Source organism: Thunnus albacares, chromosome 11 (genome assembly GCF_914725855.1).
Source record: "Thunnus albacares chromosome 11, fThuAlb1.1, whole genome shotgun sequence".
NCBI lineage: Eukaryota > Metazoa > Chordata > Actinopteri > Scombriformes > Scombridae > Thunnus > Thunnus albacares.
This window is the reverse complement of record NC_058116.1, coordinates 7,792,588-7,843,537: the sequence shown is the minus strand read 5'-3', so window position 1 is coordinate 7,843,537 and position 50,950 is coordinate 7,792,588. Positions and strand designations below refer to the sequence as shown.

General features: G+C 41.2%; 1 protein-coding gene and 1 long non-coding RNA gene across 2 annotated transcripts; one reads left to right on the top strand and one right to left on the bottom strand.

The window, feature by feature from the left end:
- Nucleotides 1–2,449: 2,449 nt before the first annotated feature.
- On the top strand, nucleotides 2,450–48,718 carry satb2 (SATB homeobox 2). The gene is made up of 14 exons (XM_044366637.1): nucleotides 2,450–2,593; nucleotides 11,844–12,059; nucleotides 16,742–16,927; nucleotides 26,234–26,360; nucleotides 27,583–27,706; nucleotides 28,458–28,560; nucleotides 30,052–30,102; nucleotides 30,184–30,776; nucleotides 31,909–32,121; nucleotides 32,361–32,447; nucleotides 33,244–33,396; nucleotides 35,177–35,371; nucleotides 45,727–45,912; nucleotides 46,033–48,718. Exons 2-14 carry the CDS (start codon nucleotides 11,888–11,890, stop codon nucleotides 46,510–46,512), a joined length of 2,670 nt encoding a protein of 889 aa, XP_044222572.1. The 5' UTR covers nucleotides 2,450–2,593; nucleotides 11,844–11,887; the 3' UTR covers nucleotides 46,513–48,718.
- LOC122992740 lies at nucleotides 16,627–19,475 on the bottom strand. Its single transcript, XR_006406122.1, has 3 exons — nucleotides 19,384–19,475; nucleotides 19,156–19,223; nucleotides 16,627–16,944 (listed from the first exon to the last, which is right to left on the bottom strand). It is a non-coding gene; the product is annotated as an uncharacterized LOC122992740 (long non-coding RNA).
- Nucleotides 48,719–50,950: the final 2,232 nt, after the last annotated feature.

Here is a 50,950-nt window from a genome sequence, read left to right as displayed (position 1 = left end):
GACTTAAATCTGACTATAAATGTGAAGTGGTAAAGAGACAGCCTTCATAAATCTTGACAAGCTCAGGCTCAGTGTGTCTCCCTCCGAAGCAGGTTTTGATCAAGACTAAACAGCTTCCTGACGTGATGAGTTCAGTCGGCTCATATAGATTCTGTAAAAGCTGCTTTATGATTATTTATTTGCATTCATTTTCAGGAAATATGCAAAATTCTACCTGTTATTGACCAGGAGCACAAAACTAAAAATAAACAGGCTCGTGCATCCTGGAATTGCAGCTCTTCTGTGCTCGACCCTCTTTCCAGGAAAGCCACGCGCTCGGCTGTGGACGCACAGATGCACACACGCTCTCGCGCGCTTAGTGGACCCTGCTAGTTCCCAATCCACGTTTTGAGCACCCAGAGGCCAGAAGTGAGCAGTAATCCACCAGCCCCCCCTTCTCATGGGTACCCGCTGCGGTTCCGCTCACACCAACACAATGTTCCATGAAGCCAACTTGCTTGGGCGCATTTTACGCGCAGCCACGGTGATGCAGATGTTGCAAACCTGTGGCTTCATTTATTTTGCCCGCTTCAGTTGCGCATGCTCTTGTTAAAATGTGCATGAAAGACACCCTTGTTGCACTTTACCGTAAGGCTGTAGACACAGTGGTGCATGCAAATCTGAGCCAGGTTAATGCAGCTGAGACAAGAGGGGAACTAGAAACATGAATTAAGTTGCATCAAAGTATTTAAATATATTGATCAACGTGGAATAATTAATCATGTATTAATACACTGCAACATTTTTATTAAGCCAATAATAACATTTTTGATCACTCTATTATAATAAGTTAATATTTATGTCCACTGACCTTCAGTGCAATTAATCTTTTTTTCCAGTGGTTTAAACAAGCAACCACTTATCAAAAATGACAATGAAATGATCTCATTCCCACCTTCATGTTTTCCACAGTTCAGAAAACACCACACACGCTATAACACTTCTTGCATGTCTTTATAAAACTATTATTTTCAATACAAAGGTTATTTTGCCTCCAGAAAACAGCTCATATATCGGTCTTTAGCGTCATTTGACCCTCAGCGGCTTCCTTATCTATTAGACACAGCGTAGGTCAAGTCAGGTTTATCATTAACAACAGTGAGCTGTGCTGTTGCATTGACCCTGCAGGGCATCTAATACGACAGTGAGAGAGAGACAGCTCATCCTTGACTTATTATTAGGCTACTGATTATAATGTGGACTTCAGCTCGGGCGGATTAGCTGCAGGATGATACTGACATATGTGGAACTATTAAGGGAAGCTGCGGCGCTGATAGCAGCGCGATAAGTTACTGCTGCGTGAAGCAGAAACACAGTAATCACAGAAACGTAACAAAGGAGCTCTTTATCTCTTTTTCTTTCCCATGTCAAGGTCTCTCTGATAGTTACTCATTATGGCCCCGAGAGGAATATTTTAATCAGACATCATTAAACAAAACTGTTTATGTTTAAACCTCAAAAAAACATTTTAATCATTTAATTTAATCCCGGATCCCACGGGCCCTGAAATACTGCGTGGGTGCAGCACTTCTGATCTGGATGTGTCAAGGATCGCCCAAAATGCCCAAACACGAAAAAAAAAAAAGTTTTGTTGGACACTTCTGTGTCATTTTATGTGTCCTATAAGCGAGATCCGGCCCACGAAATGCTTTCATGGGTCAGATTAGTATTTTGACGCCCCCTCTCCTCCCTCCCTTCCCTCTCTCTTTGTCTCTCCTCCCTTCTCTCCTCCCTCTATCAGTCAGTGCGCCCGTTGGCACAGGAAAGATTGAAAGTGACACACTCTGATTAGAAAGCGGTCCTTTGCGCCGATAAATGCCGCTATTACTGTAACTCAGACGCCGGTGTTTGCTTTTCGGTCAGGTTTCGGTCTTGTGTTTTTTTTTTCTCCCGGGTTGTCTGTTTTGTTTACGCACGAGCGTTTTTCCGGTGGTGTGGCGTTATTTTTGCGCTTTTCTCTCTCCCGATGATGAAGCCATGAGTTCAGAGGAGGGCAGACTTACGCCACACAGACGTGTTTTGAGCTGAAAAAAAAAAAAAAATGCAGACAAAAACGTAAAGGGAGGACGAAAAAAAAAAGTCCAGACCGCATCTGAAATATCAAGTTTGTGTTTGCACTCCGCTCCGAGAAAAGGATCCACAGCTCCAGGACAAGTGCTGCTGTTGACAAAGTCTCTCTCTCTCTCTCCCTCTCTCTCTCTCCCTCTTTCTCTCTCTCTCTCTCTCTCTCTCTCTCTCTCTCTCTCGCCTGCCAGCACTTCCCCACAGACGCGCATCCTCCGTCCACCTCTCCACTCAGTGCAGTCCGCTGCTTTACGCGCTATCGTCGCAGCACCCTCCCTCCCCCTCCCTCCCTCCCTACGTCCACCGCCACTAACAAACTTTTTTTTTTAATCCATTGTGGATCTCCGGTCCGGTTCCCGAGTCCAGATTCAGTACCAGCGTGATCCGTGTATCCGGGAGTCGAACCACAGCCCAGCCCTGGATTCAATACTCCTGATCAATGGACAGAGCCTCCTCAGCGGCCAGCAGCGCTACAGACACGCCGTAAACAGTGAGTAGTTTACAGACACACACACTGAAGGCTGCATGACCATCTGCCCGCATGAAATGATTTTAACCGGCTATAAATCAACATAAAGTGAATATAAATGATACGTGATCAAAGAAATATAGGCCTAAATAATACATTGATCCAGTATTAGTGATATTGACCCAGTATCCAACTAATAGCAAACTTTGAATTTGAGTCAAACTTATTTTATCTTCAGTCAATATATTTGATTAAATTAAGGATAAATTATTATTATTAATGTGGCTGCAGATCAGTAGTCTAATTATAATATGTAACACACGCACATATTACTACCACTCTAATTATTATTATTAGTAGTAGTATTACTATTATTATTATTAATAATAATAATATTAAATTAGCATGCATCTTATTTTTCAGTAATAATGCATGCAATTAATTTTGTGAAAGTTATTATTTCTCATATTTAGGTTCTTATTTTATTCCTGCATGATGAAATTCAGTTTCTTGGCACTGTACTGTGTCTTGGAGTAAAATATATTTCCACTAGGTTAATACTAGTATTTTTAATAATTGGAGTATTTTAAATATTGCACAATGTGTGGATCCGTCATTGAAATCGCACATAAGTTATTTAAAATCTCAACCAGTCTACAAATGGTTGTGAGTGAAATTATGTTTTGCTCCATTTTTTTTTTTTCGAGCAAGTTGGCAAATACGTTGCAGCTTAAAATAGTGCAGTGTTTTATGGCCTTATAGGATTTACCGCACACACGTTCAGAATAATTTACACCAAAACTTCATCACTGCAGTGTGTGTAGCCTGTGTGTGTGTGTGTGTTTGTGGTGTTGGTGGTAGTGGATGCGTGTGTGTGTGTGTGTGTGTGTGTGTGTGTGTGTGTGTGTGTGTGTGTGTGTGTGTGTGTGTGTGTGTAGAATAAAACACGAATAAGTTCAGAGTAAATATTATTTTCAGAAAACAAGAAAACGTCGTAAAACGCGTCACGATATCACTTCAACAATAATTCTGTCCGCTTTGTAACTTTTTTTTTTTTTTTTTTTAGAAATAATTAATGACCAATTACGTTCAGATGTGTTACTTATGTTACTAATTAACACCAGCAGAGTTTAAATAATAGCTTTTTAAACTGCATCTTCACCAGTAAACGGAACAGATGATGAATAAAACATATTTAGAGAACAGAGAAGTGTTGCAGCTTCGAGGGCCTTTTAACCTCTGCAACACATGGGACAGTAAACACAAAGTTAACAGCAGCACTGAAGCAAAGCCGTTCTCAGAATGGATGAAAATGTTCAGTTAATTCACAAATGTGAAGAGGACTGAGATGACAAATCTGGGGGACTGTGAGGAAGTTTGGGACAAAAAGGCCTCCAGTCTGCTCTGCGCACAAGAAACCGAAGCCAAATGCGTTTGGCTACAAATGAGAAACAGTCCTCCTGCAGACCGTCATGTCAAGAGCAATATTTTGTCCTGCACTAAACAGAAAAGCTTCTTTTTTTTGTTTGCCTGCAACCCTCAAGTTAATTTTGAATTAATACTCAGTTTTGAATAAAAGTTTTAAACACACACAGGTCAAATGCTGGTGCGCACAAGGCGTCAGAAAAAGTTAGATCACCTTAAATTTAATTCACTTCTCATTTTTAAATGTGACACTTACTCCTTTTTTTGATGCTTTCTGCATGAAAGCAGAGCCTCGTTGCACCGACAGCAGCCACTTTCAGCCCCAAACCGAAGTCTTTCGTCCTCTCTGACCTTTAAAAAAACAGCAGGCTGACTCAGTGCGCTCCTCTTTTCCAAACCACCAGGAATCCAAACAGCGTTCATGTTTACAGTGTTTTTCTCAAAAAATTTACACACATGTGAGATTCCAGCTTCCGTTCACAGAGATGACACTTTTTTTCTGTAATTTATGGATGGAGAATTTAGATAATCTGGCCTCAGATTCATATTTAAATCATAAAAGTAACGATTGAACGGACTTCGGTAATTGTAATGATACTGGTATAATTAAAATAATACGTCAAAAAGTAATGACAGCACCGTGACGCGTCAGTGTCAACCATTCTCGGTTTCCCACAAGGCGCCCATCATACACCCCCCCACTCCCAAACACACACACACACACACACACACACACACACACACATACACACACACACACACACACACACACACACACACACACACACACATATAAAAACATTTTTTTGGGCCAACCGCGAGGAAAAATGAATTCGTTTCAGTTGCTGTGATGGGAGACCATCTGCACCCGCTCCAGGTTTCTGGCCTGTCTGCTTAAAGTTTGCTCAGATGTTGAAAAAAAAAAAAAAGAAGTTGACGTGAATGAGGGGTTAATGTGTAAAGAGTTTGCGTATCAAAATAGTTGGAACTGCTTATTTTTCTTTTGGCTTTCACAGAGCTGCACAGCCTTAAAATGTGTGAGGCTTTTTTTTTTTTTTTTTCATTCTGCCGCCAAGTGTGTGAGGAGAAGATTACAGACACTGATGGTGATGCGTTAGTTGGTGGTCTGCAATTTCATGCACATTATGAAGACCCCCCTTTAACCATTTTTAGCTTGACTTTGTCATTTTTCAGTAGCTGAAATAACCTTTTATTTCACTACTAGTTAATTTCTCATTTATTCTAACTTTTTTTTAAAGGTCAGTGTCACTTTAAAGTCTGATTTCAGCCACAATTAATTAAGATTAAGATATTAAAAATCAAACCACAACTCCTCCGTTTCAGTATTCCAGTAACTCCCAGTTCTCGCTGTCTTTCTGTGTGAACTACAGCTATCAGTTCACACGTAATAAGGGTGTGTCTGCGCTATTAAACTGTAGATTAGATAGTGAAGCTCTTTGGGCAGATAGGAGCTTCACTAATGATGCTCCCCATTCCAGCTGTGCCTGGGTGTCATTGCTGCTGTCTGTGTACACTGTCCCGCACAGATCACTATAACGTCTCTGATTCTAGTCTTGTGCATATTTCATCTGACGCCCTGCGGCTCACGATGGTTGTTGATGATAAATTCATGTTCTTTAAAGCCCTAATGTAGTGGACGCTGAGACTTGCCCTCTCTGTTTTTCCGGCTTGTTCTTCTCCCCCCACAGTTATTCCCACTCTGGTGAGACTGGTGTGAGCTGTGGTGGATGGGTTTGGCAATCTGTGTGTGCATGAGTGGAAGTGTGTGTAAGTTGATGGGATGTTGTGGCCATTTTCTTTAAGCAGCACCAGCTTTCTAAATGTCTTAGAGGCTGCTCTGTGCAATGTTTGCATGGACAGTATAGGGTTCAACAAAATAACCAAATCACCTAATGATGTAAGGCAGTTTGAGTTGACACCGCCCTGTCACAAGTGTCAGAAAGGTTGCATCACTGTACTACTGTAACACTATTATTTTGAGCTGCGCATGCATGTGTGTTTGCTCCTCGTACTCTTACTCGTCCCCTCTGTGTGCGACTGCATTCAGAATCAGTGTGTGGTCCCTGGAAGTGTTAAAGCAGAGAGTCTGTGTAGCGTGCTGGTTGTGGTTTGTGTGGCTTAGTGTCTGTCTGTGTGTGACTCCGTGTGTATGTGTGTGTACGGATGAGTGTGTTCAAGCGCGCATGTGCATCTTCTAGCTGGAAGGGCGAGGCTATAAATGCTCACTGTTAACCCGTATTATCAAATGAGATGTTTACGAGAGAGCCAAACATGTTTGCCAGAAGGCCTTCGTCTCGCCCCCTCACCCCGGTTATTTTCCTCAGTGTGTGTTTGTGTGTGTGTGTGTGTGTGTGTGTGTGTCTCAGCCTGTGGACCCTCTCCAGAGCTACAAAAGAAAGTTGTGTCTGAGTGTGCGTTTGCCACAAAGGTCTCTCTTCCCCTCACACCAACTCTCCCCACATCACAACACTATCCCAGTAACACATCTGATGGCCATAAACGGCAAATTCCACAATAATGTAATCTTCCCTAACAGCGATCATTTCTCATAAACAGCCAAATAAAGTTTCATGATGTTCGACATTTTGTTTTCAGACTTTAAAAAACAGATTCTGACAATCATAAGTTTTTTGCACGTCCTCTTTAGTGTTTTTTTTTTTTTGCACATTTTGTTGCACGTTGATTGTGATGGAAGTGTGTGTGGTAGACTTGCAGGGAAGCGTTTTAAGCAAACCCCAGCTACACTTTATCAGCATGTCTGTCCCTCCCTGTGCATACATATACTCTATGTGTACATTCAGTGCATCTGACAGCAGGGTTTTTAATATCACTTCCCCTCCTTTCGCCTTCTTTTATCTGTGTTGCAGAGCCAAGCATTAACCAATAGCTTGATAACCCTGCTATAAAAGTGCAAGAACAGTCGTATCTCTGGATATTTTCCTATAGGTGAAGCCTCTCCCATGCTCCACTGCTATCAGTGCTAATAATGCCCTCACAGGTCTCTCTCTCTCTCTCTCTCTCTCTGTCTGGTTTGCATGCTAAAGGCATAACCTCTCATTAGCAGACACGTATCATAACGGTGAAAGAGATACCAGAGAGGCAGTTAGAGAAGGAAAGACTCAATGTAAGTTTGGCTTCTCCTCTTTAAGCGTCATCTCTCTTCAATTCTGCGGCGTTCAGAGGTTAGTTGTATTTCTTACTAACATTTTCAGATCCATTGGTTTCATACGTGTGCAGATTTAACATCTTATCCTGCTGTCTGGCTGATTGCGTTAACTTTTCACCCACAATTATCCGTGTTTTTCTTTTTTTTGTGTGTTTTAAATCTCGGAGCATAAGTGTGTGCGTGTGTGTGAGTTTCGGAGTGTTTACTGTGTTACTCTGTTTCCTGTACACCTACAACTTATCACACTAGGATTACAATGAAGTAGTGTGTGTGGGTGTGTGAAGCTGTCGGGGAGTGGATTTGGGAGGCAGGAGGTGACATAAAAATATTCTTCTTCAGTGCGTTTTGAAAATAGACTCTTACATCACCTTTATTCTACCTGTTGTTACCTCTAAAGTTGCACATTTTGTTTGCTTCTCGCTTCAACAGAGGCCTCGCATTAAAACAGCTGGATGCAACTTTAAGTGTTTTTTCAGACATTAATTATGTGGGATAAAGAATAATGGCACAGAGGGAGAGTGGTAGAGATGGAAAGAAACTCAAATTAAATAGTGACAGAAGGAATTAAAAAAGTGCAGAGCAGTTTTCACAGACTGTTGTAAGTTCCTCTGCTGTGGCTCCCACTTTACACTTCTTTTCTTCATTATACCATATGTCTTTCAAATGGATGGGACTACCAATCAGTGTTTGTCAGCCGTCTGATTTGTAGAGTTTAGACTGGCTTTGAATTACATGTTAGCCTCTGTTTGTGTGTGTTTACGTCTTTGAGCTGGACATATTGTTTATAGGTGTGTTTGTTGTTGTGTCCTACTCTTCTATTTCTTAGGGTGTGTCTGCATTTTTGCTCTGCAATCTTGTCTTTGGCCCTCAGTATGTATTTGTTATGTCTAGAACATGTAATAATGTGGAATTTGATAGTGGCTTATCATCAAAACATGAGGACGTCCCAGTATCAAACATAATGCGGGACAAACAGAGCAGAGTGGGGTTTTTTTCTTTATGTCTGATAGCAGAAATATTTAAAGTTGTTATTACATTTTTATTATTAGAATATAGAAGCTTTTTAACCTGTATTGATAATCAACTGCGCATTTAGAAGAAAATCCTTAATAATTTATTGCACTGTTTCTCTGAGGGGCATGACAGTTACTCAGAAAAGCAATAAACTGGGAAATGTGTCATGAACCTTTCCTTATCAAATAAGACATTACATTTGTTACCCGTCTCCATAGCAGACATGCAACAGCTCCTCTTATCACTTTATTAACTGCTTTAAGTATCACACGCCTTATTCAACAATGCAATGCAGATGGATTAAGTATATGGTCGATAACAGTCGTAGTGTTTGAAGCCTGATATCCATGTTGTTAAATCCAGGATTTTAGTGGCAGTCATTAACATGTGATGTACTGTATGTAGTCATACAGTTATCAAGTCGTGCCCACATTTGACTAAAGATGATCTTTAGAACAAAAGGTTGTTGCTCAACACATCCATAATAACTGCATAAAATACATTTGCATTTTGTCAGTCTGTGACCGCGGATGTGTTTATATTGATATAAGTCCAAACCCAGGTCATTATTTACATGTTGGCCAGTGTTGTTTTAAGGTGTTTAAAATGAAAGAAAGATTATTTAAAAAGCCGAATAAAAGAAAGAAAGGATGCAAGAAAGAAAGTGTGTCTCGGTATATGAATCAATTATTCCTCTCTATTTGTATATAGACAGTGATCATACAAATCTGAGGACTCTCTACAGGCTGCTTCTACACATTGTCACAGTCACATCTTAATATTTCATCAGTTGCATACTTACCCTCAATATATTATGCACACTTCTAAACTGCTGAAATCAGACGTCTGTTGTAAGAACTACTAAAAACTTTCATGTCAGTTGTAAGTTATATTTTATTTTTTGATCCTTAAACCAATAACGTGTCTTTTAGCACAAACTGAATAATACAGATTAAAGCACCGGCACAATAAGGGACTGTATGAAAATGATTGGGGTAGTGAGGGCGTCTGAACCTTGTTTCACTTTGTAAGAAAAAAAGCTTGGTCCTTCCAAAAACTGCAACACCCTCCCCACAACATGTCAAAATAATATAACACTGCCAAACTGGTACAACCAACTCGATATGTTTAGAACGCCTAATGTACACAGTAATAAAAACCTGATACAGAGACAGAACTGTTGTCTTCTACATATGGCAAATTATGAATTATGAACCATGGCGCACATGAAAGTTATCTTTTTGATTAAACTATTTATGTAACTATTAACTACAAAGAAAGGCTGAAATAAAAAAAAATGGATGAGAAGAAAAGAAATAAAAGACTCTCTCTGACCCCTGCTCTCCTAAAAAAAAAGGTCCACCCAACTATATTTAGCCAAAATAAGAATTACAACACCCCACTTCCTCTTCTCTGACTCCATTTTCCCCACTAATAATTTTTCTACAGTTCCTAAAACTTTTTAAAAGTTGAAACTGAAATACATTCCCACTTTGCACAATTAAAAAAAAAAGTTTCATCTGATTTTATGTTCCCTGGTAGTCATCTGACCTGGTAATATTTTCCATTGTTGAGGTGGGACATCTTATCTCTGGGATGGCACTGAGTGAGTGAGTGAGGGTTGACAAAAAATGCACAGCGTGATAATCTTTTTTTATCTCTTAGGTCAAATACCAAATGAAACGTAATTGAAGCAGGATGTGTTGGGAGATTAGATGATGCTGGGAAACTGTGTGTTTCTGTTATTGTGCGTGCATGTTTGTGTGTGTGTGTGTGTGTGTGTGTGTCCCAGGTTAGATGGTGAGATGTCGGCAGGGCCAGGTCTTGATAGGGATCGTCAGTAGCGGGGCAGCTACGACAGGTTAGGACCTGAAGGTGATAAAGACAGATTCTCCGGAGGATTATTTTTGAACAGGAGGTGAAAAATTCAAAATGAAATAGTCTCAGATTTGACCTCTTCTTGCAGTCACACTAACAGGGCAGGTAGAGTTACACTAAAGAGCAGCGCTGACTGTAAATTGCAGCTGACAGCAGCCAGTGAATTTCTCTCAATGTTGTATTATATTGAGGTGATCTTTATTGTAGCTACAACATTGCTAGTGGTTAGATTTATTTGCAAAGCCTCCCTTTTTTCTCAGCAAGCCTCACATTGTGAATTATAGCTACCACTGTACTCACATTTAAACTCATTGCTTTCCACTCAGTGTAACTCTTTGAACTTGTTTTCTCTTTTTTTTAAGCCACTTTTATTAAACTCTGCCACTTGCAGTTTTGCTCTTTGCCTCACACACTTTTTAATCACGCCAAAGCTAATGTTTTTAATTTATTATTCATTTTGATTTTTTGCCCGAGCTCTTAATACTTCTCAGATTGAAGTTTTGGGTTTTTTTTTTTTTTTTTCTTTTTGTGGTGAATGGTGTTTTTCAGCTGTGTTGTTGTGAAAGAATGAGAGTCAGTATAGAAGGTAGAGAGAAGGCGAGAATGAAAGGAAGAGGAGGAGGAGGAGGGGGAGGAGGAGGAGGAGAACAGAGAGACACCACAGTTTGAGAACATTGTCTTTTGTTCAGGGTTACAACAGCTGGAGCAGTAAACGCTGCAGAAATATTAAAAAGTGAGGGGCGGGGGTGCAGTTTCTAATCAAGCACTGTGGAATATGCCACACTCAAACAATAACCATGGATTCTCCCTCATTTGTTCTGGTGAATTGCTGGCCAATATCACTCAGCACAGAGACCCTCTGTGTTTTTCCACTTCCAAATCTGGTCACTAACTTGATTTCCATACTCTAATAGAAAAACCTCCCATGCTTGCTCTCCTCTCTCTCTCTCTCGCCATTTTTTCCACTGCAGTTTCTTATCTCTCTCTCTCTCTCCCTCTCTCTCTTCATTGAGGGTCACACATGCTGGCAGATATTGTCCAGGGGCTCGTATGTAAATAAAAGCAGTCCATTTGGCCTGAGCAAGCTGGCTGCTCTTTGATACTTTGGCGTATGTCCCCTGTCTGGCCTGGCAGTGTTTCTAATGGCATTACCCTGTATTAGACGTTTGGCTGACGCTCCCTTATCAAGGGACACCGACCCACGAGGCTGCACACTCTCATGTAAGTGTGTGTCAATGTTGGGGGTTGTGTCAACACATGTGTATGCACTTGTGATCCGATACTGACACTACATAATGTACAGCCTCAGCAAACGCTGATAAGGGACTGTCTCTCTATGCCTCTGGTTCACTTTTTGTCACTTAAAGAATAAGGCTGCTATTATTCTATATTGTTCTTACTGACATAGAAAGCTCATGAAAAGACTAAAAACAGAAATGTGCAGGTCTTGTTACTGAAGATATACTGTAAATCTTTAAAAGTGAGTCACAAATATATTACAAATACATTTTTTTAAATAGGCAAAGTAATGTCCTGAAATGGCTGGGCACTGTAGTTTTTAGCAAATATTTATAAAGCAAGATTAAATAGTGCGTTTGTGGGGGACACTTTTCAGACACAGATGAATACACATTTGGTGCACTAGCAGCAGTAGCCATCAATTCCCATTTTCTTCCTGCGAAACATACCATCCTCTTTCAATAATTTTTCACCCGTAATGACAACTTGTATTCCCGTCTCCTCTTTATTCCCCTTCATTCTTTCCAGACTCTTTTTCTCTGGCTGGAGCTCCTCTGGGGGCCTGGAGGAGGATGGAGCGAGGAGGGGAGAGTCCCATCACCCAGGATAGCCCCGAGCGGAGGGGAGGCAGCCCGGATCTGAGCGGCCTCCCACCACCGGGGAAGAAGGGCCGGTTGGAGCTCAACGGGAGCCCCACCGGGCCCCGCATACGCCACAATGGAGCCCCACTGAGACCCCTAGGAGGTAAGCAATAAGTTGACAAAAAGATGCCAACATGAGGACTGAATAAAGAGCAAAACATACTTGTGGATTATTCACTGTTTGAAGAGATAGGTTTAAAGACGAGATATCTCTTTTTTAAATGTGGCTTCTAAAAAAAAAAAAACTTGAAACTTTACACATTATCAGATTGTTGAAAAAGAGAAATCTAGATGGTGACATTTCACCCAGGTTTCAGAGGTTTTCTAGCTCTTATGTACCCAATTCAAAGACAGCATTTGGCTCTGCACTGAGCCACATCCTGGCCATGAGTCGAGTTTGGCTCAGTGCACAGTGTTGTAGTGTGGCAGCACTGCTGGGAGAACCAGAGCTGTTTCTACACTGTTAATCTATAAGTCTGGGGGGAACTGTATAATACAGGCTTACCAAATAAAGGAGATTGCTCCATATAAACAAGATTTATACAACTCACTCTGGCTTATCGATCCCTGCATTCATTGTGAAAGTTGTTTCTTGTTTATGTGTGTGCATAATGTGTGTATGCACTTGTCCCTCTGTCTGGGTGTTGCCATATGTTTGCAGGAATGCCTCCCTTTAATCTCTTAAACTCTTGCTTTCCCCTTACATTTTCCTTTCACTTTTTAAACTTACTGAAGCTAAATCATTATCATTTTTATAGTTTACAATGACTGAAAAATTAGAAGTCAAGATACGACGATTTTAACACCATGTTGGACACATTCAACCCCCCCTCCAAATTCATTCTTGAATATTCCTGCATCGGGTGTGCTTGGCTGCATAACAGGAGTTTGTAAAGATGGGACCATCCGTGGTTTTAGAGAAGCTGAGGAGGTTAACAAAGCGACAAGGGGCTCAGATTTGACCACAGTCAGGAGAGAGGGAGAGCTTATGAATGAATGTTAGCATGTAAAGAGGGAGAACACGTCTCTGTGTGAGAAAAATGACGAGGGACTGAAGGAGGGACAGAGAGAGGAAAGAGGAAGGGGTTTCCTGTACTGAACGGGCTGGTTGGCCTGTAATAATGACGGGTTGTCTTTGAAGACAGGAAACTCGACGTGTCTCCTCCAAACCACACTGCTGCCACGAGGAGGGGGCCACACACAAACACACACACACACACACACACACACACACACACACACACACACACACACACACACACAAACACATACACAGAGCGTGCAAACACAAACACACACATTTACATAGTCACACGCACTCACTCACAAACACATATGCTCCGACACTCACACCCAAGCAATGCTGCCAAAACACACACACACACACACACACACACACACAGCGCACAGCACACATATCTTATTTTAATATCCCCGTTCACTCATCCCCATACATATTAGAGGGATTAGAGGTTTGAGGCAACATCACATCATCCAAACCAGATCACAGAGTCAGCGGGCAAATCACAGGACACTGGATATAAGAGAAGACAGACTGAGGTGGAGACGGAGGATAGAGTGAGATAGAGCCAGAGAAAGAGAGAGAGAGAGAGAGGGTGAGAGAGAACAGGAGAGAAAGAGAGAGAGAGAAAGAGAGAGAGAGGATTGCTGGTCGGAGGGAGCTGCTCTGTGTTGACAGTTATATTTCCCTGTTGGGGGAAATTCACTTACTTGAATTGGCACGGCGCTCCAGTGTGTAATTCACTCCATGAGAGCCTGGAGGACTGGGAGCAGAGTGATTAATGGGGAGGAAATAGAAATATAGGAATTGACTGATTAAAACAACGGGTGGGATGGTTCAGGGGAGGGGGAGCTAATGCTGCATGCACCTCATGTGTTTGTATGGAGGAGCAAGTTTGTGTGTGTGCGCAGGGAAAAGGAGGCACATGTGTATGTGTTTGGTATTGTGTGGAATCCATGCGGTGAAACACATTGCCATACCCTGTATTATTAGTGCTGGGACACTGCCTAATGCTCTCAGTCCATCATTTCTTCAGAGAGCTTTAATTAATTGACAGTTGACAGGTGGCCCAAAACCAAAAGCCTTTTAGGGGAAAAGCTGATATTGGAGAAGAAGGAATGATGTTAGTGCAGGGAGCCAAAAGGACACTGGTGCCGGATGGGAATATTGGAACTGAATACTTAATGTAACCAGAGAGGAACAAGTGCTTTTCTCCATTTCAATGTGAAATAGTCCTATTAATAATATTGTGGGAATGGGGTTTATAATAAAAAGGTAAGAAACAATACACAACAAGGTGTCCATATGTAATAAAGTAATAGATGAAGTGGAGCTGAAGAATGCAAGTATCTGAGGAATTACCTCAGTTCCAGTGCAGGAAGTAGTATGCCCTTAATGTCAGAAATGAAAGGTGTGGAGGTCGGGGTTGTAGATGATTATATCCAACTTTCATGCCAGACAAGTGTTTGAAGTTTGCGTCCTGTCACAGATCTATGATTAACATCCACCTTTTTATGAACCGTAACCATTATCTTTCCCTAATGGATAGATACAGTTTTAAATACGTTTTTGCACAGAAGGAAGCTTGTGGATTTCGGCCCCCATCACTTATATTGCAAGTGCATTATGAAGGGATTCTCATAATGAACAGGAGGAACGATTATGGCAAGAAAAACCTATATCAGTGTTCATTTGAGCGCCTGACTATTCTTTTACACATATGCTGCGATGTGAAGCAGAGCAGGGTATGTCCCCCACTGAGCTCATCATTTTCAATACTGGGATACATAGAGCATTATTATACATGTGCTGGAACATAGCCCTTATATGAAAAGAAAAAAACAGAGGCCGTGTTTTGTCAGTTTAACTCGTGGTTAAGTTTAGTGTCACTTGTGGGTTAAAGGAATATTTCAACATATTGGGAAAAATGGCACAGAACATGTCATTTTTCCACTTCAGTTTTTGTACAGATTCATTAATTAATTACTGAGCTTTAGAGGGTTTCCCCGTCTTGCCACTCTTTGTGCTAAGCTAAGCTAAGCTAACTCGCAGCTGGCTGTAGCCTCATATTGATCAGACAGATATAATTTTCTCATCTAAGTCTTGGCAAGAAAGCAAATGAGCGTATTTCCCAAAATGTCAGACTATTCCTTTAACTAGTAACATAGTGCAAAGCATTGTAGAAATGAAATCTGTTCATTTCCTCACATTGCTGCCTTTAATGATGGCGGAGTGCTTCTGATGTCAGCTACATTTTAGCAAATGCTCCTAGCCGCATGGTATAGTCCAACTGACTTTTTAAAAACATTTCACCATGTAGATGATTTAAAATCAGGATTTTTAAACTAAACAAAGTTACACATTTCAGCCTTAGTATGACCTGGGCACTGATTTACAACACTAATTAAAATATTGGCTGGAAGTATGATTGTAGTGTTCCGATAAATGACAAATGGGTTGCCAACCAATGCCAACCAATCAAAAGTGAGTATCTTCCCTGCCCATTGTACAATAAATACTAGAACGTGAATACAGCATGAGTCAGTTGTTCAAATACTGAAAACACTGAAAAGGTGGAAGTAATGTGATGTCATCATGGGCCACAAAATCTCTTAGGGATGATGTTAGTGGTTGTTTGACTGATAAAGCGTGTGAGTTTGACACTATTTATTTGCATCCCATCTGTCACCAACAGTCCATGTTTCTTTTAACTATGACCACCATCTCCCTCTAACATCAGTGAAATAGCTACTGTCTAAACAAACTGCAAATGTGGAGTTGGCAGATCAGAAAGATTATTTTTGTGACAGTGTTTTCTAACAGCATTTGTTACGCCCTGGCAAACGATATCATCCGCACGAAATAGGCACCTGATGAGAAAACGCTTGTATGGGTTGTTTTGAAAGACGATGACAAACGACATACAGTATTTTGTCATTTACATTGAAAGACGTGTTGATATCGGCGAGTCCCAGGTGGCTGAAGCATAGTGATGAACAGCATGTCTATGACCTACTAATCTTTGTGTCAGTTAATAATTAATATAATTGTCCCAAAACCCAGACTTCCACCAGAAGGCCCTCTCTTCCACATTTGTTGTGGATTTTAGCTCCAGTTTGCTTCTTCAAACTGTTGAACAGGAGAATCTGGTTTGACTCTCACCTGGCCTGAATTTGCATAATGAAGACTCATTGTATCATGTCTATTCAGGAAATTTTGTTTTGACCTTACACCTCAGTATTAACATTTTATAATTGTATGTATTAACTGTATAATGTTGTAAGATTTTAATATATAGAATCACTATTGCTATAAACCCTATGGTTTTCTTGGCAGTTAAATTGTTATTTTTTTCACTGTTGCTGTAATGAGAGCAGCAGCTGTTATCAGTGTAGGTCTTTTGTATATTGTCTTTGCATATGTGTTTGCCAGTCATAATAATGGCTTCCCTATCTATTAAGCCGTTAGATAAAATGTCTGTAAATGTCTTGTAGGCAGTGTACAGCACTGTTAGGACTGTATATCATTTGTTTTACTTCCAAATGAATCTTATTAATAATTTCAGGTGTTGCTAAATTCAACATTGGAAAATCTAAAAGCATAAAGTGATTACAAGCTTGACCCATAATGAATACAATCCACAGGTTTGCTTTCTATGAGGGATAAACCATATTTTTTTTATCACAGACAATAAAACCAGACACTGAAAGAATCTTCCTCTTTTTTCCTTTTTCTTTTTTCTTTCCCCTCATCCTGCTCGACAGGTCTGATGATTCCAGTCTTCTGTGTGGTGGAGCAGTCAGATGGAGGGATTCAGACGGAGGGATGTGAGGGAAGAGAGGAGCATGCAGAGTTTGTGCTGGTCAGGAAGGATATTCTCTTCTCTCAGCTGGTGGAGACGGCTCTGCTGGCCCTCGGATACTCCCACAGCTCAGCTGCACAAGCCCATGGTCAGTCAGAAAGACGCCTACAATCATAATCACATCAGTTCTGTCACATCTCTCTATTTGTTTCTGAAAGAAAATGAATCTTCGTGTTTTTAAAATAAACTGGTAGCTATTTCGCAAGCAAAGCTCTCTGAATTATAATTCAAAACTCTTTGAAGTTAATTATGTGTAAAGTACTGATCATTTATCTACTGGAAAATAACCATCTTTTCAAACAAATATATGTTTACAATGTTTATGCCAACTGATAAAACACCCCATCCATTGACATCAAAATTACTGAATGAGCACAAAACAACAGTGAAGCAAAATTATAGAATACGTGATAGAGACAGAGATGCAAGCGCAAAGTTTTGAGAGCACACATATGATGAACGGATTAAACCTAAAATGTTCCAAAATTATAGTGAGCTATAGGTCTTAAAGGGCTCACAGTCCTCTAAGATGCATGTTTTTATAATGAGAAGTGAGTTCTGAAGCTCGGGATTGAGTGCCGAAAACTTTTTTAGTTCTCTTAAATCTGCCCTTAAATGCACTGAAATCTTGACTTTCAGACTGAGTTTATTTTTGTGCTTCCTCATTAACTTTGTCGTCAATAAACTGTTTTAGCATAAACACACTTCATGAAAGCAGATGAATGCCTTTGTCTGGTTAGTCTTTCCTGGAGGGGACAAAAAAAAAAAAAAAACGTCTGCTGCTCTGAAGTGATACGTTTGACGAAGATAGCTAGCAGGAGTCACCACCCACACCCACTTCATTGACAGAAAATTCAAGGCAAAGGATGTTGAAGTAGTGGACACAACTGTTTATTTGACAAGTGATACCACAGCAATGAGCACTTACCAAAAAAGAAAAATGCTGCCAAAATCAATAACCGTTGCAGATTGCTTAACTTAAACCACACACGACTAGGCAGAGGAATACTGAGAAACAGTTTTCAGGGCATGCTGCCTCCTTTATTTCGTGTGAGGAGAGTTAGGTTAAGACCATTATTAATAGTCATGATTTTCCAACCACCAGTGTCTCTCACTGTTTAAACTACGGTACTACTGACTCAGAATTAAATACTGTGCAGCTTACGGGTCAAGACGAGAACGATCTTTGAAAGGAGACTCTCCCTCTAATCAGCGGCCTGAGAGGCAAACTGGATGTGAGGTTGTCTATTTAGAGCCGACACTGTACTGTTACAATGGCAATAAGCACAAGAATGTTTCAAAAACACAACTAAGACACAGACAGAGCCTGTAAAACTCATTAAAGACACAACAAAGAGCTGGACAGGAATGTCTCCACAAGACAAAAATACATTGTGTGTGTGTGTGTGTGTGTGTGTGTGTGTGTACAGTATGTGTGAGAATGTTTATGAAGCAGAGGAAAAGAAAAACTCTGTAATTTATTGTTGCACACATGGTAGTCATTGCAACAGGACAGTGTCATTTACTGCTGTCTTTTCTCAAGTATGCAGAATATTCCATCTGGGGAAATTGCCTCACATCAATATAAACTGGTAACAACAGAGCGACAGTGAGCAACATGGCTATTGCAATAGACAGAAAATGGTGGGAGATCCCCATCTGTTTGAAATCTCACTTGAGTGTTTGTGTGTGTGTGTGTCATCACCAGCAAGTCTTGTTAGATTTAAGTCTGCGGATCCGTGTATAGGCAGACGTGGTTCTAATGTGCAGGAGATTGCATGCATGTGTGAATGTGTGTTCTCCTCATCTGATAAACACACTGCCACAGGTAATCCCTTTACTACCTCAAGGCCAACAGCTCTTATCAGGCCCCCTAGCCCACCTGCAGAGGACCATGTACTCTCTGCCTCCACCTTACGAGCTCCAACACACGTCCAGCTGCTCAACTGCTCGACATAAATCACATCTCAAACAAGTCTGATGTTCAGTCTGCTACATGTAGAGCTTTGAACATAAATAGCCAAATTTATTTTTAGAAATTAAGTTCAACCAATCTCTGATAATGGACTGATTATCTGAACTGTACACAGCTGTAGTGCCACTACCTCATATGAAGGGTAGAAGTTGTTGTTTGGCACTGGAAAACTTGAAAGGGGATGTTGAAGAAGCAGGGTGGTAGCCAGAAGTACATGCAAAAAAAAGTGGCATTTATTAACTGAAAAATGAATGAAACAAAGGAAAAAATTGACCCCGGGAACGTAACAAATAGATAGATAGATAGATAGAAAGTTGCCACCTACTCTCCTCGCCTTTTACCTTCTCAGCCTCACTTGACTGGAACGTACCATCTGTTCAGGTTACCACAGGGTGAGCTAAATACAATGCTTCCAAACCATATGGAGCAAAACAAACAAACATTAATACAGGATGTATGTTTTACTGATAACAATCACAATTTATCTATGGACACACACACACACACACACACACAGCTATGAGTGCACAAAAGTTAACAGAATGTCATTTACTACAGAGCAGTTTTACCTTTCTTGACTCAAGTTGACACTCGCTCACTGCTTAGAGTACCTAATGATGTGCACCTGTTTTCACAATCACTGATTAAGCAGATGATCTGCCCTACGTCACAAAACACTCACATCAACTATTCAACTTTTACAAACCTATGTTGTTATTTGTGTAAACTGACTGATAAATTAATAGATTAACTGAAACATCGGACTGAAATTGATAATTGAACACAGAAAAAAAACTTTCAAAGGTAGCGTGTGATTTCATATCTTTCCAAACTTTTCTCACCCACTGAGAAGAACAGTCAGATGTTTCAGGAACAGATATTAATATTTGGTGACTTGATAATACATCATGCATATAATGTTGTTGCACACTCACTGTTTTCCAGGACAGTTAAGTCATCTGTTTTTCATTTCCCGGTTCTTTCCCACATTAGCATCACAGACTTTCAGATATCCGGAGAGTGTGTGGACTGTGATCACTACCAAAGTAATAGTGATACTTTGGTGAAAGCGCTTATGACAAATGAACAGTAGAGATGTCTGATAGTCCTAGCTTGTTAGCAATGTCTTTCTCCAAATCTTGAGCACATTCTGTAGTTTGTTCTGTTTCTGTTTCTGTAGTCAGATGAGACATAAAAATATGAGCAGTCAGACAATCATGCATGTGTTAAACAAATCGCCATGTAAGCCAAACTCATTTGGAAAAGAAAACTAAGGTGAATGACGAAATTATTGCCAAAACTGTCTAAATGGTTTAAACAACCATCAGAGGTTACAGACTGACTTCCTGGTTTGGACAACTTTGATCTACTTTACTTGCTGTAGTGGATTATTGCCCGTTTTACTTCAGTAGTAAAGTAGTTTAAATTATCAAGCTAAACAGTTTGCTTCTCTTGCCAAACTTAGTTGTATAGATGTTGCTGTTTCCCCAGATCTCCACAATTTCTTTGATGAGTAGAAATGATGGTCAGTACAACAAAAATTAGACTCAATTCATACAAAACCAGAATGGATTGTTTCCTTTAAGGGATTGCCTTTGATTGCATTAAAAGTTAATATTTCCAATTATTTCAGATTCCTTGGCACCACTGCTGTTAGCAAAATATTTCTCATCCATTTCCGGTAAATGAGATGGAAGGATTATGAGGGAATCACATACAAAAACCCCTAAAATCAAGAATATTAAATGCCACCCGAAAGCTATTTTAAAGGTACAGCATGTAGGATTTAGTGGCTACTAGCAGTGAGGTTGCAGATTGCATCCAATTGAATACCGCTCCCCCTCCCCTTCCAAGCATATAGGAGAACCTATGGTGGCCGTGACACCCACAAAAAATGTGAAAGGTCCTCTCTAGAGCCAGTGTTTGGTTTGTCCGTTCTGGGCTACTGTAGAAACATGGCGGCGCAACACGGTGGCCTCCGTGGAAGAGGACCCGCTCTCTATGTAGATATAAAGGGCTCATTCTAAGGTAACGACAACACAACGATTCTTGTTTTCAGGTGATTATACACTAATGAAAACATACTTATGAATATTATATTCCATTTCTGCCAACCCCGTTCAGCTAGATGCCACTAAATTCTACACACTGCACCTTTAAAGGATAATAATTTTGAAACTATCTTGTAATTAGACATGCACGCTGCTCATGTTTTCTAGTGCAACTGTATCAATTAAGCTGTTTGGCGGCTTTTATTTTTTTGCATAGTCTATCTGATCATCTCAGACATGCAAATGTCCTTTTGATATGTCCTCTGTCCGTCCAGTATAAAAAAAAATTATTAACTCATTCTTGTCAGCTGATTATGTTGGAGATCCTTTGTTGTGTGTTTTTTGTTGTAAAAGTCAGAACTGCAATTGACAGCCTGTTAAAGCGATTTCAAAAAATAAACAGTGCACAGATGCACATTATTCTACAGTGATGGCCTAAAATAGGCCACTAAATTGTACAGCGAGTGTTATGGTTTGCAGATGAATGCCATTAGTAGCACTTTTAGCCTCAATGTTTTTGCCAAGTATCAGGGGAGGTCTCTCTCTGTCTGTCTCATCAGTGTGTATGGAAAACAGCGAGCCACATTGGTCCCCTGTCCACATCAATGCGCTCCTCTCTAAAAACACCACACCAGGGGCTTCAAAGGCTAGACTAAACGGGACATCACAACTCGACACAAACAAAGCTCCGAGAGTTGACTTAAGCTCTGTTCACTTACAGTGTACACACACACACTTGTAAACTTTATTTAACCCATGCACGGATGCCTTTGCACACGCTCACACTAAAATTTACATACACTTGGTGTAGAATACAATGTAGTCATGCAGTATCACAGACAAAACACACACACACACACACACACACACACACACACACACACACACACACACACACACACACTTCCCCCAGCTTCTCTCAAATGAATACTTTTTGTTTTTTAAAACAAGCGTTTATGTTAAATGAATAATTTTTGGCTTAAATTATACATTTTTTCCCCTGCGGTCCATGACCAAAATTACACAGAGTCCCAGCTATTTTCTCCCTGTTTGAATTGTGTCCTGCATTCTTGTGTCCCAGCGGTGTATTTAAAGTCCCAGCTGAGGACCATGGCCTTTCTTTAATTAGCTTAGCCCAGTAATTAACTGGGAGATATTGTTTATTTCAATTATAAGGGTCTGAAGGCTTTTATAGAATGGATGGGCGCAGACCTGTACTTTACGGCTTTAGTCAGTGAACAGTTAACAGTGGTCAGTGAGAGAGTGAGAGAGAGAGAGGGAGAGAGCATTGTTGCAGTGCCACGTCTAAAAGGCCACAAAGGGTCACTGCTGCAGACCATGTCAGCAATTTACTGGACATCTTAGTTTAGACCTTTTGTGAATTGTAGTCTTGGTCCTGTCACATTTGAGTACCACTTTCTTACAGAGCATTCTTCTTTACTTAAACCGTATTTTATTTATTAATTGTTAATAAATGATTCATTACTGCTTTAAAAATCAGTACCAAACATTGATAAGAACAATCTTACTTATTTGCCATGATCGGTGAAAGCAGCAACATCGCTAACAAGAAGTCTGGAGGGGCAATAAAGACAATCATATAAAAAAGAAGCAAGTTTTTAAACATATTACACAAACTATCAATTGTAAACATTCACCACAGTTTACAGATCAGCCTCCTGGTTCAGATTCAACCTACTGTGTGCTTGCAGTAGTGCGCACATGGTTTTTCTGTGTGATGAGTGGTGACTGAATGCTATTGCATGTTTCTTGCTTCATCAGACTTATTGTAGAAATGTTGCGTGTTCCCCTATGTCAGCAGTTACTTTGGTAAGTACAATGTTTTCATAACGTATAGAAATGATGGCCAAAGCTACAAAAAGTCATGAATTAATTCTCAATTCATGACTTAGTAACATATAATTAGACTTTACTTATTAAGACTTGATGGGTCAGGCTGGGAATGCAGTTCTCTGAAGATACATCTATGTGGGTCTACACAGAGACTGTTATGGGTAACTGTAGTTGACAGGTGTTTGCACAAGGAGCTGATGCACATAACTCTGACACCTCGACAGAGCGTTGTGCAGACCTGAGTGTCAAGCAAGAAAACTCCTATCAGGAGGCAGGTTAGAAAACAGAAAAGAAGAAATACATAAATGTTCTAGCCTTTATTAGAAAGTGTGTACATCATTATTAATGGGTCAGAGAGTTATTTTCAGGTCAGTAAAACATTAAAATGATTAATTAAAATTAATAAAGCTAAACTTACAAACCCTTCATGAAGTATGCTTCAATAGAAGGTATAACTTGTTGCAAGCCCAAGATGGCGTTTCCTTGGCAGAGGGCTTGACCTCTTGCCCACTATTTTACAAATGAGCGTTTCAGAGGCATTTCAGAAGTGTTTCAGAAGCGTGGAGCGCTCTCTGAAATGACAGCATGATGTTTATCAAGAGGAGTTCCTCAGGGTGGAATGGTGGATGATGAGTGAGTGATGGTGAGTCAGACGTATGGGGTTTCCCTGTGTGTGCGCCACGGGTGGGACCTGGAACGAGTTTGGAAGAAGCCCTGCATGCCTGTACAGGCTGCTGCGACCATTAAGACTTATTCTAGCATGGGACAATGGGATTACTCTGTGTGCACGTGTACATGTGAGTGTGTGTTTGCATGCAGGCAGCCATGCGTGCAGGCCTGTGCGAACATTGACAAGAGGAGTCAGAGACATGAGTGTGTGTTTGTGTATGGATTTGCGTTTGTGCGGATGGGCACACTCAGACATGAGCCAAGCCACTAGCCGGCCACATAAAAGCATGTCTCTGGGAGGTGGAATTTTAATGTGGAAATGGGAACAATGATTTCTACTTTTAAATGTGGACAAGAAGCAGAGCCCATTGAACAGCAGACCAAAAATGATGGATCAATTATTAATGTGTTTACCATCACACTGTGAGCGTGTGAGTGTGTGCGTGGGTGAGTGTGTGCTTGCATGCAAGCTGGTACATGTACATGTCCACTTCCCTGTGTGATGTCATGAGTCCTCTGTGAGTTTGTGTTTGTCTGCTTATTCACGCATTTGCTTCCACCCAGCTTGGCATTAGAGAAATTGTCAGGGTTTATTTTCAGATGTGTGGATGCTGCCTGCTCAAGATAGCCAGAAGAAGCACCCCCGTACCTGAATGGTTACTGCGCATGCCACATAACCGCAACGTCCCTAATTTGATTCCAGCCAGGGGCATTTGTTGCATGTCATACCCATCTCCCTCTCCCCTTGTTACCTGTCTGCCTCTTCACTGACCACTATCCAATAAAGAAAAAGATAGCCAGAAGAAACAATTTCTTTGGCTGCATGTGTCAAAGAAAGAGAGACAAAAAAACAGAAATCAAAAAGGTAGACATAGCCGAAGATGGGCTCAATTCTCTCCTATTCTGTCACATGATCGCAGTATTTTATTCCATCTCTTTAAAATGTATTTTATGACATCTTTTCCCTACAAGAGGTATACAAACACAACTCATTTTCACGTGATACTGTAGATGAAATTGATGTTTTCATATGCAGTGACTTTAACTTAATATGTGAAATATCTGAAAATCACTTTTGCCCCAGTCATGAAATGTGTCGTGAGAAATTCCCATGTGCACGTTTTCTTATGGTCTTTATTTAATGAAGGTTTTGACAGCATCTAACAGAGAACTTTAATATTATAAAAAGAACAAAAAAAAAAAAAAACAACAACTAAAACTGACATGCTATAATATCCGGTTCTGTTTGGATTGTTAAATGCTGTCTTGGTGTTTTTAGGTTCATCTGGGGGTTTTTCCACTTTGAGCGGTTCAGTCCATTCTGTTCATAGTGTATTAAATGATGTTCCCTCTGTATGACCAGATAATGAAGAACACAGTCTGGCCTGGCTGGAATCAAAGATATAACTGAGCTATAAACACAATGAAAGGAAGAAAGGAGGCTAGAAAGATCAGAGGGGGGTTGGAGGAGAAGAGAAAGCAGAAGAAAGGAGGAAGAAAATAAGAGAGGAAGACATGGGGGGAAAAGGAGGGGGGGGTGGGGGGGGTAGTGAGGAACAAGGGGACAGTAAGAGAGAGAGAGAGACTTCTCAGGACCCATCTGGATCTCATTTAGAGGATAGTAATGTGATTAGCTTTGTTTAGTTTTCACAGCTCCAGTCCCCATGAAAAACCAGTGTGCATATGTGTGTGTATGTCAGTGTGTGGTGGATGACCTAGGTGAAGTGTACTTGTGTGTGTGTGTGTTTATATGTGTGTTAAAGACATTCAACTAGATTGTTCAAATCAAGAGGCTTAAATGAGATATTTACAGGTCACCAGCATATCATTAGACTGCAGAAACACAAACACCTACTAATTCGTAAACACACAGACACACACACATACACACAAAGCTGCTCTTTTCTGTGTGCAATTTTGGATGATTATGGGTGGCTTTTGCATTGACCCAGATCCCTATTAGTTACAGCTTGAAATACAAGTTAACCCAATCCAAAGGTAGCATTTTTAGCAGGGCCATTTGCAGAGTGACTCATGACATTGTGTCCATTCCCTGTTTGTGTGTATACACTCATGAAACAGTTATTGTAAGTAACCAGGACATTGTTTTAGAAAAGGAAAAGAAAGATGCTGTTAAGATTCTACAATGTAATAGTTCAATGCTTTGAGCAGCACATTTGCAGTTCCATTTACCTCCATTATGTTTGGGTGGTGACAAAACTTCCACAGATGGATGGCTACTGTAGATCCCACCAGGGCTATAAAACTTCTGACAGATAATGTTAAAATGCTAGCTGTAGCTCTCGCTGCTTCACTATGAAAAATGATGGATTCTTCCTCTACAACTGTGGCACAGTAAAATATAGTTATATAATGTGTCTTTAAGTGGCCAACAACTTCTATTGGCAACATCAACAGTCCTGAGGCACAGTGAATGTGTTTTACAGCGAAATAAGTGAGCTCACAAATGCATACATTTAATAAAACAGCTCCACAGTAATAATTCATCTGACTGCTTAGGAAACACTTATTCAGGTTAAAATTACTTTGACAAAGAAATAATGGTAGTCAATGGTTCACTCTGATATATTACGTGTATCAAGTAGATTAAAGTATCTGAAAGTTGATTCTTGTCTTACTATTTGAATTAGAGGTTCCTTGGAAGACGACTTAAATCTAAAAACATATGGTGTGCTCTGGAAAATGGTTTGAAATCATGTTAAGTATGCTCAGTTATTCATTTGGCAGATGCTTTGTACAAATGAGGTACAATCAGTTGATGACCTAAGAACCAGTAAAGCCAGCAGTGCGGTCCTTTGATGACTCCTTCCCTGTCTCTGTCCAGGCATCATCAAGGTGGGAAGGTGGAACCCTCTGCCCATCCACTTCCTGACTGACGCTCCAGAAGCAACAGTGGCTGACATGCTGATGGAGGTCTACCACATGGTCACACTACGCATCCAACTACAAAGGTCAGATTCAGTTTTAAAAGTCATATGTCACAGGTTACAGTTTTCCAGTATTCAGGTCTAAATCCATTTATTAGATTTCCTGAGAGACTGTGTGGCAGTCACCAGTACTGCTCTCTTGAATATGAAAACAAAACAGGAAAGAATGCATGACCATATTTCATGGACACAGTGAGGCTTTCAATCCATACACAGTGTGCGGTTGCATTGAATCAGACTCGGTTCACTGGGTGGCTGATGTCATTGCCGTTGATTACAGTTCAAGAATCTACCAAATTTATCAAATGTGAAAGCAGCAATATTGAAACACTAAAGCTCCAGTTAAACAATCCAGTGGGGATTTATCTATTATCTGTCTCCGTCAGGGAGAGTCTGTGTGCCAGGAACTCCTTCTTCCCTAGAATAAGTGAAGCAGGGTCTTGATGGACAGATAAAAACAGATAAACTCCAGATGAGAGGGTTATTATTGTTATCGTCTTGGCACATACCAACCAGGTTTGTTTACATGTTTAAGTATGTATCCATGGTGATGGCAGAAGTTTTGCACACTTTGTGCTCAGTGTTGTAATGATTTATTTGAGGTTAAAATAAAATAAAAGTAGGAAGAGTCCAGAAAGATACGTGGAAGTAGTGGTTTGGGGTTGAGGTTAAGACGGGAAGCATGATGGGTTGATGGGGTTTGGGGTTTATTTAGGAATAGTTGGACATTTTGGAAAATACATTTATTCACTTTCTTGCAGAGAGTTAGATGTGAAGATCGATACCACTTGGTAAATATGAAGCTGGTGCCAGCAGCCAGTTAGCTTAGCTCAGCATAAAAACTGGAAACAGGGGGAGACAGCTAGCCCGTCCAAAAGTAACAAAATCCACCTACCAGTACCTCTAAAGCTCACTAATTAACACATTTTCTCTCATTTGTTTAACTCATACTCTTTCAAGTCTTTATGCTAAGCTAAGCTAAGCTAACATATTTACTGTACTGACAACAGCAATATCAAACTCCTCATCTAACATTCAACAAGTGTATTTACCAAAATGTTGAAATATTCTTTTAACAATATAATGAATATTGTGCAGTGATTATGTAAAACATCATGTATAATATTGTAAAACAGTTTTGAAGTTGTTGTTTTTTATGACTAATCCTTTTGTGTCTCAACTTATTAACCTGATGGAAGATGGTGTAACTGACTTCTTTGGCTTGATGTGGTTTTGGATGTTGTAGTTTTTCAAAGCTGGAGGACCTGCCCTGTGAACAGTGGAACCATGCGACTGTCAGGAATGCTCTCAAAGAGCTGCTGAAGGAAATGAACCAAAGCACTCTGGCCAAAGAGTGTCCACTGTCACAGGTAAAAATTGGCGACACACCAACACACAGCAACTTCAACTTCATCTGCACCTCAAAATCATGACAGTCGTCATCAGAAAATTGCTTATCAGTTCAATAATCCCTTCTGATATCTGCCCCTCAAAATGTTTTTTACATCCACTTTTACACTGCCAGCTGTCAGCAGCAGGTCTGACATCACATAACCTGATTAAAGACTTAAATCAGCCCCCATGAGACGCATTTGGGCAATTATAAATTTAGAAACAAATTCGTCATACATTGTATTGATTATCACTACATGTTAATCAAACTCCACCCTACAAGATTCAGCACCATCTCCACAACTTGTTAAACTCCCCAGCTGCACGTTTAGTCCTCTATCCATGTCTCATAATGACTGGTGTGTGAGATTTATGTGTATGTGTGTTTGTGTGTACATGTGTGTGTGTGTGTGTGTGTGTGTGTGTGTGTGTGTACGTGTGCGTATTGTGTTTAAATGGAGTTCTGGTGGGGGTGTTGATCGCAGCATCAATTGCAAGCATATGTGTGTGTGGCTGGAGATTCCCTTTCTGCACTGTACTGGCTCGAGTTTCCATGGGTGGCTTCCAATCATGATTAATGTTTGTCTATTTCTATTGTGTATGTGTGTGTTCTGTATACGTGTGTGTGTGTGTGTGTTTATGTGTGCCTGCCATGTGGTTGTTGCGTGACTGTAAGCATTTCATATTATGTTGGTTATTAATTATCATTCCCTTCTCTTGCTCTTGCAGAGTATGATTTCCTCCATTGTGAATAGTTCCTACTATGCCAACGTCTCCACTGCCAAGTGCCAGGAGTTTGGTCGCTGGTACAAGAAGTACAAGAAAATCAAAGGTGAGCTGAATAGTAGAGGGTGGTTCCCATCCTGGGGGTTGGGACCCAAATAAAGGGTTGCAAGAAGATTACTGAGGTAAAAAATAATAAAAAACAAATCTCTACTACTTAAAATTCAGTCTCCTTTTTGGACCTCTCTATAACGTTTGCCTTTTTTGGTACATCTATGGCACTCTAAAAACTATCCAAATTAAACAATGTGAGAAGGGAAAATCACTGTTCAATTGTTTCTGATGCCAGTGGAGATTGTTGAGATTGAAAACAACATGAGGAAATTGAAAGTCTTCTGTTTTTCAGTAACACACATCTAACAAACACACATCTAATGAAGACATCACATGATCACCACTCTCTCACAGTGAATGGATGAACATAAACACAGCAATTGCACAACCGTTCTGTTCAGTAAAGAGATGTGACGTCGCTCTCATCATAGAGTAAATGAAAGCATGTAAACACAGTTAACTGTGAGGAATATAATTCAAACCTGAACAAGTGCGATACATCCATCTAGTGCTGCCGTGGTACTTTCAACGGGTGAAATCCAACACTGAACTATAAATCATAACCTATGGATCCTGATGGTATTCACATGTTCCATTCTTCCATATAACAACAACTCTGAGCTCTGTATCCTCGCTGCTATACTGTGGCCTGCTTTCAGACACTGAACTCCCTCCACCTCCTCAGCCTCCTCTTGTGTCAACATGTAGTGGTTTGTGCAACTTGTGATGAGGGGTAGAAGTTAAAATGACTTTGTGTAAAAGGTTAGGAACCACTGCTGCAGAGAAATTCTGCAACTTAGTCCTTTGACTTTTCTCAAACAAATCAACTGTAAAAACTCTTCTTCCCACTAACTTGTCAGGATCATCCCATCAACCACATTAGCTTGTCACACTCCACCATTACCTCCTAGGAAGATACACTATAATCATCACATGAACCTGAACAGAGAGAGGGATAGAGATAGAGAAAGTGAAAGAGCATGGGGTAATAGTGGAGCCTACGGGCTGACAGAGGAAGGAGCATTAGGTTACGTTATACTTGGCATTTCCACTACTAGTACTGCTCCTTAGCTGGCAGTGGGTAACACATACTGCTCTGCTCCAGATGTCACATCCAGAGGTCACTGCTGTCTAATTGACTGTTATGACAGTCAAAGCTAGTATAGGTAACTTTTTAAGGTATAATGATAGGATAGATGAGGACTGCTCTGGGCCATTTGTCCTTACAGTCATATGTCATGATCTGCATCAGTAGATGGAGTTTGCCCAGTTGTCCAGGAATTGGAGATGTTTTAAGTTTCCATTATTTCTGAGCACCACAAGGATTTCTGTCTCACGTCGGGTTAGAAGTTGAGCCTCAAAGTTCACTCTGTTGATTAAATGGACTTAGAGGTTACATTGTCTCAGTCATTTATGTACATCGGCATGAATACAACACCAGGACATTCCCTTCTGACTGACTTTCTGTATTTGTTTTGTTGAGCAGTAGATTATCTGGAGAAGATGTGGTCTGGACGAGATCCTGCTGACATAAAAAGTAAGGAATCTTTTCAGTTTTTCTGACATTGTGTTAATGTAAAGCTGTTTGTTTCACTGCACTGTATCCTCTCCTTTCCAGTAGAGAGAGACAACATGGCGGACTTCTGTGTGCTGGGCCAGAGACCTCCTCCTCACTTGACAGGCCTGGCCCAGCTCAGTCACCTGGGAGCCAGCAGTCCCCTTCTAAAGGCAGGATCTGGAGACCCCCAGGCGCCCTCCCAGCCACCTCAGCAACCTCCTCTTCCCCAGCAACAGCCTTCACCCCACGGCCCCCTCCACCACAGCCCTCCTCTCCGTACGGGCCAGGTGCCTCCTCCGCCCCCTCCACCCCCGCCTGGTGCCCTTCAGCCCCTGCTGGGACCAGGTGGGCTGCTCTCCCCTCAGCTCTCCCCGCAGCTGGTACGTCAACAGCTCGCCATGGCCCACCTCATCAACCAACAGCTAGCTGTTAGCCGCCTGCTGGCCCACCAGCATCCCCAGGCCCTCAACCAGCAGTTCCTCAACCACCCGCCCATCCCTCGGGGTTCATCCAAAGCTGGCGGTGACCATCCTGGGAGCAACCCCTCGGCCGCTGAGGTCTCCTCTGAAATCTACCAGCAGGTCAGAGATGAGCTGAAGAGAGCTAGTGTCTCCCAGGCCGTGTTCGCCCGTGTGGCTTTCAACCGCACACAGGTAGGAAAACAGGACAGACTGTGGTCAAGAAGGTTAGGAGAAATTGGGAAACTGTGGTGGTGAAATTCGCAGAGGGAGTTGAAGGGCAAGGAGATTCATCAAGCAGGGGAAAGTGTAGCCTCAGATAGTTTAAACAAGAAAGAGAAGATGGAGAGGGACTTTGAGAAAATCTGAAAATGAATATATTGCATCCCGCGTTGGCTTTGTGGCAAGAGCAAAATATCCCCCTGCTGCTTACTGAGCTACATTTTCTAATCTGATCATAGGTCACGTTCATGTCAACATATCAGGTGAGAAGAGATAATTGCCGAATTTGATAGAAATAAATGGCGATTGACGTCACTGATAGACTTATAATTTTTCACACCAGGTTTGGCTAATTTTGTGGTCACCCACCTTGTGGTATTTTCAGTAGGATTAATGGAAGCGTGGCAGGGTAGCTTGCTGGGTCATTGAGTCTGCTTTCCCGCCCTCGCAGCAGCACAAACACCTGATGCATTCAGGCTGTGCTAAACTGGTTACTACACGCCCCATTAGATCAATGTAATGGGAGATGGCTCATAGACCTACTAGTATAGAGTAGAGGCCAGGTGTGTTTTAGTAAGTTTTGTGTGTATGTGAATGTGTTTGTATGAATCCATATGTGTGGTACAGACATGTATGTGTGTGTCCAATACATTTGTCAAAACTGTACGTCTAAGGCTTACTGTTTTCAGTTTTGACCAATTCCCACCAAAAAAGTAACCATTTTTTTAAAGTATAGATATAAACTCTGAAATTTACCTAGATTTTAAGTCCTAATGCACCCAAAGGTATGTTTTCTTCCCTGCATGTTTGCACCACAAACTGTACAGATTTTTTTCCAAATTTCACCAAATTTGTAACAGTCACCATAAGAACTGAAAACAATGGGCCCCCTTCTATATATCATATATCTCCAGTGCCAAGCATCTGCTACAGCAAATGCTCAATCATCCCACATTTAGAAGGAGAACAAGCATTGGGATAATCCACTTCACTGCTCATTAGTTGACCAGTTGACATTGGTGATTAAGGAAACATTGAAATGAGGCATTAACATGTCCTTCTTGCAAAGTTAAGGGGTTGGTGTGTGTGTGTTTGCATTGATCAGGGCCTGCTGTCAGAGATCCTGAGGAAGGAGGAGGACCCTCGCACCGCCTCGCAATCCCTGCTGGTGAATCTAAAAGCAATGCAGAACTTCCTCAATCTGCCGGAGAGCGAGAGAGACCGAATCTACCAGGAGGAGAGAGAGCGCACCATGAACCCTTCAGTCGGCCTTCCTGCCTCCAACTCCTCAAACCCTGGTGCTCCACGCCTCTCACAGGTAAAACCAGCCTACAGGTAGTCTGGTTGATTAGCTTCAGGTCCCCAGTGCTGCACAGGCGACCATGTAGTAAGTTTTAACTGCAGTGTCTTCTCACACTTTGCATCTGCAACTGCCATGTGGCACCCAAACCCCCCCCCCAAAAAAAACTGTGGGATTTGTATAAAAGCTGCAAATGTAATCACAGTGATGTACGTGCTTAATTTTTAACATGCCATGTTTCCCGTGTGTGTGCATAGAAAGTGTGGGAGAGGAGCTTGGATGACCAGATAACCCCTGATACCTGGGCCTCCATCTGGAAGAACAAGACTAAGATCTCCAACTCAGTGAGTTATCTACAATCTTTAACTTGCCCTCACAAAGTAGGTTACAGCACATGAAGCACTCAGTTTTTTTAGAGCTAGTTTCTCTTTTTTTTAATCTTAAATTCCATTTATAATGGGACAACAACTTCAAAGCTATCATAGGAGCATATTGTAAACATAAAGGACATTATACAGTATTTAGAAATTTCTTTCCATCTGCACATAACAATTTAGCAACGTCAGTGATAAGACGCTCTCTCTCTGATGTCAGGGCAAATGCCCATTCATGGCTCTGGGTGAATTTGTGTGCTATTCTTATTATGTCTATGTAAAATTATCTCAGCATCGTTTACACTGCGGGAATGTAAGCTAGCTGGTCTGTACATGTCTTGTGGACAACTTCAAACACTGTGTATACAAGCTTTCTGAAAGCCAATACATGTTCATTCAAACAGAAACAACAAAGAAAGACAAAAGAGAGGGACTTAATGACTTTGATCTGTAAACAAATGTCATGTGGAGACGTGTGCTGCAGATGTGCTCGCAGGGAACGCTGCGTGTCTGTTCTTGGAGCAACTTACTCTCAGCCTGATCATCAGCTGATAACGTTTCCTCATATGTATACACAAGATGTGGTTTTGTGGATAAATCTCTGAGTAGGTTTAAATAAGTTCTTTAGAATTTCAAAACTAATAGATGGGATGCCTTTATGATATTTATTTTTTATCCAAGCTTTCCTCTTAAAAGATTAATCATACAAAATCCCTTTAATTTGTACTTCCTGTGTATTCCATCATGTGTCACTTCTCTCTCCCAGCCAAAGCCTTCTGGCCCGGCCCAGGACCTCCCGCTGAAGCTGGAATCACTGGTCAACATTACGTCAGGCATCTATGACGAAATTCAGCAGGAGATGAAGAGAGCCAAGGTGTCCCAAGCTCTGTTCGCAAAGGTGGCCGCCAACAAGAGCCAGGTGAGGGAGTGAGTGGAAACACGGGAGCCACAAAATGTCAAGTCTTAGATAAAAGGCAGGGAAATCAATATCAAATGTGTCACATTCTCATTGTTCAAATATATTACACCATGTTTTCTCCATTTATCAGTTTTCTCTTTCTTGTTTAATCACATCAGCTGTGGGACTAGTTGATTGACTGATTGATTACTTCCTCATTCAGTCCTCTGCTGTTGTATATGAACACTTAATATTTCCTGAAGCGCATGCCAAACCCACCCTCTCTCTACATTTTGCCAGGCAATGGAGAGGTTTGCTAGATTTGATAAATCTGCTAGACCTGCCAGAGCTCACACTGAAAGCAGAAAAACATTCTCAAATTTGTGCATCACACAAGCGTTAGATAGAGATTAATGAGAGACAGAACAACTATTTGCAGCGACTGGTACAAGTATGCCAGAGGAGACACGTGCTTGTTTCCCTCCCCAGACCACTAGAGAGGCTGGCTGAGTAAGGGACCGAATATTAAATTAGAGAGAAAATATAGAGAAAAAAAGTATACATTTGAAAATATCTCAAAGGATAAGTTCACAGTTCTTGCTGGCTGTAATCATTCCTCTAAAACACGAGAGGAACAAAACACAAATGATTTATTGGTAGACAGAGACGGTGGAGGAGCTAAATAATTCTATTTAAGGGACAAATTTATTCAACCAGTGGGTTGTGTTTCAGGGCAGCAGCATGTGAGATACCAGGTGTAAGTGTGGGCACAGCAATATGCGCGGTGTGTGCATTTTGTATACAGTATATGCGCATGCTTGTGTATTTGCGGTTAGCGAGGTCCCCCATGCAGGTTGGTGGGTCTGGGGGTGGCTGAGGGTCACGGCTCAGTGCACCCATCTGCTGCAGCTGGCCACAAGGACAGAGAGAGAGGAAGAGAGAGATGATCAGGCTATTAGCGGTGCATGCTGCCCGAGGTGGCTGGTTGAACACAACAGCTGGTGTCACAAACTGAACCAGTCTAGCAGATATAATTGAATCTTCTCTGTCTCTCCTTCCCCCATCTTCCTTTCCCACATTTACTTTACACGCCCTGCACATTCACAACTTTTTCAACTTTTTTCACAAAATATAATACTTCTTTCGTCTCCCCGTGTTTGATGTTTTTCTTGTCTGTCGTTTTTTGTCCTGCAGCCCACACTTCAAGTTTTCCTTTTTTTCTTTCTTGATTCTTATTATCCTTCTTCAAACAGTGTCATTGGTAGTAGGTTGTACGATTCTAGGCCCCACAGCAGGAGAGAGCCCATGTAAAAGGTTCATGAAATAGAAAATACTAGCCCACAGTATTTTGGGGGAACAGAATTCCCTTCCCTCCAAACTCTATTTAGTAGTCAAACATCTTGGGATTTACTTTCTTGCTGAGAGTTTGATGAGAAGATCGGTACCACCCTTGCATCTGTACAGTAAATATGAAGCTACATCCAGCAGCCCGTTAGCTTAGCTTAGCATAAAGACAGGAAACAAGAGGGAAACAGTTAGCCTGGCTCTGTCCAAAGGTAAAAAAAAAAAATCTGCCTACCAACAGTGCTAAAGCTCACTAACTAACACACTTTATCTCTTTTGCTTAGTCTGTATAAAAACTGAAGTACATACAACAGTATTTCTTGATATATAATTTTTAAACTAAGCATATAAGCATATTTCCCCAAATCTCAAACCATCTCTTTGACATCTGCCTGACTCCACCTCACTCTTTAACCCCCACCTTCTTTCTCCATGTCCATCCGTGTCTCTTCTCCAGGGTTGGCTGTGCGAGTTGCTCCGGTGGAAGGAGAACCCCAGCCCAGAGAACCGCACTCTGTGGGAAAACCTGTGCACCATCCGGAGGTTTCTGACGCTGCCGCAGGCTGACAGAGACCTGGCGTACGAGGAGGAGTCCAGACACCATCACACAGAGAGACTGCACACCGTCCTCCACCTGCCACAGGACACACAGGTAAAAACCAGACATGAAAGCTGACATTGACGTGCATCTCGTATCTCCATGTCTATATGAGATATATGTATCCTAAATGGGTTTTATTAGCACCCGGCATCTCTGGCAAACACATTGAAAACAGATTTCTGGCAACGGCATCTCGTCCCATAATATTTACATCTGTTGAAATTGACTGTAAACACCTTGTCCTGCAAATACCCACTAATAGCATATAGCATATAGCATAAACATTGCATATACTGTTCAGACACACAAGCAATCACTCATTTGTACTGTAAATCCACTGACTGAAGAAATACAAAACTGTATTTCTCCACCCTCTGCAGCCAATCATGTCTTTATTATTTATTATTATTTGCTCATTATTTTTGTTCCTTTAAGTTTGCACTGTACTGTATGTACTGTATGTGTGCACGAGTGTTTGTGTGCGTGCCCCAGTGCATTGAAGAGTAAACAGTGTTTCTGGGTGGTGTGGCACTGGAGGAAATGCCCCATTAGTTTTTGAGGAGGGAGGCTGAGGCTGTAGGAGGTGCCGAGGGAGAGGGGAGATCAATGCAGGAAACACACTGACATGCTTTCATTAGCCGTCCTACTGTCTGTTACAATGATATCCTCTGAACTCAGCCTGCCTGTCTATCTGTCTGTTTCTCACTGTCTTTTTATTATTCTTAGGCTGTAGAGATAATACCTTATCTGCTATTGATTTAAAGTGGCAGATACCACAAAAAAGAAGGGTGAAAATAAACACAACAACACATATTTTCTTCTTCCCTTGCCTTTACAAATGCAGCTCTTGCTGTGTTAGCTCTGAACATTGGACTTAATAAAACCAAAATGAACATAGTCCCCCAATTTTACAGATAAAAATGAGCTGCATACTTTAAAATAAACTCAAGTCATCATAGTTAATAAACCCTTTGCAGTCACAGGCTGAAATCTACGATGAACAAACATCATCAGATACTTTGTCTTTTACCTAATGATACTCTGCTAGTACCATCTTTACTTCTTGCTTTCTTTTGGGGCATTTTGCCCTCAGTCTGGTCTTTAGCAAGTATAAAATACCTTCTCATTTGGATTGAGGTCAGGTGACTGACTTGGCCAGTTAAAAACAATCATCAATTTGGCCATGAAAACCTCCTTGGTTGCCTTGTCTTGATGTTTGAGAGGCTCATTGCCCTCATGCATTGTCCTAAAACTGAGATTTGGCAATGTATAAAAAGAGCAAAAAGCACAACACTTTTCACTTAACATAAAACACCCACAAACATCTTTAACAATGAAAGTTAGGGCAACCACACAGTTTTATTTTATATCCAATCTGTTGGAGTCCAGAGCCAAAACAACAGAAACTATGTCACTGTCCTTCTACTTACTGACTGCACTGTAAAAAGGTCAAAGGTCAGTGTCATCACGCAAACTGAATTCAGTGCTTACTCAAATAAGCTTGAGCCCTTGTCCTCTGGTTGAAAGATAGTCTCTCTAACCACTAGCCCCCACCCTGTCCCCCAATGCAAAGCTATTATATACCACATACAGTATATACCATATGCCATAAATCAAAACCAGGCAAATGCTGAAACTTCCCATTTAGTATCTCGACACGAATCATATGGGTTGTTCTGCAGCTCCACCCACCTCCAGTCTACCACCAAGTGATTTTTCTCTCTTCCCATTCTGAGCTCTGTATTAAAGGCCGATGGGAAGATGGGGAGGAAGCTGTGGTGGCACCATTAACACATTCCTCTGCTCCTCTCACACTCTCAGCTAAGACTAAAAATAAAGTTTACCCTCATAACGCCCATGTTGTAACCTCGCCACTCCTCAACCACCCTCAGAGACACAGAGCGATGAACTGTGGTGAAACACTGGTGATTTATTAATGGGAGATGAGGTGTGTGTGTGTGTGTACTGTATGTGTGTATTCATGTTGTCTGTCTTCAGACCCCCCCCCCCCCCAGGCTGTCCAACCTCAGGCTCCAGTCAGCCTGCCACCACAGACCACACATGTGTCCCATCTGCCACACATGCACGTACAGTACACAAAATCTCACACTGATAGTTGGTAATGTGAGCACTCTTTTGTGTATGGACAATAAGAGGGTCTCTAAAACTGTAACAACCAACCACAAAATACATATGAAATATGAATGTAGTGCTGCCCTCTGAGGCTGTACAGTAAATCCACTCAGTGATGTGTGTGTGTGTGTGTGTGTGTGTGTGTGTGTGTTTGGACTGGACTGTATGTACAGTAGCGTGAGCCATTTCTGCATGTAGGGAGCTCTCCGACTCTCCAACTGTGTTACAGTGTGTCTATTAAGTCTGCAGGTGTGTGTGTGTGTGTGTGTGTGTGTGTGTGTGCGTGTGTAAGTAACCCCAGCAGCGTCACATTTCTTCATGACTGACACGGTCCTGGTGCTCGCTCCACAGCTCTTATTCATACGGCTTTTGCAGTTAAGTGCGTCCCACAGCTAATTTGGCAGAGTCTGCCCTTATAAATAATTTCTTTATTGTTTTTGCTAAATTGATTTCTGCTGCAAGTCTGGGGGTGTTTATGTGCATGTGTATGACCACTCACGGTGGCTGAGACCCCAGGAGTGGTGGACTAGAACAAGGAGTAACAACTACTGTGCCCTTCCTCCTCTATGTGTCTCACTTTAATCCAAAGGCGCTTCACTGACATCACATACAAAGGTGCTTATTGCCAAACCAAAAACAAATTCCTCTTGTCAAGACAATGAAAAACTCACATCTGTCTTTTTAGGTGATTATCAGATGTGCATTTGAGTTACAGATGTTTTCCAGCTATGTTCATTAGATCCTCACTGCCCAGTAAATGCCCACGCCCCCAGTTTATAACACAAGCCCTCTGTTAAAAATGTGTTGTAAAAAAAACTTTTGGAGAGCTCCTTCCAAAGCCACAATATTGCCTTCACCATCTGTAACACTTCCAACGAAGAGTAAACAGATCTTGATGTGTAATACCAGGGAGTGCCTCTTTAAAAGATAACATTGTTCTCTATAGGTTGTTATACCCTTCATCTCTTGGAGACAAATCATTGTCATCAATCGAACATTAGCAGGCCTTTTTCACTGAGGATATTTTGACACATCATAGTAGGAAAAGCACAGGTGTAAATAATAAAATTGATGATGGCTGGATTCCATTTAGCTGCTTCAGTTACAGGGTCCTGGTATTGTGAATGCTGGCTCGTTGTCACACTGCCATGGCTTACTGGGGCACTTGAATAGAGCAAAGCCATTGTTAATGTTATTAGTAACACCTGTGCTTTCACCACTGTGACAAGTCAACGTCATGACAAAGGCCTGTTGGCTTTGTTGATTGCTGTTGAAGGGTGTGGGAGGCAGCTGTAGCTCATGTTGTGGAGCAGGTTGTCCATTTATTGTGATTTTGAACTTAAAATTGTTCCAAACGTATGTGGAGGAAAAAAAAAAAAAGTCACTTTGGACAAAAGTGCTAAATCAGTGTAACAACATTCCACTTCCACTAGTCAAAAGTTTGGACACACCTTTTGACTGGTAATGTGTATATATACATATATAATTATATATCTAACATCAATTTAAATTCCACTTTAAATATGAAATGCAAATTTATTGTAGTCAGCAATAAGGTAAATATGCAGGATATAACAAGATCCAAAGCCTGATATAGTTCATCAGGCGAAACATCAATGAGCCACACTATTGCACTATGTCACATGTTCCTTCATTACATTACAACATGGGCACTGTTTATTTTGAGTCTATCCCACATATCATCCACATCCACCATACCACTCACCATCCTACTGCCATAAATACTTACTTACTCACAAATTCGCTGCTGAAAATAGTCTCAAATAAATGCACTCTTTAACATTTGCGAGTAACATTTAATAAAAATTACAGTGCCCAGCTGTTTAAGGGGATCATTTTGCTTTTTTTTGCATTTGTGACCAAATTTACATCTTCAGTAGGAGCCAAATGGACTTGTGGCTGAAACCGAAAGAAAGTCTGGGGAAGTCACAAATTATTGAGATGGACAAACACATTGTTGTTTTTGGCCTTTAGTGGGGTTTGTTGACAATAAGAAAAATATAGAATATTCATCAATATTCACTAACACTTTATAGATAATTTCCTTAAAAATGTGATCCAAAATGTCAATATAAGCTCACCAAACAGAAAACTCTCCATGTAAAAACACAGAACTTGAACTCATGGTTTAAGTGGTTTTTACCATATTATTAATTTCCAATAGACACATTTATAGAAGGTCACATCATATGCAGTCTTCATTCATTCACTTTGTGAGGAAGTACTTTCTTTCTCCTCTCTGTCTCTCCAGTCTTCATGGCATCCTGGTGGCCTCTTATTCACTGTTGCAGGGTGGAGTTTGGGCTTTTTGGCAAACCACAATTAACTTAATTGTTTAATTGCAGATAAATGGAATGAATACCACACACAGTTTGAATGAAGAAAATATGCACCAAAGCAAGCGTGTGCATGCACATACACATACGTGTATGACCACACAGACAAACACACGGACGAACGTGCACGCGCACATGCACACGCACACACACACACACACACACACTAAGCTGCACTCCCAGCTAGCCTCAATAACATTACGTGTATACAGTTTTTCATCAAAGAAGCATTATTTTACAAAAAAAGGAAACTGCAGTGACTCATCTACTCCTTTAGCCTGGTTCCAGTCCTCATGAAATAAACCACACACACTTATTCAAATGTAAGAGACAAGAGTGAGTGAAAGAGACAGACAGACAGACAGACAGACAGAAAGAAGCAGAGAGAAAGAGAAAAAATACACACTGATTAACAGGAAAGGTGAAGTCATGCACAAAACTAACAGAAAAGTGATTTTTCCTACATTACATATTTATCTCAGTGTTAATGGTGTCTCTGGTGGTCACACACTGCACCCCCACCCAAAACACACACACCAACACACACAGGAAAAGAGAGAGAGAGAGTCAGGGGCCCTGGAGGACCAGAGCTCATTAAGGAGAAGATGAATATTTTATGTTCTATAATTCTTTCATAGTCCTGCACCGTAATTTGCCTTGATTTACGTTTAAAAGAAAACTTTTTCATTTTACTGCAGTGCACTCACAACGTTGCCAGGAGAGAGAGCAAAAAGAGGAGAGAAAGGGAAAGACTGAGACGGAGAGAAGAGGGGAAAAAAGAGACGTTTTTCAGGAATATTGAATCACGACATGAGAAGAGCTGGTCTGGCCGCGGGGCTCCAGCGCTTGTGGTTTGGGGAGAGCAGGGCTGTATTGTGTTGCGCTGAAGTGACATGCAGTTTCTTCCAAAGTGTAACGGTCAGGAGTGGGAGGAGTAACGAGGAGGGGAGGGAGGGATGAAGGTGAAAGCTTCGGATGACATAGAGGGATACAAGTTAAAAATAAACTGTGAGATTCAGGAATCAGCGACGAGGTTTTAATTTGTTCAGAAACAAATTACACTCAATACTGTGAAGGAGTAGAAGTAGGAATAACAACATGTGTTACAATCTTCTGCACATTACTCATTTTATACAACACGAGTAAGCATCCAATGGAGACTGTCCCCACCAGAAAAATGACGGCATTGCTCATTATGTTTACCTGACTAGATGGTCGTGTGATTATGAAAACAAAGGAGGAAGGTGCATGACATCATTATAGCAAAAGATAGAGGGCTCAACAAAGCCAGTGACTTTGAAATGCCACTATTCTGTTTCATACAAACAGTCAGCATTGTTTTATTTTAACCGCGACTACGACCTTTCCCTGATCTTAAGCAAGTAGTTCTTCTTTTAACTGTGATCTTTGTCTGACCTTGGTTAAGGTCAGACCTATGATTTTACCAAGTGCTTTTTCAACCCAAACCACCATCTTTCCCTAACCTTAACCAAGTAGTTTTAAAGCTAACCAACCCTTAACCATAGGGGTGGAAGATTAAAAAGCAGCCATATGAATCACTTTCATAATTTTCACATGCATTTTGAGAAGCACCAACAAAATGATGTCACTCTGGGTGCGCAGGATCAAAAGATGGTGATATGGGTAATGTTGGCAAACATTGACAAACAACCTATTGTGTCGTGTACTTTGACGCGATTTGTTGGACATTGATATGTGCAGTTTCCAGTGACACCCTGCACCCTCTTTACCCGCATCTCTGTCCCAAGGGCAGCTGTCCCAGAGATGGTAATCATGATCAGTCCATGACTAATTACAGTTTTTACCGATATTTACAAAAAGAGGCAGATTAGTTTAATGGTTTTCACCTGGATATTATGTGCCTGCACATCAAAAGTTGTTGAGTTGCCTCCTGTAAGAAGATGCTGATTACATCTAAAGTCATTCTGCTCAGAGCTCAGAAAAAGCTTCCAGTAAAAGACAGTGACGCGACAAATTGAGAGTTGCTGGTTATGTGCCAGAGTCACAGTTTTTGCACGATTGTTATTGAAACAAATTATTACAGATTTATGCAGCAGTCCATATTTTTGTATATATTTTGGAACAGATGGCCCCGGGTTGTAAAAAATGGGGAGCTACAATGGGAGGGACAGCATGAAGGAGGAGTGAGGGAAATAAGAATGGAATGGTAGAGGTGGAGGAGGACACAGAGAGGAGGTGGGGGACTCCTGGCATCCACCAGTTTTGGGCTGATTTGGACGCGGAGTCATGTTGGCTTGGCAGAGACCCACTTCATTAGTGTCCTGATGCATTAGACCTGAGGAGAGAGGGAGGTGGAGGAAAGAGAAAGTATATTAGGGTAGTAGAGAAGAGCAGGAAAAGACACTAGACGGGGAAAAATGGAAGGTATGAAAGAGGAGTGTGAGAAGAAGAGAGAGTTGAAGGAAGAGAGACAAGAAGTCCTGTGAGATGAACTTTGAAGGAGCCAACCAGCCCTGTGTTTGGCTCTGCTCTCTAACATCATCATTAGTGCATGAGGGAGACCAGGCCCCGCCATCAGTGTATGCATGTGTGTGTGGCGATTGATCCAAGAGTCCTTGCTGTCAGCCCAAATAAGCTCAGAAATGATGAAGGTCTGTGGATGGGGGAGGGTGGGGTGGGGTAGGGAGGGTAGGTTTCACAATCCTCTCCATGATTTACCCTCAATTTAGTTATTAAGTGTCTCAGTAAGTTTGTAAGGGGAATGTTTGTGGCTGTGTGGTCCTCATTAGGGCAGGAATAGATATATTTTTTTTTTCTGGCCTATGTCTCTAAGTCTCTCTGTTGTTGGTTTTCCAGCATTCTTACAGGCTTTTCTCAATATCTAAAACCGTCACTTTGCGTGAAAGAAAGAGAAGACGGGGGAGGGAGAGAGAAAAATGACAAAAAAGGAAAACCTAAAAACCTACTGAATTCCTGTAAATTGGTCATTCCCCCCCTGGAAATAAAGCCCCTGCGAATGAAATTGGAGCAATTTCATGGTCTGGCCTGCCCTCAATATTATTTAAGTAATACCCTGTTATTATTGAAGAGAGGGAGAGAAAAGCGAATGACTATTATCTTTATGTGGGTCCTTTAATTTTAATGCGCCACAGATTTATAGCTGGGCATTCCAGTGGGGAGGCCCCTCCCTGCTCTTAAAGCGAGCGGGCGGGACACGACCACAACGCTCTCACAACAGCCACTACCTTCTGACAAACAACCAAAGTCATCACTTTCCCTCCCAACACTTCATCCTGCCCTCCACACTGCTGTCAAATAGCCCTCACACTGGCTGTCAGAGGATCCCTCTCTGTCAGTCAGAGTTCCACCCATCAGAATAATAAACACATTTCCACACCCACCCTCATTGTCTCTATTTATAATCATTTTCTCCTACGCCTCTTTCTACAGCTTCTAATCCCGTTTGCTCAATTTTCTCACTCGGTCTTCTATCTTTGGTTTTTCCGCAAAAAAAGAAAATAATTTCCACTCAGGATGACGTGAAACATAAAATTTTTAACAATGAGCCTCATGGTAGCGCTATAGAGGAGAAGTCATGGGTTGACCAAAGTCACTAGAGTTCATCCATCCACTACTGAGAATTTCAGTCTGGATCAAAGTGGTGGGTGGCGGTAATTTGATTATTTTAAACAAGGCTTTAATTGGATTTTCAGCTGACAGTTTATAAAATTCACCTGAAATATTATGAAAATCAATCAGAAGGAGTTAATATAAGTCAGTGAAGGACAAACACAGTGTTTTTGATAAAACAATGGATAGTTGGTCAACTTGATTTAGCTTTTTGAATGCTAGTTTCTATCATTACAAAAAAGAAACTACTTTGTGTAGTAACTACATGGTTTCAGCAAACAAAAATGATAAGTTGAGTTCCCCAAAGATTGATTCTTGAGCCTCTTCTACTTATTCTTGTTCCCAATGGCTCAATATACACTGTTGAAGGAAACTATGTTATCTACATAACTAATACGGTACCTGATAGATAGATGATAGATCAATAAAATATATTACTTATAGTCAGATTGCAATTGTTCATGAAATCATATTGTGCACGGAGTGTTAGAAAAAGAGAGATTATCATCTGAAGACAGGCTGAAGACAGAAGACAGACAGAAGAGAATAGCGACAGCGTTGTAGGAGAAAGCAGATGATTGAGCATCATCTATGTTGTAAATGCTGAGAGTGATTGCAGCACTTTCTTATGGGAAAGTGTGTGGTAATGTCCAGTAGTCTGGAACCTGATAACCATTCCTTTTATCACCAAGGTCATGATGTATCTTGTCTTACTGGCTTTGCAGTTCTCGGAAATTAATAATAATGAAATTAATGATAATTGGACAAAAATTAAGCAAGGAGGTTTCCATGGAATGATGAGGTAATGCAAACAGTCAGGTATTTTCCTAGCAACGCTGCCTAAGAATTAGACCAATTAGTCTGCCCTGTGTATGGACATTAACCAATCAGTAACATTTTATCCCTCTAACAGGAGCATAGTGTACTAGGTTTAAAAGAATATGCCAGGAAAGAGCTCTTGTTCCTGCATTCTTAATCCATTTGTGTGTCAGATCTGTATATTGCACTCTCTGTTATCCGAAGAACAAAAGTTGCGTGACACAAAAGTAAAGTTCTGTCCATCTGTAACTCTGTTTTGGTTTCTATGAACCTAGTAGTGGATGTTTGGTAAAAGTGATTGAATGTACTAAAAGTGTATACAGTTAAACATAACACATTTGTGGTTTTTGGTCATTCTCAGATCACGGCACTGATTTTTAAATTATATTATTTTCTCATAAATCACTGATTGGTTTATATGAGGTTGTTCCAGACTGTAAGTGACTGATGGTTTGTTTACTGTTCTTAAAGTTAAAAATAAGCACCACAAAGCAGATTTTTGTTCCTATGTATTACATATCTGGAATAATCAGATCTGAGCACTACCCAGACTCTAAACTCTTTGGAATCAAAGCTGAAAATGTTTCTACCGCTGATTTTACATAATTAAATTTGGGGCTGTATTATATTATTTTTATTACTATGCATATTTTACCTTTTCATTATTTTGTAGATGTTTTACTTTTTCACTTGAAAGGTGGTGTATAAATAACTTGCCTTGTCTAATTTGTGTGACGTCTTACTAAACCTTCAGTATTGCAACAGTGTTTATTTAGTAAATTTATATAAATAGTTTTATCAACTAGTGTATCTCATATTTAACATTTTTCCTCCCACTATCAAAGTACAACCACTGCAGTTGTTACGGGCCTAATCTAATTACTGATAGAAGATGATTACATTTCTTTGTCCTCTCTCTCCTTCTGCAATCTGTCCCTCTGAGTTTTTGAATGAGCTAGTTAAATAGTGAACGGGTGTCATAAGTTTGTAAATGAGAGACTTCCCGGCAGACAGGTGGTTGGCGTTTTACTAGAGCTAATCTTACACACATTAGGTCAAAGGTACACTGGGCACATAGCACTTTGAATGCCAGCCTCAGAGCTGGTTAATAGACGGTGACACTCTGTGAGCTGTGAAACACTTGTTCTCACCCTCGCTTCACCCTGCAGCCCTGGCTACTGTGTGCTGGAGGAGGGAAACAGGTTACTGGTTGTTTTATAAGGATGTGTTGCATCATACAAGGGTCCTGTAAGGTACAGAATATACTTCGTACATATCGTTTTATTCTTGTTATGAGCATAATAATGCATACATAAATGAACAGAATACAGAAAGAAAAAGAAAAGATAAAAGACACATTGTGCAGCTTTGGGTGGTAACATGGTTACCATTATTTCATGTGTTTACTTTAAAACAATTCCTGGCTGCAGTCTTGATCAGGGGTCACTGTGCCCCATTAATCAGCTCTTTTGTCTTTCTCGGCAGGCACTCCACAGACCACCCCCAGCTCCGATGAAGGAGCACCGCCTGTCTCCAATGCGTGAGGAGCCATTACCTGCCCCGGTGAATGAGGAGGGGTCACAGAATGTGGGAGCAGGGGCTGCAGGTGGATGTCAGCCAGGCAATGTTGGCAGTGCCGGGAGTAACAAGAAGCCACGATCACGCACTAAGGTACAGTTCAGGACAATTTCTCTCTCAGGACCTATAAAGTGATCATTCTTTATTGTGTCTCTTGGCTTTACCAAACATTCTCCATCTAACCTTCCTGAATCTTGGCTGTGTGCATTTTAGATTTCCCTGGAGGCCTTGGGTATCCTGCAGAGCTTCATCCAAGATGTCGGCCTGTATCCAGACCAGGAGGCCATCCACACCTTGTCGGCACAGCTTGACCTGCCCAAGCACACCATCATCAAGTTCTTCCAGAACCAGCGCTACCATGTCAAGCACCACGGCCGCCTCAAGGAGCTGAGTGAGGGAGCTGCAGCCAGCGGAGGTGTGGATGTCAGTGAATACCGGGAAGAGGAGTTGCTTTCGGGCTCAGAGGACCCAGAGTCCAGTGAGGACGGAGCTGAGGAGATCTACCAGTCCACAGAGGGGAGTGGTGGGAACCAGCCCCCAGCCTCATCCAGCTCCAACTCCAACCAGTTGTCCTCGGGGACCAACATGGCTCAGGAGGAGGGCAAGGACAAGGGGCATGGCCGGCCTGGTGGCCCCCTGGCTCCAGGGAGCTCCTCATCCAGTCCCAGAGAGCAGGCTGACTACCAGAGGTAGAGACTGACAGAGAGGAGAGGATGGAGAAGAAGAGAGAGGGAGAGGAAACAAGACAAAGAAAGAGTCTATGATAATGAAATGAGGAACTGATAATGAATTGATAAATGGAGTGCGGCTGTATAGAAACTGTGAGAGATAAATGTCTACGTAGGCACACATTAATCAAGAAAACAATGGGCTGAAATACTGTCCATCGCTGAACTGACCACACACTCTTTATCATGACAGTCTCATAAATCTCAGACAAACATCTGTGAAAACCTGTTTTTTAGAGTGACAGCTGTAATTTACCTCAGCAGAAGACAGCAGGTTTGCAGTGTGCTGTGACACGGCAGTGATTGTGTATATGTTAATGGTTTTTTCCAGCAGGAACATTTAAATAAGTCAGTCACAAACTCTCATTAAAAAGGTTGCTGCTCATGCCTTCAACACACAACTAGACACAAAAATCTTTACAACCAAAATTAGCGCAGGACTCTCTCCTAATCAGCCAATCTCCAGCAAAAGGCACTCCAGAAGAACTGTTCTCCTCCTCTGTCTCTAAAGTCTGAGCACAGTCACATAGGACATACTCCCTACATGCTGGGTTGAATTCACCCCGCTGAGTGACATTTATGGACTGGATCCTGGGGCCTTCTGAGACCTCTACAATCCTATAAATCCTCAGGACACACACTGATGTTGCTAATGCTGTCGCCTGCCTGAGAACTCGGATGGACGGCGGTCGCTGTTCACCTTCGTTTAATTTGCGGGGATAAAAGAAATGACCACCCCCCAGATGCTGCCCTCGCCTCACCATCACACTCCAGAATCACTACCAGTCCTATGAAGCACTTATTGTTCACAAAGATATTTTGTGGATGTGTTGTACTCTTGCCTCCCGCCGCTCCGTACCTCCTCTCGATGGCTCACAAAAAAACGGTGAGGGTTGAAAAATGACTCATGAGAGGAGCAGCGGACAGTTTTGCAAGAGGACCGACATCAAGAGGATGTGGCGTGGAGGGACACTCGGGCCTGTGTACCCACGACTCTGAACCCTTTCTGGCTCCACCCGCGTCTGTGTGGCGAGAAAAATGTCAAGAAAGGAAGGACAGAGCGGAGATTCAGCAACCAAACAATCAGTCACTTTATGTGCGGTAGTCCATCCCTTCCACTCTCCCTCTCCATCTCACTCTCCCCCTTTTCCTCTCTCTAATTGGTGCCCACAGTCTTGTGTTTCACCACACCTACCCGCACTTAAACTTCACCAACCCTATTTATTGCTATCTTTATCCATGATTATTATTATCATTATTGTTATTATTGTTGTTATTATGGTTAGAATTGCAGTCATTGCGTGCTATTTTTAGTTTTTATTTCCATGGTTTTAAATATTGGTTTTCGGAACAGGGCGGTTATTTGGATAACAAGAGACATTAAGAGCGCTCTGCCCTAAAAGAAGGGGAAGACAAGGAGTGAAAGAAAATGAAAAGAAGCAGTTACTGAGTGTTATTGGGTTAAAGAAAAGTCCTGTCATGTTGTATTATTTTTATAGTTTGGTTTCCCAAAAGTAGTAAATGAGATTTGGTAAAAAGAGAAATAGTAAAATAAGAAAGCGAAACTGTGCTTTTTTGCTGCAGTTGATGACAATCTACTTTTTTGAGCCATTACAGAAATGTGGCAAGTTTGACTCTATTCTTCACTTTTAATGTCTGTAAATACCCAAAATGGGATAAATTGTTATTGATATACATCTATTTTTTATTTTGCTGAGTGACTTTAGGTGTTTGAGCCAGTTTGGAGTGCCAGAAGAGTGCTGTCTTTTTTTTTTTTTTTTTTTTGGTTGTTTGTTTTTTTTGTTTTGTGTCTTTTTGGACAACTCAGTGAAATCAGTTCATTTCATTGTGCCAGGCAAATCCAATCACAAGAGTATTTAAAAAGAATTCAAACTGTTTTTTTGTTTTTTTTTGTTCAATGTCTGGTGCAGTTGTGTAAAAATATGTGTTCAAAACAATATCTGAGAGCTGATAAGTCTCCTGTTTGACCGTCTTGATTGGCTGCTACACTCAACCAGATGACCTGCCTTTTAATTATTATGTCGATCACTCCGTATGATATTATTGTGCTTTTCTGTATGACAGGAATCAGGGTTAGACTCAAACGCAGTTCCAATGAAATCTCAGTTCATTCAGTGTTGAAGTGAATTAAAAATTTGTGAATTCAAAAATGGACTGTTTTTATTTCAAAAGCATTTCTTCACCTCACTACTAACACACACACACACACACACACACAGACACACAAAGACACAAATATTGTATCTGGGCCAAGCTGTCCTCCGAGCCAATTAATTAAAGGTCTGTGTAAAGCCACAGGGGCTGGGGTTTCTAATAAGTGCGTGGGGAGTGACAGTAATTCACACAGAAACTCAGCCAGCTCTCTCAGAGTGGCTCTCTCTCCTGTCCCACAAGATTAGAGCTACTGGAAGCTGCAGAGTCCTTCTTTAGCCAGCAGACACTGAAAACAAAGAGTCTGCACCGAGAATGAGTCCCACTGTCCCTAATGTTGACTTTTTTCAGTTTCAAATGGCAATATATAGAAATGCATTGTAAAAAACAGCCCAAAAGTAAGCAGTGGAATTATCTACTATATGTCTATACGTATGTACATGTACACACATACACTTTATGTTTTGAATTAGGCTACTTATGGGGCTTAATGGTCACCTTGCGGTTAAGGTGAAAACCACTTAACTGCAGCGTCTGCAGTTCGATTCTGACCTCTTTTTCATGACATACCCCTCCCCTCTCACTCCCCCACAGTGTCAGCTATCATATAATGTGTTTACAAGATAAATGTGATGAGTGAAAGAAATATGGGAAAAGAAAAATAATCCACTGGCTTTCTCAAGTCCTGCAACAACTCTTTGCTTTCTCATGGCTCTTTTTCCTCTATGTTGTGACATTGACTGTATTTAAGTCAGGGTGCTTTATTTCAACATGATATGCATTTTGTTTGGCAGTGGGACAAATCTGAGACACAGACTCACAGCTCACAACCCACCTAATGCAAATGCTGTAATAGACTGGGGGGGGACGGAGGCAGTTGTCAAGCAAGTAAAACAGAGCATGGAGTAGTGTGAGCGTTTGAGTGAAAAGAATGATTATATAGCCTGTCTAAATGAGTGGGATAGGTCATCGACATGAACGATTGAACTGTAAAGAGAACACGTGACTAGAAAATGACTTTTATGTCTGCCTGAACTACCGCAATGCTCCACATGAGTAAAACAGGAAAACAAAGATAGCCTGGCTAACTTTTAGGCTAACTTGCATAGTCAAATGGAAGTAAGAGTGGCTGAACATATTGGGTTTTGTGCAACCAGTCACAGTGTGGTTGCATAAGGACAAACTGATTTGCTGTGTATTCTGGGTAAATGAAGACTCTTTCATACTGATAAACATTGCCAACCAAAAACTGATGTAAGCTGCTCACAGTTTCAACACAAAACGTGTGGAAAACTTCAATGGTTGCATTGATATTTTAAACGGAAAATTCAGTAATGAGTGTAGAAATAGCTGTTTTTTTATATTTTTGTTTGTTATGTTTGCCCTGTTATTCATCTCTATTACACAAACACAGCCCTTAGTTCTACGATAGCTTAGGGATTTGTATAATTTTAGGCGCTGAATAAGCAAGTATATTTGTATGACCTTGTCTCTGTGACTGGCCTCTCTCATTAAACCAGTCGAGATAGAGTAACTTTGGCTCCACGGGAGTCTGTGGTTTAGCGGTTGCAACTGTTGGGTAAAAGATGTTTTTCTTAAATTTAGCGATTGTAAGAAACTACCTAGACACAACAGAATCAAGATTCAATTGTGCTTTAAATAAGAGAGAAAGTGGATCTGAGATAGTGCGTCAATCAAGAACCATTTGGCAGATCTAAAATCAACTTTTGTGTAAATGAGTAAAATAAAATAGCTCATCTGACAGGCTACCTTAGGACAATCAACTACACAAGAAGGCACGCAAAGCACACACACACACACACACACACACTTACTTCCAACGATTCTCTAGTGAGGTTCAACTCTGATGAGGTGTGGCAGGGCAGAACAATCTTGGTGTTTAACCTGCCACTAGGGGTTGGGTCAAGCAGTGTGTGTGTGTGTGTGCGTGTGCGCGCGTGTCTGTCAATTGGACTCCCTCAATAAACAATAGAGCATAAGTGTTGGTGATGAGCTGGAGGGTCGAGGTCTTCCCACAGAAGCGTTTTCCTCGCAGCTTGTCTTCTCTGACTGAAGACAATCAGCTCATGCTGTGACTCTTCCACTGTGGGATAATTATACCTGCTGAGATACACCGATGTCTCTCCATGTCTTCCCTCAAAATAGCCTGTCTGCCTGCCTTCCTGCTATATAACTCTGGAGGGGAAGGGGTAAAAAAACACAGCCCCCCT

Bases quoted from the DNA above. Each gene is read 5' to 3' on its own strand.
- satb2 (XM_044366637.1), top strand. From the start codon at position 11,888: ATGGAGCGAGGAGGGGAGAGTCCCATCACCCAGGATAGCCCCGAGCGG. The intron at 30,777-31,908 runs GTAGGAAAACAG...TGCATTGATCAG, and splicing joins TGGCTTTCAACCGCACACAG to GGCCTGCTGTCAGAGATCCT. The intron at 32,122-32,360 runs GTAAAACCAGCC...GTGTGTGCATAG, and splicing joins GTGCTCCACGCCTCTCACAG to AAAGTGTGGGAGAGGAGCTT.